At 46.0% G+C, this 72,089-nt stretch overlaps 3 long non-coding RNA genes across 3 annotated transcripts; 2 read left to right on the forward strand and 1 right to left on the reverse strand.

Moving 5' to 3' along the window:
• The first annotated feature begins 3,572 nt into the window (after window positions 1-3,572).
• On the forward strand, window positions 3,573-12,362 carry LOC125756911 (uncharacterized). The gene is made up of 3 exons (XR_007414871.1): window positions 3,573-3,922; window positions 6,392-6,547; window positions 10,602-12,362. It is a non-coding gene; the product is annotated as an uncharacterized LOC125756911 (long non-coding RNA).
• A 749-nt stretch (window positions 12,363-13,111) lies between these two features.
• On the forward strand, window positions 13,112-22,032 carry LOC119379416 (uncharacterized). The gene is made up of 3 exons (XR_007414870.1): window positions 13,112-13,574; window positions 17,004-17,211; window positions 21,930-22,032. It is a non-coding gene; the product is annotated as an uncharacterized LOC119379416 (long non-coding RNA).
• LOC119379414 (uncharacterized) lies at window positions 15,299-22,060 on the reverse strand. Its single transcript, XR_005181168.2, has 2 exons — window positions 21,922-22,060; window positions 15,299-15,453 (listed from the first exon to the last, which is right to left on the reverse strand). It is a non-coding gene; the product is annotated as an uncharacterized LOC119379414 (long non-coding RNA).
• Window positions 22,061-72,089: the final 50,029 nt, after the last annotated feature.

The raw sequence follows: 72,089 nt of genomic DNA on the forward strand, positions 1-72,089 counted from the left end.
GGTCTAATCCGAGTGAGCATCAGAGTGACACTCGAAGGAAAAAGCTCGCAGTAGTGCCCTACATCCACACCGTATCTCACAACCTGAAAAGGATTGCGAGAAGGTCCGGTGTGGACGTTGTTTTTTCCGCGCCCGTGCGACTGCAGGGACTTTGCACGCGAGTGAACGCCGAAAGGGAAAAAGAAAATGCTTCGTGTTCCACTAAACATAGCGAGAAGTTTGTTGCCTGCGCTAAAGACGTTATCTATTCCGTCCCGCTGTCATGTTCCCGTGTGTACATTGGCCAGACCGGCCGGTGTGTGAATCAAAGGTTGCGCGAACATAAGTACAATGTCACGAAAGTTATTTCCGGACACCTTGCCATTCACTGCCAAAGATGTGGCTGTTTTCCCATTTTTGATAAAACTAGTATTCTCAACAGGGCAAGAGATCGATTGACTAGAGAAATTATTGAAGCGTATGAAATAGATAAAATGAATGATACATGTGTCAGCATGCCATCCTTGTCTCTAACAGATAAGGAAAAGAGATATCTGGATGCGTCACTCTAGGTTGGTGGCAACTGGTTGTGATTGCGGCAGAACATGCGCGTTTGGGTCCTGCTTTTGTTTCTTGTTTTGTGTGCACCTGCTCGCGTGTGTCTATATAAGCGTCACGTGCATATGAAAAATAAACATTCCAGTTGAAAGTCAGCGCTGTGTGTGTGTGTTTGCGTGTTCCTTCTCCGTCCGCGTCCAGTCGCGCTGTAGAAACTAAGCATGAACAACCAACTAGCCCGCCAACGCACTTTAGTCTACCTCTATCAAAACATCTCAACCTTCCCGACCATGCATTCGACAAACTATCAGTGACACTCTTAGAAACGGGATTTAAATCAAACCGAGAACGTGAACAACGAGAGTCATACCTCATCCACCGATTTAACACCCTCGAAAGAGGAATAAATGAGAATCCGGGTACACTTGCAGCAATTAAAGCATTAGAAAACAATAACGGCAATAATGACAATAATAACTGAAGAGTTCACGGCACTGCAGCTGCGACGGTCACTGGACAGCTGAAAATACTTCCAAGTGTAACTAATTTCTAAGTACAGCTGTCATCTGTTGCTGTTTCTATCTTACTAACCAATCGATTGTGTCAAGCATGACATGTCTGACAGCACCCTTGTGCACAATCAGGAGCCCCCGACTGCGGAATCCAGGAGCGGGCCAAAATTGACATTGCGCCCGCTTGCTAGCCTTTCCGGCAATACGCGGTGGCCCCCCTTACGGGGACGAGACGTCAACGTGGCGCTGAGTAGTTAAAGGCTTAACTTCTTAAAAAAGCTCCTTTTTTCCCCACACCGCACCGGGGACGAGACGTCCACGGGGCACTGAGTAGTTAAAGGCTTAACTTCATAAAAAAGGTCCTTTTTACCCCACACCGCACCACCGGAGCCACGAGGCGCTGCCTGGTTGGGAACAATACGTTAATGGAGGGAAGGATATGCAGGCCGCGGACATCTTAAAAGTGATCGTCGGATGGGTGGAAGGGGGCGGCCGGAGAAAGGGGGGGGGGGTCTACCTCATGTTCTCACTTTTTTTTTCTCTCTTTTTTTTATTATTATTATTCCGCGTACCCTCACTCCTCTAAGATTGTATAAAGCTGAGCACCAACAAACTGTACCCTCATTCCTGATGAAGGCCAGGCTCTGGCTGAAACGTCGATATAAACAACGTTGTGACTTCTCACGGAGGATCTACTTGACTACTTGCAACGCTACGGCCACTCCACCACGATGCCTGCCTATATATATATATATATATATATATATATATATATATATATATATATATATATATATATATATATATATATATATATAATATATATATATATATATATATATATATATATATATTATAAAGGCGTTTATTGACGGCACTAGTCGACGAAGCACAACGGCGACAGTCAAGACAGAGCGTGGACTCTGAGCGCGAGGAGCGTGCTGTCAGAGAAGAGCGTGCTGTCAGAGAAGGGGACGACCCACTAGAGAGCGCCCGAGAGGGCGACCCATTACATAGACTTCCAACGCTTCATTACAATTACCCCGGGTACGAAAAAGGGAGCCGCCTGGCGACCTAACTGCTTGTCACTATGAGCGGGTCATGATAGGGCTTCAGGCGCTCCACGTTGACAATGTCGCGCCCTCGACGGCGCATGTCCGAAGATGGTTCAATGGGCTCGATCAGGTAGTTGACCGGGGATGTGCGTTCGACGACACGGTAGGGGCCGTCGTACTTGGGCAGCAGTTTGGAAGAGAGGCCAGGTGCAGTGGTAGGGACTGAGAGCCATACGAGTGCTCCAGGGCGGAACGTGGGCGCAGAAGTGGTGTTGTCACCGCGAATGCTCTTTTGCCGCTCTTGGTCATGTGTAGTAAACGTCTTGGCAAGCTCCCGACACTCCTCAGCAAGTCTGGCTGTGGCAGAAATAGGCGCACACTCAGACGGATCCGGCTTGTATGGAAGGATTGTGTCGATTGTGTGCGACGGGTGTCTGCCGTACAATAAGAAAAAGGGGGAGAAACCAGTAGTGCTCTGAGGGGCGGTATTATAGGCGTAGGTGACGAAAGGCAGAATGGCATCCCAATTGGTGTGATCGGCGGCGACGTACATCGAGAGCATGTCGCCGAGCGTGCGGTTAAAGCGTTCGGTGAGGCCATTCGTCTGCGGGTGGTAAGCAGTAGTTTTCCGGTGAACAACGTTGCACTCTTTCAGGATGGCTTCGACGACTTCCGACAAGAAGACACGACCTCGATCGCTGAGCAGCTCCTGGGGTGGACCGTGGCGCAGCATGAATCGGTGCAGCAGGAAGGAAGCAACATCGCGCGCTGTAGCCGCTGGGAGGGCGGCAGTTTCGGCGTATCGCGTAAGGTGGTCAACAGCGACGATGGCCCAGCGATTACCAGCCGACGTTAGAGGAAGTGGTCCATACAAGTCTATGCCAACGCGCCCGAACGGACGGTCAGGGTAAGGCAGAGGTTGCAGAACTGCCGGCGACAGGTGCGTTGATGTTTTGCGGCGCTGACAATCGATGCAGGAGCGAACGAACTTCTGCACGTAGCGGTACATCCCTCGCCAAAAGTACCGTTGGCGAATGCGGTGGTAGGTTTTCGATACCCCAGAGTGTGCGCACTGCGGATCAGAGTGGAACGATTCGCATATGTCAGAACGCAGACTGCGGGGTATTACGAGTAGCCACTGGCGGCCGTCGCCGTAATTGCGTCGGTGGAGGAGGTCGTCGCGAACGGCGAAATGGTGGGCTTGACGACGCAACGCGCGAGTGGATGGTGTTGCCGATGGATCAGTCAGCAGGTCTATCAATGAGGCGATCCAGTGATCCTTGCGCTGTTCAGTAGCGATGGTGTGAATGTCGATAGAAGAAACGGCATTGTGAGACACTGAGCTATGGGTATTGTCGTCAGGCAAGGGGGAGCGCGAGAGTGCGTCGGCGTCAGCATGCTGGCGTCCATTGCGGTACAGCACGCGGATATCGTGCGAGCGTCTAGAAAGCGTACAAAATCCTTTTGTGTTCGACAGCTAGGTACCTAGGGAGAGAATCTCTAGGGATTTTCGATGGTGGCGCCGTCACATCTTGGCGGAGCTTTCTGGAACGCCTCGCCCGACCGGTGTCGGTGTCGGCTGTGCGCGTTCGTCACTTGTCTGACTTGTCTTTGCGCCGACGACGATGACCGCGAGTCATGCAGCACATGCAGCTTTCGTCTTGACAACCATTTGACAACGTAGTCCGTGAACGGGTGTCCTGTAGCGACTTCGTCGTGACTGCCTCAGAGAACGTCTAGTACTGCCTTTGCTTGATTGACGGACGTCGAGGGCGAAACAGAGCGAAGGTGCTGCAATGCGCTGCCTTGCCACAACAAGTAAGTAGCGATCTCTGTTATTTCGAGTTCTGCTTCGCTAGTCTGAAATGTCAGCGTACCTGTTACATTTACATATCAGAGAGCGTGATCATATAGCTATGCTGCCGTTCTTACGTTGTGGATACGGAGCGTGATAAACATTTCGAACTGCGGCACAAGAGGCTCATCCACGATCGCTGCGCGAGCAGAAAAAAGTTTTCTGCGAAGGGAGTGTCTAGCGTTACGTCTAGACGTAATGGTACGAGCCGTTGCAGTTACGTCTGGACGTAAGAATAACGAGCCTTAAAAGTTACGTCCAGCGTGGCAATACAAATATAGCCCGTTAGACCTACCGAACCGATTGGCCTCAGTGGCGCAGCGGCTAGCGTGTCGTGCTCGGAACTGCGAGGACGTTGGTTCGAACCTCGCTGCTGCGGCAATTTTTTTTTTTTTGTCTCAGGTGTTGCTGAAGTCTGTTGCCAGAGAAGCGCGACGCGGCTCTTGCGTCACGTACGCCTCCGCCTGCCCCGAAGGGGCAGGCTGCGCGGGCTAAACAGCGCGTGGCCGCGACAGCGGCCAGTAGCGCGTGACCGTGACCCTGCCAACCGGCCATTGAGCGTTAGCGAAATGGCCGCACTCGCGAAGCGAGGGCGAAGCCACGATTAGGTTGCCGCGCCCGAAGGGCGCAGAGGGCCTTCACTGAGCAACAGGAAAATAATGTACTCACGTTTGTGGAAGCCACATGACTAGAGTCCCTAGATTTTCCCTGCTCTTCAACAGGGAAAAATCTAGGGACTTTAGTCTGGACGTAACGATAGCGGTGACTACAGTTACGTCTGGACGTAACCCTAGCAACAGCCTTCTGCGAAAGAACCGATCGTGTGTTTTCATGCACTACAGCCGCTACAGTTCGACATGGTTAACTTGCACGAACTCTTCCAATGTTCGGCTTTGCGTAATTGATAACTGCTACTGTTATTATCTCATCAACTAATAGGAACAGTTTCTTCGCGCATAAAAGAAGTCTGATTGTCATGTGAAAGAACACATGGCTCTCACTTTGTGGCAATTTCGCAAGTGTTCAGGTTTGAATGTCGAATTTGCTTACATTATGAAGCGTCATCACGCTCCATGTTTCCAAGGGATTGCAGCTGCTTGCAAGAGGAACAGGCGCTCTTCGTTCGCTAGTTTGATACAAGTGCCACAGTTCACCAGACAGCACTTCAACGTGTTTAGTGCGCTCGCATCTGGTGTGTTTGTAAAAAGCCTTCTACTAATTGTAAGCTGAATTGTAAGCGTACTGACGGAAAATATAAACTGAAAGACGAGAAGCGTTCACTCTTCTTTTGTACAGCGTATCGCATGTGCCTGCTTAGCTGCCCTTCAGTAAGATTATGCACCATGTAATGGTTATAAGGATTGTGAGAGTGATACATTTAAAGTAGTTGCAATAAAAAACAAATGTAAATGAAAAAGGTATGACTATATACAGCATGATATATGCATCTTTATTTAAGGCATGAACAGCAAGAATGAGGTTAGCTCAAGCAACCAACTTTGCAAAAGGCCAATGGGTGCACAGTCCAGCAGCCTTACGCTTCCTGGAAGACCCTTGTGTAACATTGCTTGTCACTCTCACCAGTCAAACTTGCTTATTGAGTGAAAATGTCGTAGGCTAGACTGCTCTTCTGTCTGCTATATGCTACAATATCTGCTATATGCTACAATAACATGGCAAACATGCTTTCTGTGTCCCCCGAGTATAGGATTACAGCAACATGCAAGGGTGCAGCTGCCACTCTGGTGCAGTAGCGGTACTGTCCATAATGCACCATCCTTTCATAATAGTCCGAAGGTACTAGCCTACACATGGTGTTATCGACACTTGGCTCAAAGCACAACCAAGGTCTATTGAGAATGTAATTAAGTTGTACCTTCACCATCCACACTTGATGTTGAAAAATTTCTTCTGCCTACCTACAGTAAAAGCCCGAGCAAGCGCCCCCTCCTTTTTTCTGGATATTTGAAATATCTGCAAATGGGACCGAGCAAGTGCCCCCGTCTGCCTCCCGCCCTTTTACACTGCTTCATTCAGTGTTTTTATTCGCTTAAACACATTTCATTGGAAGCACGTGCGGCTCTTCCACCTCCATATTGAATTTTGATCCGTGACCGAGCAAGGGCCTCCCTCCAAATCTTGTCCGATTATCTTTCACCGTGGGAGTGGTGCTTGCTCCGGATTTTACGGTATTCAGTTAAAACTCGATCTAATGAAGTGATGAGGACACTTGAATGATTTCATTAAATCAGGAAGTTCGTAAAATCGAGAATGGGATTTTTTGGCTCTTTGAAATCTAAAATTGTAACATATAACAACAAGTTACCAGGCCATTGCTCTCGCGATTAATCTGATTGCTGCCCAGGTGAAAAGTCCGTGAGGCCGGCCTGAGGGTGGCTCTGACATGAGGCTCCCTTGTCGCCTTTGTCCAGGTGATGCAAGCCAGAAAGACCATTACGTGAAGCAGTGATGGGCGAACATATACGTGGAGAACGAACGAAGTGTTTGTGCGAGCAGGCCAAGGCAGAAAGTTGCAAGGAGACTATTAGTGCCACGAAACCAGCCACCGCCGCCTGTAGCATCATCCGGTACGTAAGAACGCTACTGACGGCTGAGTCCATTGCTCCATGCATGGGCACAGTGGAGCGTCCAGCCTCATCAAACTAAAGCGTTAGAGTGCACGCTCGAAGAAAAACCCATCTCTGCAAAATAAATGGAAATCACCACTTTTTACGCAGTTATTTCCAAGAAAACATTGTTAAATCGGGTTTTGTGGCCGAGCTAATTCATTAATTTCAGCCCTATGGGTATTTGCTGGGAAATCACAAAATACTTTGTGAGATCAGGAACTCCATAAAATTGTGTTTTGTTCGGTCGAGTTTTAACTGAATTTCATTTCCTTAGGAAGCTACACATTACTTATATGTATGTCTCTAGTCACAGAACTATATTTAAGTTGTCCCATGGGTGTGTGATGAATTTAACTGTCACGAACCATTTCTTGGCAATCAGGAAAGTTACCTGAAATATTGTAGGGTGAGCGAATCATTGTAAACATGCAGGAACTTTCTTTTCTGTCCAATACTTCGTCATTGAGGGACCATTGCAGCTATGTGCTGTCATGCTGCAGCTGCAGTGCGTTAGCAGTGTTCAGACAGGCACGTTGAATCCTGTTCCATGGGTCAGTGACCCTGGGATAAACTGTTATGAGTCACTGTATGGTACTGATGATTGCCTTTAATTTTCCATTTCATAAAAGTCAGCTGGAATGATATAGGGTGAGTGAATCATTGCGGAAATGCAGGAATTTCCTCTTCTGTCCAATACTTCATGATTGAGAGATCATTGCAGTCGCAATGCGATGGCAGTGTTTGGAAGCTGCTTTGAATCCTTGTCCAGTCTTCCCGTTAAGGTCTTTGTAAAAATGTTCAACTCTCTGGCATTTGCAAAAGCCCTCAGCTAATTGTGCCTTCAGTAAAAAAAAAAATTAAGGAAAAATTGAACCAAAGCAGACAGGTATAATTGGTCTAGAAAGTGTTCATTTGTACCACTGGCATAGCCAGAGGCATAGCCCCTTTGGTGTTGCACAGCTTTTCGTGCTTTCCTTCCGTCTCACTTTCTCAGGAGACACAGACAAATATGATCGTCACGACCCATAAATGTCTCTTCGATCACGGCCAGTACCCATAAGAGCCTTGGAGATTTCTCGTTCATGATAAGTACGACGTCTCCTACTTTTACTACAAGCAGTGCCATTGATGTGGTGAGCTGATTGTAGCTGTAAAATATATTCCTTGTGCCATCTCTTCCAGAAGGCATCAAGGCATGCTTTTCTTTGCCTCCAACGCCTTTGTAGTTCATCTTTGGTCAAACTAGGCTTCGTCTCCGTGATCTCGTCGTCAGGAATGGAGACTGACCTTCGACCAATCAGACAATGAGCCGGTGTAAGCCGTGGCTCCTCCAGCTGACTTGGTATTACTGTCAACAGACAAGAGTGTACTATTGATTAAACTTCTGTCAACACGGTCTCTAATTCAACATAGTTCAGCAAGGCTGTCTTCCAGGCCTGTTGTAGTGCTGTCTTTACTGTACGTATCAGCCGTTCCCAGAAACCGCCCCACCATGGGGCGCAATCCGCTATAAACTTCCATTTAATTCCATTCTGCCTGAAGTACTGAAGTATGCGTTCATCTCGGACTGACTCACACATACTTTTTAGTTCCTTTGAAGCTCTGTGAATGGAGACAGAAAGCCATATGGGTCGTACATCTCAGCTTCTGCCTTTAAAACATTCCTCTTCGTTGTCTTCATGGATGCTACGAGCTGCATAATATTGGAGGTGTCAAGCCTTTACACGTCATCTTCAGGGTACTAAAGAACTCCCAGTAATTTCTTGTTCTTAGGAACTGTTAAACGAATATCTTTATTAATGCCTTCTCTTTCTTCACTGAGATGTTGAAGACTTGTGGAATTTGTCGTCCATTTACGCAGATGCATTTCTGCTTCATTGATAACATTAGGTGCATTATTGCAGACCAGCAAAGCTGCTTCCGCTGTGTCTGCTTCGGCCACAATGTCGTCGACATAAAACTGGTGTTTTAAACCGCTGGTCATCTCTTCGTGTTCTCCCGTGGTATTCTCAAAGTGATGATGAAGAGTGGCACTAAGAAGAAACGGGCTTGATGCGGCTCCAAATGGCACACGATTCATCCTCCATACGTGCGCGGGTACTTTTTCTGCAAAACCATTTTCTTAATATTCTCGTATCGCTTTGTCATACATGTCAACAACTCTTGGTCTTTGAGAAGCCCCCATCGGCAATGGAGTCATGATACGGGCGGTCCTGGCAGTTACACCACATGAGAATTCGTGCCAAATTCCTGCATTACTTGCCCTGCACTGAAAAAGGATGCATATCTGCCATGTGAAAGGGCATGAGTTATTTGGCAATTCGAAAGGGTGGTAATTCTGGTTAGTTGGTTGTCCTGTATCATAAAAAACAGTGCACAAACGGACAAACGAGTTGTCTCTTTGTGTTCATCCATTGTTTTTGCACTGTTTTTTACGAGTTATTTGGTACAATGTGGATGCACTGACAATGCATTTCTTCTTCGGGCATTATTATTTTGACATGCCTCTCACAGTTGCAATAGAGGCCCACCCAAGTGCAAAGTAGGGGTGAGTGAAAAGTCTTTATTGTGTATTGGCCTCTGGTTGAACTTTGGCTTGTACAGTGCCCTAGCTCTCTTTATTGACATACAGTCAGCGTAACAGCACCAATAAACTTTACCACTTTGTCTTTTTGCAGACTGCGGGGACACCATTATCTAGATTGGTACGAAAAGTATATTTATGTAGTCCTCTAAGAATATCATCTGAAACCTGCTTGTGGTTACATCAGAGTGTGTACAGGTGCTTGAAGCCCTTGAAAACAGTTGAAATTGAAAAGCACATTTTCACGGCCCTTCAAATTCCTGGAATTGTTTTCTTTCTCGGAACATGCTTCAATTTCTTTGCATATGGTGTCTAATATTGACTATCAGCTGCTATGTATAGGTAAACGTTCATCAGGTCAACTCCGAGGGCACATGCCGTACTCCTGTTATGGCTCCCGCCCTGTTTTTAGCCTGCCTTCACCACCGTTCGTCTTCTACCATTCATTTAATTTCCTCACCTGGTCTACTTCCTCTCAACTTTCTTCCTGGTGACTTGACTTCACCTCCAGCACTTGTGCTATTTTTTTTTCTCCTCTATATCTAACTCTGTATCTAACTCTATATCTAAATCTTCTAGCTCAAACAATGTCCACTGTCCTTATGCAGCCAAAGCTTTAATAAAGTGCTGTGTGTGAGCCAGACACCAATTTTGTATTCTTAATCTGTAAAGCTAACGATATTCATTTGGAAACATTGTTATTGCAAAAAGCTTCTACTTGGGATGCTGCTTTATATCCTTGAGAAACTTTCAGTAGTGATTTTAAAGTCCCTTGGAATTGGGCTATCGAAACCTGTACAAACCCTGCTACCTTCTCAGCCTAGAGTTAAAGGGACACTAAAGAGCAACACGATTTTTCTCATATTAGTAAACTACTCTTTCGCAATACCAAAAACACCACGCTTGCTGTGAGAAAACACGCAAAAACAAAATGTGGGTGGTGACGCCACCTTGAAGTTTCATTTTACCGATTAGGATCTACGTAGTCCCTAGTAGGCGCCGTCATTTGCCATGACGGCGCCTAGTAGGGACTACGTAGATCCTAATCGGTAAAAGTGAAGTACATTGTCCTCTGAGGGTGCCATAGACTTAACATACCAAGTTTGGGGTAATTTTGTTGAGCCAATGGTGCCAAAATACGATAAATACACTTTAAAAACCGTGACATCACGTGGGGAGATTTCGGCATGAAATTTAAAAAATGAAACTTTGAACTTGATTTTCTCCTCTATTAATAAACCTATGATGGCGAAATTAATGACATTAGAGTTCTCAGAGCGCAATTCATCGATCTAAACCGATTCATTGTTTTTCTTTAGTGTCCCTTTAAACTAATGAACAGTTTTTGTGATTCACATTTATGAGAATGAATGCAATAGGGTTTTCAGCTGTACTATAGTGTGCAAAATACAACCTTTATTTGTGCAGGTGCCCGTGCTGCAAGTTCAGTCGTAACGCCTGTGGAGGGGGATCCGACCCCATGGAGAAAGTAGGGGCTGACGAGCTGCGTTTAAGTATGCTTTGCTGGTGCTTTTAGCTATTTCAAAAGACGCAAGAAGTGGCCCGACATCACTTGGCCATAGGCTGCTCTTCCTCATCTCAATGAGCATAACTCTTGGAACACTGGCTCCGCCAAAAAACTAGCCATAAAGTTCAAGGTAAAGTTTTTAAACCATGTACTTTTTGCCATCTCATGTGAGCTGCCATACACACATAGATGAATCTTTGTTGTTGCTTGGAGGTAGACTTCATGCTTCTCTCCCAGCAGCCCAGCTCTCTTCTCTTTCTATTATGTATTACTTTTCTTTGATTTATGCTTTAATGACCAAAGTATGCATGCTCACTCCCTGCGTGTGAAGGAGAAATGCACCGGTGTTTAAATAAACACCATAAAAGGATGCGAAAAGTTAAAGGACCCCTTGTGACTTTTTTTACTGTAATTTGTAGCCTTGTGTCTGGAAATGCCGAAATTGAGTGAGTCATAAATGCTCTGACATATCGTATAATTAATGCTAGTGTGTCTAATTCTGGCCACTTTTAGCTTCATTTTGAAACACCCGCCTGAGATTGTAAGAAACTACTTCCCCACAGCGGGGAAGCACCTAGGACATTGTGCGCTAAAGGTTTGGTGACATTGACAGCGCAGTTTTCAAATCGGGGGCCCCGCGTGCGATAAAGAATGAAACGATGTGGGTGCTTCGGTATGAGCTAAGCCGGTTAAGTGCATGTCCCCTCAGGAAAATGAAAAGCATTCCTGGCTTAAGCAGCCAAAACCACCCTGAGAGCAGCCCGACAACTGAGCGAGAGGGACGAGAAACAATAGCCCTCGTCAGGTGCCAGTGGTGGTATTGTGTGCATCCTGTCCATCTTTTGTGACGTCAACAATACTGGCTTTTCTTGTGGAACGTCACACGGGGCCTTCATCTATGTCATATTAGTGGAGGTGTCACAAGGTGCTGCCAACTCAGATGAGCGCTCACGCTTACTTTAAAACCAAATTAAGATATCTTAAAGGTAACGTTTGCCACTATTAATTGGCCAGAAGTGCCCACGTGTGCAGGACAATCAAACAACACAAACATCTCGAGGTCTTGATTTTGCTGTCAGGGGCCCATTAAACGGAACTAAAAGTATGCAGAGGGGACAAGAGCCGTACGGGTCCACCCTATGTGTTTTTAAAAGCTGTAAATGATTTAAAGTAGTACTGTGTATTCTACTTTAGGAGACCGGTAAGCAGTCATCATACTTGCAGAAAAACTTTTTTTCATAAAAACGTTACCAAGCTTATGTTGAATGCACTAGTCTTTCTTTGATGGAAATGATTTCAGTAACATTATTTTGTCACTGTATAACCATAGCGGTAGCGATCTTGCCATGCTTTCTTTTGTTCTTCAGCTTTCGAATAATATTCTTCTATGTAGGAGTGTGTTTTCCCATCATTATGTTTTTTGGTAAACAGAACGATTACTTTATTGAAGAGACTGATGCTGGGACTGCTGGTACATAGTTCAAAATGTATGTAGGGAAGGAGGAATTGTACAAGCACAGACACCCAGTGTGTGTGTGCATTCCATTACTTCCTCTTGTGTAAGACTCCTTGAGGCTGAGTGTTGTTCTTTCAAACTCTTTTAGTGAAATTGTATGAGCTATGTTTATTGCACAAAAATAAAGCAGTCTTTATAACTGAAATCTTGACTGACTCAAATGAAATAATTTCACTTTTCACACAGCTTAAAATTTTATTTAACTACGAAACAAAAAGGGGGCGCCGACCATTCTAAACAGAACATTGATGACGTTTCGACTTCCAGCATGGAAGCCTTGTTCACGATGAATACATCATCAGAAGTGGCTCGTTTTATTTGGAAGACGAAACGTCATAAACATTTTGTTTGGACTGGTCTGTCTCTCTTTTTTATTTCAAATGTACCCTCCTAGCCAGACTGGATTCCGCCATGATCCCGACTTCAAATGTCATTTAACGTACCAAGTAAGTGCTCACTGAACAGCAACATCTTGTGTTGACAAGTGTGTAGAAGACTAGGAGTGGCACAGTCATCATTAGGATCCATTCAGTGTGTTCTAATAAAGGAAGATGTCGATGGAGGGCTTCACCATGGTGACAGCGGCTCATCCTTTTTTCTTCAATTGTGTTTTTCTCCATAATACATTGAGAGCCAATCTTTGAGATAGAGACTTAGGACAGAAAGCTAGGGCTATTTCTGAAGTGTAGTAGCTTGTAATGTTTTAATTGTCATAATCTTTCGCAAGTGGCAAAAATTGATTTTCTTAATGAGTGGGACCTTTAATCTTTGTTTTTGCAATCAAATTTTTTTTTGCTATCACACAAAAAAAAGGTACAAAATCGAATTTTTGAACTTCGCGCCGAACCCTACTACCGGTCAGTCAACATGACGTCACTAATCGATTTTATTTTTTTTTTATCTACGGCTGGTTTCTGCAGATCAAAATGTTGCGAAGCCTCAGCGAGAGTGGAAAAGCGCGAGACTATCTTTGTTCCACACCTTGAGCTCAGCCAAATAACCCAGAAGTATGTTACACAGTAATAAATGTTTCCCATGGAGAAAAAGTTCTCTATTTTATGCATTTATGATTGGCGCCCGCAAATGACGGATCGATTGAAGGCGCTTAAAAATCGCGATTTCGGTTTCGGTTTCTGATTGCGCGAAGCGCCACCTGCTTCCTGCTGCAAGCGTCGTGGCGACTTCCTGTTTACTTTTCTGGCTCCAACGCGTGCGTTCAACTTCCAAACTTCTGCGCTGTTCTACGTGACATTGTGAAATCTATATGGATATATACGTGGTGGTCCTATGTAGCACCACCCGGAGCATCAAGCACCAATATTTGATATGCGACACTTTGCCTACTGGTCGTCAGAAGGTAAGCAAAACGCCACTGCATCCTGCACAAACTTGCGCGGCCCGCCTGGTAAGGCGAATATGTAGTGCTTCTACGGCTACCGCTGCCCTTGCATTTGGGAATGACGCTTTTCTGCTTTAATATCGCGTTAACTATAGCGACCAAGGCCTGCGTGTTTAATGTGGAAGAGCGTGAGCTGCGCATACACGGACTTTAGAGAATAGACGACGCATCGTGTTTTCTGTTCTCGTTCGAAACATGTCCTCAGTTCTCGATCGATTCCAACGAACTAGGAGAACTTTCTGTCCGGATTTTTAAAACGATATCGCATTTGTTCTTCCGCATGGTCACAAATAGACACCACATGGAAAGAAGTGAGATTGTACGAATGAAATTGCTCTCCAAGAAAAGGTGGACAGAAATATGGGCTTCAGAGCAGTGTGCATAGATTGCAATATTTAAAGTATAGCAAGACGATTTAGACAACCTGTAGTCACATGAACCTGGCCACACAGCATTTGTACAGAATCGTCTCTCGTCTCAGGGTATCATTAACGTCTATCGCTCATCCTTTATAAGTTAAATGCGGCCGCCATGGCCGGGATTCGTTCCCGCGCCCTTCGGATCAGCAGTCGAGCACCATATTCACACCACCGTGGCGCGTCTCTTTGATAGGGTCCTTCTGTGCCAAACGTCCGCGTCATTGCACTCGTACTTCTCAAGATTCTGTTCTAAAAATCGTGGCCAAGCTTTTTTGTGCAATATTCGGCTTCCTTCATGAAACTGTCATTGTAAGAAAATTTTTTTCTGTGTCCTTGGGAGGGATTTGAACGTTGCCATAGTGGTTGCTAGAAAAGGAATGGTGATTTCTTATTTCCTCCCATTGCGTCCGCTATTCTGTCTCGCGATATGCTTTGTGGTGAAGCAAAAAGGCCATTCTGCGTCCATTCTGAGAATTTTTAAAAAATTCTACAATGTATATCAACACAATACAATAACACCACATGCCAGGATAGTTGCCAGTAAGTGTGTCAAAAAAGTATGGAGGTCGATGACCGAGAAGTTTCAAAGAATAAGGGGTGTGTCAAAAAAGTATGGCGGTCGATGACCGAGAAGTTTCAAAGAATGAGGGGCGCAAACATAGAAAAATGTGTAAATGGGGTGTCGCACCACCCATATACACAGAAATACGAATAGACGACATCGAAGTCCAAGTGCCAAATTGCCAGACGAACTTTTTTTTTTTTTTGATTCAATTCTGCCAAAGACAGCATCTGAATAGAACCACCTCCTCGCCTTTGTCGCCAACATTGTATAATGTACATGTATTAACAACTCTCCTCTGTAACGCTATTTGGAATTGAGAGTGAGTTAAAGAAATGCATGACTCATGTTCAGGCACATGCAGTTTGGTGATGCAGTGAAATTAAAATTGCACTTGTTTCAAATGGTGTACAAAGGAAATTCGATTCTGAAATTATAGTGATTTTTGTTTTAAGTGAGAAAAATTTATGTTGAGCATGTGCCGCGTCCTTGGACGGCAGCTCGTAAGTCTGCTTCACTGCGCTGCGTGCTTCCTTGGGGCAAGGGAAAGATGCAACGGCCACACAAGTGGCAAGATTTTATGCTGCTTTGTGTATTTCTATGCTTTGACAAGCATCCATCGGCTTTCTGCAGTGCCACCGATCCGCCATGTTTCAGATGGTTTGTTCAGAAATATACTGTTATAGTATAATAAAAGTATATAACAAACACTGGGGATACACTTTAATTCTTTTTTGCAGCTCCCATAAACGTGACTCGCACATCCGCAGGTCGTCCTTTGGCCGCATCCCTTGGAAGCACATAAAATGAGCATTGCGAATGACGCGTCTACTGCTTCCTTGTCATACAGGAGAGCCTGTAAAAAAAAAGTGAGAGCGATAAATATATAAAAGGACAGTGCCGCCTTACAATTACTGTGCTGAAGTGAGTGCCAACAAAAGCTGCACTAAGTGCAAGGCTCGTTCTTAAAAGGTGTTAAAGGGGTACTGACACGAAAAATTTCAGTTGTTTTTTTGCGTCAAATGCGAGGCCAAGCCCTCAAGAGCCTACAAACGGTAGTGCTAAGCGCAAGTGCACCCTGAAAAAGTAATTACAATATGTTTTTAAAAGCTAGTTTCGGTTCCTACTATACCCTGATGTCACAACACGGTATGAGCTTCTCGTCACGTGCTTGCACAATATATAGTGACGTTTCTACGGCTGCTCAGCACCGTGGCTCCGTTGATGACGCACAAGCGGCCATTTTGAACGTTTCGCTGACGCACAAGTGGCCATCTTCGAAGTGTTGGTACCTGACGTCATCACAACTAGCCAGACTGCTGCGTGTGAAGTCACCAGAATTAGTACTGTAGCCTGACGTCAAGCTAGTGTCGGTGTCGGTAGGTGCGCCATGGAAAAAGTTACTTTCATATAAACATAAAATATCTGATTAGCCTTTACTGAGCTTCACACTTGCTCAGAGGCGTCTCTGCATACAGGAGATTTGTATGGCGGAGTAAACTCGCCTTCAAAAAAAGGCGTCAGTACCCCTTTAAGCGCCGGTTACACACACAAGTCAAAAGTTAAGTATAAAGTTCGTCTTTGAATGCGGCAGTAAGTGAAGAGAAAAAAAAAACTGGGGGCAGCTACATACTATTGGCGCGAAGACTGAGGAAACAAAGCTGGTGGCATCCCCCTCCTCCTCACCCTCTCCACTCCTTGCAATAGTGTACTATTAAAGAATATGCTATGCCTCACCGGTCTCCCCTCCTCCTCACACTCACTTCTGTTTCCCTTCCCTTTTCCATACTATCGGGCATGAGGCCCACCACTGGAAAAGCTGGCGCCACTGTCAATGTGACAGATAGACATGATCACCAGTAGCATTGTCTGCTTAGGGAGCACCGACATGTGCTGAAAACAATATTTTTGAATAGTACCTGCGCTGCAATTTTGACTAAATGAGGAGTTCTCCCGCTTCAGCTGAGCACTTGACAACACTTGAAAGCACAGCAATATGAAAACGTGAGCTTAGTAACTTCGTAACGTACTCGTTACTATTTCCGAACTGTAACTGCTGCCGGCCAATTCGTCTGCTGAGCGCCTATTTAACGTATAGGTGCGGACGTATTCACTAAGAGAGGCAATCTTTACGATGACAGCTTTGAAATGCAGCTGTTGCTTAAATTCAACAAGAAGTTGTGGAAACTTCTCCTTACAGTAATCTGTGCGGTAACTTTGTTTTCAAAAAGGAATGTGCTTCTTTCGATCAACTGTGGGTACACGTTTCTGTAGTTATTAAATTTTTCCACGAATTAGGCTGATCTTGAACACTTTCACATAAACGCTCGCAATTCTCGCGGCAATTATACAGGTCGTGATGTTTCTTTACGAAGAGCGTTGATGATAAAATCTTCTTTTGTGCAGTCACACTGCGAAAAAAGTTCGGCATATCCCTCGCCTTGTGGGAATCGGTTCCATGCAAAGCAGTCAGCGAGTAGCTGTGCGTGCTGCATTTTTTGGCTTTGAGCCAAGGAATACAAATGTAAAGCTTATTAGACTGCTTGAAAAGCAGAGCTAACACTGGAACCGCCATTAAAATTATCCCGACATGACGCCTGAATCATAGGAGTATGTAAGTATTGCTTATTGCCTTGTTATAGAATTAGATAGCCAGCATTGCAACCACAACTGACCTTGCACCGACATTACGCCTGTGTTGGGTTTTTTTTCTGAAATCAGTTTCAAGACCTGGCGTAGCTCTGTGGTAGAATACCTGACTGCCACGTTGAATGCCTGGGTTTGATTTTCTGCTGGGGTCCTGATTTTTAATGTTTGAATTCGTTAGGTCAACGCTGCTGATATCGGTTTTTCTTAACGCACTCGCATTTAATTTACCAATGTCTGTTCTCGCCGTTCCTGGGTTGATATATACTGTCAGTCACCCGTGGCACATACCCGCATACTGCAGCCCGTGGTATACGGGTGTGTACCACACGTATGTAGAGGAAAGGGTTTGACGACGTATGCGAAAGGATTTTAACATTATTCATGTCATGACCAGACTATTGTGTTCGTCAAATTCTCTTACCCTCCGATGCCAGTTTTGGCCCACACTAAGTTAGAACACCAGATGTAGGTAGCTAGATAAGTAGATAAGTATACATAGAAACGTTCAAAGTGCCTTTGGTTCGCTAAGAAATGCTTCACGTTTAAAATGGCTTTACCATGTGTCACGCGAGTTAGAAGCCATCACATCTAACTGTCCAGGCGACTTTAGGTAACTATACTCTTGCCAAGGTACGATACATTTGTCCAACTTATTCTCCTTAAATCTGTACTTCACGTAAAATTGTCATTTGGGCTAGAAGTTTTATGTAAATATATAAACATCAGCTTTATAAAATTGTTACTTGGGATTCCTGCAGCAATAATGCAGTGATTAATATTTCTGACCATGAAGTAACGGCAAAAGTAACATCCGTTACTTTTTTTCGGTAAATGTAATGGTAACACGTTAACTTTTTAAAAGGTAACGTAGGGCGGTAACGCGTTCCTTTTTTGTTAGTGTAACGGGTAACGTATTTAGTTACTTTTTCTCAGTAATGCCTACAACACTGACAATAGACCTCTCCCTGTTTGCAAACAGTGTGACGTCACTGGCAGTGTCCCGCCCCCAAGTCCCGCCTTCGGAGCAGGTGCTGGTTGGCAAGAAAGTTCCGCCGGCGGGATCTCTCTGCATAGCAGCGCGGCGTGTGTCTGCTTTACTTCGATAGAAGTTTTTGCAAATTGCTGTTTTCTGAACTCACAGCTGTTAGAAGGAAGAGTTACTGCCTGTAATGAACGATTCTGTTAGTTCAACATATGATTTGCTCGTCGGGGATGACAGCCATAAAAAAATCTTATGCTCCTCGGAAGCGAACGTTGTACATTTTCACGGCCACTGGTGTTTGGAGAAATATTAGCATGCCATGAATTTCCGTCGCGAAATCTGCACTGCAATTTTAAACGATGTACAGCATTGGCGGCTACTGTGCGCGAGGTCACGGATTCGATTCTCACTCACGGCGCAAAGTTCTGATCAGAGATGAATCAAAGAAAAAAAAAACGAAGGAAACACGCATTAGCCTGCGTTCGGTTAACAAATCCCCGTGAAAATGAAAGCGAAGTTATCCCCTACCGCGTTCCTCATAATCCACTGAGCAGTTTAGAGATGTTGAACACCAATAATTTAATTATAAATATTCTCTTGCGCGGTTACGTCGCTGTATCTGATGCCTACAACGTGTTTCCATACTTGCTCCTCTCCTTTAGACTTGGTACACAAACTCGGAATGTCACTTCATAAATATCGAGCCGTAAAGATAAGCTAACTAGAATATGACAAACAAGAATCTCCACTGCTTCCATTATGACGTATATCTTCAATAAAAGGCGATACGCGTATGGTTCTGGATATTCGCCGTGGTAAACCATACGTGCATGTTCCGCAATGCTAAAACACGCTGGTAGCTCATGCGTAGTCTCACCTTTAAGCTCGGACACCATGCCCTTTCTTTTTTTCTTTTTTGTGCACGCAGCACAAACACTGAGATGTACGCACTCGCAGATCATCGCGTCAAATAAAAATGTCCAATCCTGATGTTCCGTCGACAACCGGTCACTGCAAATTGCCCTGTTAGAAACAACGCGTGCCGATGTTTTCGCAAACAAGATGCATCGTTATTCACACAACACACACCACACAATATTGTCAGTTTCAACGTCCGCAAATGTGAGCCGATATCGTCGCTGCCTTTCAACGCACACTACACGCCACAGTAAACGCGGCACATTTTCGAAGACGATGCCGCTGTTCCTTGCACAAACCACCACGTGGGTTCACTTCTCCAAGTTAAACAGCCAGCAGCGTGGCAAATTTTTCGTCACACAGTCCACGACACATTTATATGTTCTTTGACACATACCACAAATAATCTTGGAACCGAAAGATTCAGAAAAAGGTTCCAAAGAAAAAAAAAACGTGCGCCCAACACCGTGCGACTGTACCACGCTGAGCCGGCAGCGGGAATGTTTTGCCAACCACCCGCGGTTGCACGTGCGCCGAGAGGTCACGTGACCTGACGCACGGGGAGTGAGTGACGTAGGCTGGTAGAGGTCTATTATAGATGCTTATTTATGCTACGGCTGCGTCATCGCTTAATTGAGGCTTCATTCTCGTATGATCCATTTATTTATACAGACGGACCACTGTAAGAGTATATTTCTTTTGGTGAATTCCATTGGCAGATTCGGAGCACTTTCGGTAGCAGTTTTTCTGCTCCATTCAGAGCAAGTCCATTCCATTGGCGGATTGAGAGTGCTCCCTGTATGTTTCATTGGCAGATCTGGAGCAGCTCCCTCTACTCCGCGAAAAGCGGCGGATTCGACCGGAAGTCGCAAGCTCCCAGCGCGTGCACGCAGAGCGTGGCGTACCGCATGCGCGATGCAATGTGCTGTCTGACCGCACCCGTTCTCTCCGCTCGCGCCCGTGAAGGTGAAAACGGCGCAAAACGCAAGGAATGCTAGGCGCTTGCGAAGCAAATGTGCACTAGCGGCCCCTACCATTTGGTCTGGCGGGGCCCTCGTGTTCCATTGACAGATTTCCTTCGGTTGCTCTCCGCCGGAGTGGAGTGCTCCGGCGCAGAGTTCGTCGGCCACTCCGAATCCACCAGTGGAATTCACCATTCAGAAGCGTGAAAATCTGGGCCGGTTAGTTCATGTTTAGGTGCGAGGAAACCAGCAAAACTCAAAAACAAGGACGATAGAAGAAGGCACATTTAAGCGCACACCATCGCCGGAAACGGTGTGTGCTTGAATGTGCCTTCTTCTATCGTCCTTGTTTTTGAGTTTCGCTGGTTTCCTCGCACCTAAATTCACCATTAGGGATTGCCCACATTTCATGCAAGAAGATTGTTTGGGGATGCCCCATCACGGCGACCGCTCACAATGTGCACCCACTGTACAATTTATGTAAACAGATAGCGCCTGTAAGCAACCCTGTGCTTTCTTTTCATCCAAGATTATTATTTTGATTGTAAAAACTTCTTTCGTTTGAAAGTATCCACAGAAATGTCCGTTAGGGCTTCCACGTGATGTTTTCACAGAGCGCCGATAGCGAAACCTATGAGGAGTGCGCCGGCATTATCCTACCTAGAACGCAAGTGCGGTGCATCCGATAAGAGGATGACTCCATAACTCCTCGCCTCCAATACTATACAAGACTGTTGTGCTATGCTTTACGGTCTCCGCTCCTCCTAACATTACTCCTTACCCTCACTTCCTTTCCCACCCCGTATTATACTATACTATGCAAAGCTATGCTATGCTAGAAGCTGCTTGGCACATATCCACTTTTTGTGGCACATACCTGTAGAGTTTTTGCTAACACCTCACGGTGGAACTTCTTTCACAAGTAACCGTCGAATGGCTTCTTTGAAGGAGTTTATTGCCTCACGAATCAACCGCCCCAAAAATTTTTTAAATCCGTGCGTACGAGCGGAGTTAGAGATTTGTCGCACGCTGTAATTGCTTTCTCTCTCATCCCAACGAGCGCACTGGAAGCTAAGCAGGGGAGGGATGGCACAGGGGAAAGAAGTTACATCATCTACACGTCATGACTTGGTGCACTTTTTATTTGTTTTCTTTTTCCTTTCGAACGCATCGTGAGTGCATGCGCAGGCACGTGGCACGTTAACTATGCAGCTGACGATGCTCAAGTCAGCTGACAGCCCGTGAATCTGGGTATATGGCATAATTTGTAGAAAGAAGAGGGAACGATTTCTAGCTGACTTTCAGAATTAATGGTAAATTCCAGGCCTTGTGCTGCGCTATAATGTTTGGCTCGCGTGCTCTCAGGAGCCTCGACTACCGATCGGCAGTGTTTTCTAACCATGCCGAAAAAGTGTGTCAGGGCCCCTTTTAAAGAACTTCGCTGTTGAAAAAAAAGGAAATAGCAGGGGGACAAGCCAGGAGAGTGCTGCCCTCACTTGTTCCTCTCCTAATTCTTTCTTTTTTGATAGTGCCAAGTCACCAAAGTATTATGGTTTGTTTAGACGATGATTGCCTAGCAGATAAATGCACACACACATACAGCAGAGGAATGAGCAATTATGATAGAGTTAAACAGAGTGACCGTTAATATGAGGCTGCTAGAAACCTGCTTTCACTTGTGGAGCTGACGTTCAGCCTTCATTTCTGTGGTTGGTGCATGAAGACTAGGACCGTGTTTTGTTCTATCTAGCACAACTGAGCAACCTTGTACCAGTGCATGCACGTGGCCCTGTTTACATGAAAGTGTGTTCACCTTTGCAGCTCGCAGATGTTGAACAGCTGATGGCGGAAGGAGAATGCCAATATCTTCCTTGTACATTTCAAAACAATTCTTGAACATGTAATTCCCGTCCAGAAGTGTTGCATCCTTTAGTCATCCTACCGTGTTGCTCCTGAAATGCCAATAAAAAGTACAATGTGAAAATTTGCTCTGGTGTCTCTAATTAAAGACATTATTCAGACTGCATGTTCAGACTCCAAAACTTTCATATTGACCAAGCATATTCACTGAACCAAGTGTGCAAGGTGCATTTCAGTCCATAATCAGAACAGGCATTCCAACTATTTCTCAAGGTCGTGAATTAAAACCGTGATTTGTGTTAAATTTGACAACAGCAGCATGCTTGGGCACATAGTGCATGTTGATGTTGGGCAGCAGCTCGTTATGCGCAGTTTTTAGCAAATCTTTAACATTAATTTTTATGCACATGGCTGTTCAGCGACAGCGACCATACGTAGTAGTGTAATAGGGTTTCACTGGAGAACAACGGATGCCTCACAGCGGTGGGGCTGCAGATGTTTACAGCCAGCCACTTTTGTGATGTGCAGAATGCTGAAACGAGCAAATACATTTGTTTTCTCAACAATGCCTGTGCATTGATTGATTGTGCCACTTAAAGGGACTGACAACCAATTTTTAGGGCACCTATCTTCTTTAGCGCAATGGAAAGCTAACTGGTCAGATTGTCTAGCCATGGAATGGTAACGTGGAAAACGCCGTGAAACATTTTTAATCAGAATTTTTCTATCTGCGGCGAATATGAACTCTTAAACAAACTTGACAACACATGCTGCAAACAATGAATCCGAGAGCGGTTTGTGTTTTAGCGCGAAGCTTTACTGCGCATGCGTGCACTCTGCGCGCATGCGCCGCGGCTGGACATGGGCCACTGGCGGCTGCGAAGGCAGCGCCGCTTCTCACCATGCAACTTCTTTTACCTCGTAGGCAGCACAGAACTGAGCGGGGATAGATAATAATATGCATACTCTTAACTTTGAGGACCAATTATGGCGTGCATGACAGCATCACACTACGTATACGTACAGAAAAGTGACTGACTTCATAATCCAGCTTCAAGGCTCTTCCGCTAGGCTGCGCAACATAGCGGTTTTTGTTACTTTTAAGCAGGATTTAAAAATATAAATCCTATTCGCAACGCGAAAAGGATGCTGGAATCTGTCACTATATTTCACGGTCTTTTCATTTTTACCAGGATCTAATAGCACGTTCTGCCCAGTTGTTGGTCCCTTTGAAGGCCCCCTGACAACACAACTTCAAAGCCAAAATCTTCTGTGTTCCATTCTCCCGCATACATAGGTAACTCAAACCATGTATTACTGATGAACATAGTCTTAAACGCATTTTAATATGGTCTCAAAGGAAGCGCAAGTGCCCGAATTGGTGACAACTTGTGACCTCATTATCAGTATGATGCATTTAGTGGCTACTCAGGCTCACTGGTAATTCACCTGTTCTACGAGCATAGTCGACATCAATGACGGACAAGCTTGCAGGGCGCACAACGAGGGCTATCGTCATTCACCTCTCTTGCTTTATTCTAGGGCTGCTTTCTAGGTGCTTCTGGATGCTTACGCCAGTGGTATTTTAAACATTGCAAGATATAAACAAACATTCAAATAGTGGTGAGGTTTTTTTTGTTCCCAAGGGGGGCTGTGAAATGGGTGCCCTGCCGGCAGCTGTACTTTAGTAAACAAAATTCGGCAGAAGCTCCCTCGTCAAGTCACCTGCTCAAGAAACTCAACCACCTGAACGGAATGGAGTCACTATTTTAGCACTTTACTTCTTCTCATGCTGGTAATAAATTGCTTGTATCTAAAAAAAAGGATTTGGAAAAGTTTCCAAGTCACTGTGGTATGTGCGTAAGGTGATTATGACAGTGTACAGCTTCATATTCGTTGTGTGACTGTCAGCTGATTATCTTGGAATATCTCTGCTAGGTACACAACAGTGAAGTTGCTAAACGAAGTTTGCCACCTAAACATGCGGAATGAAAATAATGCTTATGGAGATTAGACGCAGCAGTCTCTAATACAACATATGTGTCACTGCTGCTGGCCCTGGAACAACTGTAAAATAAGCATTACAACAGCTGTAACTTGCAACAGTATAGTATAATAACAGTAATAGTCATGGAACTTTTATTTGGCAGCGAGCATCGCCTGCCTGTGTTACAACATGCTCCGTGTTGACATGAGCTGCGTGACAGTGTGTATTGCAAATTTTTTTTTTTCTCTGACACCATTGATGCCCTAGCAGAGCTGTGCGCCACAAATCTAGCAGGTGGTGACTTGTAAAGCTGACACATCGTGCAAGGCTTGTAAGCCATCTGGCAAGCGGAGTTGCTTCAGCTCATTGCTGCAGTGGGCATCTTGCTCTCGCTATCCACTCAACCTTCAAAATTGGATAGCACAAGACTGAACAGGTCCTGTGCATCTGTGTTCCTTCTAAGTCTTGTTCGATTTCCCATTATGCAATTTTGAAGATTATGAGCCAACTAGCCTATCAACGTATTTTGTTTGTTATCCACCCAACGCTCGCAGGATCCAAGTGTCTGCGGCTGTAGCTTCACCCCTGGAGACACAAACACTTTGCCCGAGTTTAGGCTGATCGGTGATCGTTCCCATATACCTTTTGTTTGTCCGCATGCTTTTGGAGATGGTCACCGTACAAGAGAATATAATAAGAACAGCTGGTAGTGTGGCGGCACATTGCAGAGCAGATCTTCCACACACTTGGTCTCTGTTGCCTGACGGCGCGTGCTCGATGGAGCTTGACCTGTCGAGTGCGCGTGATGGTTGGCTGTTTGACAAGTTGAGGAGGCAAAGCAGGGTCGAGGAGGGTGTCACTATAATTGCTTGCAGCTGCCTTGGTATGCTGTGCGTGGCTCAATTCATGGCGCAAATGATTTGATGATGATGTAGAATAAATTCTTACAAAAAATTTAAAAGACAGTTTCAGGGTCCCTTCAAAGTCAAGTTTACTTGGCTCTTATCCTATTCGAAATTACCTTCGTGAATACATTGGCGTTTTTCCAACTCTCTGTTACATTCGAATTTTTGCATCTTGCCGTATGACCGTGTGCGGTACGGCGTCACTCTCTGCGTACCTTTGCAAAACAAGGCGGCTGAATGAACGGCTTGGGCACTCCAGACAAGCGTGATTCATACTGTAAGACATGTTTCGGTACATAAAACTAGTACAAGTAATGGCGAAGTTAACGAAACATCGCCCTGCGCACTGTTAGAATAAAATGATAAGTCGTTCTTTAGCTGTTTCTTGTTTACAAGTACCAGGTTTTCAAACGCCCCAGTCGGCCAACAGGATTATTCATTACCGCAGTACAACGAATCTAAGAACTTCCCTAGGATTAACGATAAGGGAGTGCCCTTACTACTAGATGGCGATATAATATCAGTAGTGGTTATCACTTACGCAATGCCGAACATTGGACGAGTTGGTGCAAGTTAATCATGTCGAACTGTAGCGGCTGTAGTGCATGAAAACACAAGATCGGTTCTTTCGCAGAAAACTTTTTTCTGCTCGCGCAGCGATCGTGGATGAGCATCTTGTGCCGCAGTTCGAAATGTTTATCACGCTCCGTATCCACAACGTAAGAACGGCAGCATAGCTATGTGATCACGCTCTCTGATATGTAAATGTAACAGGTACGCCGACATTTCAGACTAGCGGAGCAGAACTCGAAATAACAGAGATCGCTACTTACTTGTGGCAAGGCAGCGCATTGCAGCACCTTCGCTCTGTTTCGCCCTCGACGTCCGTCAATCAAGCAAAGGCAGTACTAGACGTTCTCTGAGGCAGTCACGACGAAGTCGCTACGGGACACCTGTTCACGGACTACGCTGTCGAAACGAAAACTGCACGACTCGCGGTCATCGTCGTCGGTACAGAGACAAGAGACGAACGCGCGAACATACACGCACACGTGGAACAGATGGAAAGCCGACACCGGTCGGCGAAGCGAAGCGGAGTTCCAGAAAGCTCCGCCAAGATGTGACGGCGCCACCATCGAAAATCCCTAGAGATTCTCTCCCTAGGTACCTAGCTTTCGAACACAAAAGGATTTTGTACGACATATAGACGCTCGCGGATAGCGAAGTCCTGTAGGCGAAGTGCCCAGCGGGCGAGGCGACCTGAGGGATCCTTCAGTGACGACAACCAGCATAGTGCATGATGGTCGGTGATCACATCAAATGGGCGACCATACAAATAAGGTCGGAATTTCGTAAGGGCCCAGATGATCGCCAGGCATTCCTTTTCGGTGACGGTGTAATTCGCCTCGGCTTTAGTAAGCGTACGACTTGCATACGCCACGACATATTCAGGGAACCCTGGTTTGCGCTGCGCAAGGACAGCGCCAAGGCCAACACCACTAGCGTCTGTGTGTACCTCTGTAGGAGCCGTAGGGTCGTAGTGGCGTGGTATGGGAGGCGACGTCAACAAACGGCGGAGCTTTTCGAAAGCGTCGTCGCACTCGGACGACCATGAATGGAGGGGCCCGTTACTTCCGAGGAGCTTCGTCAGAGGCGATATGATAGTCGCGAAATTTCGAATGAAGCGCCGAAAGTAGGAACACAGTCCTAAGAAACTGCGCAGTTCTTTGACGGACGTAGGTTTCGGGAACTCGGTCACGGCGCGAAGTTTGTCTGGATCGGGGAGAATTCCGTCCTTGGACACGACGTAGCCGAGGATTGTCAGCTGCCGGGCTGCAAATCGGCACTTCTTTAGGTTCAGTTGCAGACCGGCGTCGCTCAAACGCGTCAAAACATGCCGTAGGCGTTGAAGATGGGTGGAAAAGTCCGGAGCAAAAACGACGATGTCGTCGAGGTAGCACAAGCACGTGTGCCATTTCAGGTTGCGCAGAACGGTATCCATCATGCGCTCAAAGGTGGCGGGCGCATTACACAGCCCAAACGGCATGACGTTGAATTCGTACAGGCCGTCGGGCGTGACAAAGGCGGTCTTCGGTCGAGCGTCGTCAGCCATAGGTACTTGCCAGTACCCTGAGCGCAAATCGAGAGATGAAAAGAATTCAGCGCCTTGCAGGCTGTCAATCGCATCGTCTATTCGCGGCAGTGGATACACGTCCTTACGAGTGATCTTGTTGAGTCGTCTGTAGTCGACACAGAACCGCACAGAACCGTCCTTCTTCGCAACAAGAACGACAGGAGACGCCCAGGGGCTGTTGGAGGGTCGAATAACATCGCGTCGAAGCATGTCGTCGACTTGCTCGGTGATTACACGGCGTTCTGTGGGAGATACGCGATATGGACGTTGCCGCAGTGGCAGGTGGGCGCCAGTATCGATGCCGTGCGTAACGGCCGAGGTGCGGCCGAGAGGCGTTTGAGCGACATCGAAAGAAGAGCGAAATTCTTCCAACAGGTCCAGAAGCTGGGAACGCTGGACCTGCGTAAGGTTGTCAGCTATGGTGGAACCAAACACGTCAGCGGGTGATGAACCAGACATCGAAACAGCACTGAGCGTACTGGAACTGCGGCCGTGCGTGTCATCGGGTTCGTCCATAACTTGTGCGTCTTCGAGGGGTTCCACGCTGCCGAGACATTCCCCTCGCACCAACGTTACACTGTACGGGGAGGGGTTGATTACAAAAATAGAGGTGCTTCCCTGAGTGATTTGAACGGTCGCGAAAGGCACCCCTATCGGAAAAACTACCATGGTGGATACTGGAAAAGGTGGTGGATATAGTGGAAATAATGCTGGGTATGCTGGAAATCATGGTGTTTTAGTGGACAGTGGTGGGTGGCATGGTGTACGTTAGCTGGGTAAGGTGGAAAGGATGGTGGACGATGGTGGAGAGTAGCAGCAAAATACTGGGTAGGGGTAGGAGACAGCGCCCACTATGGCGCGAATGGTGGAAAGCAGCGAGGGAATGGTGGGTGAGGAAAATGATGGTGTACCATGCTGCACCATGCTGGAGAAGCTGCGCCAAACACCGTCATAATACTCGAAAGCAGTGGCAACTACGATGAGTATAATGTGAAATATCATTGCCGTGCAAATGAACAGCATTTTGAGCTTGTTGGTAATGCCTAATGGAGTAATGTAAAACACAATAGACAGGATCGAACTTGTTTTGTATTTGTAATACACCCCTTGTGAGCATGCCTTTTCTTTATTTCTTATTTACTGACATGAAATGAATCTATATTTTTGTGGTGAGTGGTCGAGCCCCTTGAGCTTTCGTATTCAATGCTACATTTGTTTGCAGTACCTATTGTATTGATCGCGAAAAAATGCTCAAGAGTGTATTGCCTGATTATTATAAAATTTTAATACGATTTTCTTGGCTGAGAATATTGATTCGAGCACGAAGAAAAAGCAAAATTAGTGATCACTGGATAGCAGTTAATTTTTTGACTTCCGTGGGATGTAACTACCCGAGACCACGCCTGTTGCGCTTTAACATTCGCGCTGAATTTGCTGCTCGCTCACATTTATGATAAGGCTGGAAGTAAACATCAACATCATGTGCGCTACGGATGTAAACGTTGAGAAAAAGGTCCGTGAAATGCATGCTGCAACCGAATCACCTCGTGTAAACAGATCGACAATGTACTGTATCGCAAAAACAATTTGCGGCTTGAGCAGAGAACCTCATTTAGACGGGGGCAAGGTGCAAAGCACAGCCGTATACTTAGATTTTGGCGCGCGTAAAGAGCCCCAAGTGGTCGAAATTTCCGGAGCCCCCACACTACAGCGTCTCTCAAAATCATATCGTGCTTTTGGGACGTCGTCAAACCCCAGCAGTTATTATTATCTGAGCCGAGCAGCTGCTTCCCAGCTCCCTCCTCCTCGCTGCGCTGGTAGCGCCTTACAACCTAGCCTCCGAGATTAATGTCTACTGCTCGTCTCTGAGGCCGTGTTCGCCATAAGCGCTGTGTCAATGGCGGCGGTGACGTCACGTCCGACAGCGTCGGCAGTGAAATTCGTTTTGGCCGTGGCCACTGGCGTCGCCGCTGTCGTCCTCCCAGATTTTTCTTTCCTGACATGGCGGCGCGCTGCTTACAGCGTGGTAATGGCGTGGTGATTGTGTTTGTGCTGATGCGGTTGATTTTCGTGCGTGCCCGTGCTTTGTGTTTTATGTTGCGATCATTGACTTAGGCGGAACATCATGAATCAGTGTGATGCGCGGTACACGGCACACTAAGCGAGCTGCAGGCGCCAGCTTCCCAAGTACGATTCCTTTGTTGGTGATCACCATCGATGAAGAGTGCCGGAATAGTTTCTCGCAACGCGCGCTGTGGCATGGAGAATTGACGTGACAGTTCGTGCACATATGAACTCACCATATTGCCTCTAGACCGACGGATGCCTGCAAACGGGGTGGTCAGACGCCGACTCGTTACATCACCTGAAGACCGGCGGACGTCGCAACGTGTACGCTGCCAGCATGTTCTCTTGCGAAAGGTAGGGCTGTGAGTGCTACTCTGTGCACGTTATGCATTATTATTGCTCTATGCGTATTGCCAAGGGATATTGAATACGGTGGTGCTGAATGTCTTTGCAGTTGTGTTGAAGCTGCTCCCGCCCGACGTTTGTGAACAGCTTAATCGATACTGTTACAAAGTGCTTAGATATGTGAGACGGGCGCACTACCCGCCGTAAAACTGAAAGCATAGATCAAATTTTCAACAGAAAGGCTCTCGTCTTACACATGTATTTAACAATTGTCACTGCACTTGTAATAACCAAACTAAAAAATTATTGCTACTGCCATCGGGTTGTGCTGTGACTGGGAATCGGTGAGGCGCGATAAGTTTCATTTGGTGATGCAATAAACAACACTGATTATGCTAGCACCCTTGTGTACTCAAAAGTTTTTACGTCGGAAATAACGGGAATTTGTTCAGAATCCGCCCCTGAATGACGATATAATGTGGTAGGTGGGCTTCTGGGGAAGGCGGAATGGGGTGGGGGTTCGGCACTGCAGCGCTAGCGTCAACTGGCCGGCTGTGTATCCCCGTTGGCTGGGCGCCGGCATCGTCCAATGTGGATTTCTTTTGCCGCTGCAACGTTTGAAAGTTTAGGCTGTGGTTTTGGTGTGTTTTTTTTTTTTCTCTTGCTCAACGTGGGCTAGCGAATCGCGCGTTCGTTTTGCGAGGGGTAGGGTAATTGCCGCGAGAACTGACCCACTTGTGGTTTTAATAAGATTTATTTCAAGGGCTACCATCAAGTGAACGCTGCCGACCTGTTGCGAGGGCAAGTAATTGTCCCCGCACGGAATGCTGGCACTATTTCCCTTACGGCAACTCGCGAAAAAATAACATAACAGCCGGTAGTACCTCACCAGCTGTAGTGATTTGTAGTGCAATTTTACTGTAATAATTCAAAAGTCACTTAGTCGTAAGTTCAGCAGACACGTATAAACTGCGCGAAGACGAGCGAAGCGCAGAGAACACACCGTGCGCTTCGTGTGTGTCTGTTTATTTCTCTCTTCTAACGTGTTGTCTTCGCCCATTTTAAAGGTGTCTGCTGTACCTATGAACCAACTAGCCCAACAATATGTCATACTTGCAACAAGGACTCACTATAGTATTTATTTATTTGATTGAAAGGAGCAGTGTAAGACGCATCAATATATTGATTTCTAAACAAATCATTTATATTTTTTAATGATGCTTTTTAAATATTTTTCAGGTTGCTTGGAGAAATGCATCTCTTTGTAGCCGCTTCAATTATAGCCACCGAGGAACTACCGTGATGTCGTGGTGAGGGTTTTCTACGAGGGTTTTCTGCAGAAGCTGCTCGTCGAGGCAAAGGAGTAAGCATAACGCCAAGCAATGTAGAAAAGGGAATAAACTTACCGTATTCACTGAGCCAGTCTGCCTTTTGCTTAGTGCGAACATGGTATTATTGTGCCTGTTTTGCCTGACAACACATTTGAAACCAAAGCTGAGAGTTACCAGTTGGTTTTCTGTGGTTAACCTGTATGCCTTGTGTAACAGGCAAATATGTTTTGAAATATAGCTGAAATAGCATTGAAAGGGAAATAGTTCATTGACAAATATGCCCGCCAATCTCCGTACCTGCCACGTACCTTGTACACAGCATAATTTCTACCCACCAAGGCTACCGTCCATCATCTGCCCACCTAAATTACTGTCCACTATCCACCCACCTTGTCCACCATCCACCACTGTCCACTATCCACCCACCACCGTCCACCATCCACCACCGTCCACTATCCACCCACCATCCACCACCGTCCACCCACTACATTAATCCACTATAATGGTGGATGGTGGTTTCCACCATGTCCACCATTTGACTTTTTCCAATAGGGACCAGCAAGCCTTTCCTCGTGCAAATACGGTCATATGGTGAGAGGAGTGCAACGGTGTCGGATAGACTGGCGCAGTAGACGGACACCGCCGTTGACGAGTTTGCAGGCAATTTGATGTCGTCTTTGACGAGTACCTTGCTCGCAGCCGATAGACTGTCTTCCGGCGTCAAATTAGAGAATGGTGACAGCTCTATTTCGGCTGGTGCGCAATGAATGACGGCGTCGTGGCGGGAGAGAAAATCCCATCCGAGGATGACGTCGTGAGAGCAGGCAGGAATTATGATCAGTTCGACGGCGTACATAGCGTCCTTAATCATGACGCGGGCTGTGCACACCGCTGTAGGGTGAATACGTTGGGCGCTGGCTGTACGGAGGGAGAGCCCGGGAAGTGGCGTCGTCACTTTGCGCAGTATTCGGCTAAGCTTTGCGTCCATAACTGATACAGCGGCTCCAGTGTCGATAAGGGCAGATGCACGAACACCGTCTACAAACACGTCTATCACGTTCGATGGGCTTCGCTGAGGGCTTTCACAGTTCGATCGCGTCGCAGCCCTTGCCTCGTGGACTGCGACGACTAGTTTTCCTGGTCGCGTGGGACCAGACGTGGCCGCATCGGGGACAGTGAGCGGCGTCGTGGTGACGGTGAACGGCGGGTAGAGGGCGCTGGGCGAGACGGCGGTGACATAGGCTGCGGTGACATAGGCTGCGGTGAATCGTAATACGGGCGGCTCGACTGGCTTGGCATGGCTGAGGCGACTGGAGGCGACTGCACGCGATCGCAATAGCGGGCGACGTGACCGGCGCAACCGGTCCCCAGCACCTCCACCAAATTATAAAGGCGTTTATTGACGGCACTAGTCGACGAAGCACAACGGCGACAGTCAAGACAGAGCGTGGACTCTGAGCGCGAGGAGCGTGCTGTCAGAGAAGAGCGTGCTGTCAGAGAAGGGGACGACCCACTAGAGAGCGCCCGAGAGGGCGACCCATTACATAGACTTCCAACGCTTCGTTACAATATATATATATATATTGCCGCTTTATGAGGGGCCCCCCTCCAATGAAGGGAGACTTTAAGCCCTGGCAGCACCCGGGCAGTCTGGATGCCTCGACAGGCTTGCGATGAAGTGTCAAAACGATACGGGATGTCGTAACATTCCTGCACTCTTTTCTGGGGCTATAAAAACAATCGCCCTCCAAAGCGCCGTGCGTCAGCGGCCGGGAGACACTAGCGAGGCGAGCGAGCTGGACCATTACTGTGGCGAAGCCGCCGAAAGGGCGCGGCGGCGAAGAGAAAACGAACGCGGTACTTTTCATTCTAAAAAGAGACAGGGCGTGCAAACACGGACACAAGAAAGAGATCAGGACACCACAAACGCCGACTAAGTTAGTCGGCGTTTGTGGTGTCCTGATCTCTTTCTTGTGTCCGTGTTTGCACGCCCTGTCTCTTTTCAGAATGAATACGTACCAACTAGCTCAGCTCTCTGTTATTCTAAGCGGTACTTTTCCCGTTCCAGTGACTTTATGAGCCCCCTTCTGTTAGCGCCACCTGTCGAAGCCAAATGAACCAGCCAAGGCGGCGAACACAGTCTGGACGCGGCGCCGGCGGCAGAGTCATCACCTAACTTATTCTTACACCGTGGCCAGGGGTGACATTTCATTACGTCCAGGAAGAAAGAATAGAATTTCGGTATTCGATTGTAACGCGAGGGTCGACTTAGGTTGTAAAAATCTAGAAAAAAAAACTCGCGTTACATTCGAGTAAAACGATATTATACGTCACTGTCACGTGCAAATCCATGACCGCTAGAAAAACCGTGTTGTCACGCATGTTCCATTGCTGATCACAGACACACTGCATGTAAAACGCGGAACCGCCACGAAGTCAATTACCACTAGGTTCCTCAAAGGCCTTTTTTTTAAGTATCAGGCTTCTACGACGGCCGATCGCAAGTTTGCAAACGGTCTGCAGACGATGGCGAGTCGACGTCGTTAAAACACAAGACCTGCGGCATGTTTGTATTTCCGCTAACACCACCTATCTGCACTTTACACCAGCCTTTTTACATTTATTTCACGCTTCACCGTCAGCTTCAAAAACGTCTTTTAAAGACTGAGATACGAGCATTTAGTGGGAACATGCAAGCCGTTAAAAACACCGTAAAGGAAAGCGTGTAGCGAAACAGCTTCTGTAATATAGTACCAGAGCTGTAACTACAGATTACGTAAATGTGATATGCTCGCTCAAAACAGCTGTCACTCAATGGGTCGGATGCTCTCAGTGCTGCCTGAGGCACTAATTTCAAGGGAGCTTACGATAGTGTGATTCAAGAAGACTTGTGGGGAATACTGGATACACTAGATGTGGAAGATGGAATAACTAATCTTTTAAAGGACATCTATAAAAGTAAGAGGGTAGTTATAAAATGGGAAAAACAGGTATCCGAACCTATAGAGATACAACGCGGGGCTTCGACAGGGGTGTCCCTTGTCACCTCTGTTATTTATGATGTATCTACAAGGATTAGAAGCTAAATTAGAGGGGAGTAGACTCGGCTTCAGCCTCTCTTTTGCCAAGCAAGGAAAACACGTTGAACAGTCATTACGGGCATTGATGTATGCAGATGATATAGTATTAATGGCCGACAACAAGGAAGATCTGCAGGGATTGATAGGCATCTGCGGTAATGAAGGAGATAGGTTAAATTTGAAGTTCAGTAGGGAAAAATCGGCAATCATGATTCTTAATGATAATGAAGGCAGTGAGCATAAGATACAGGAAGTCACGCTGGAGATAGTGGATAAATACAAATATCTGGGCGTATGGATAACCAACGGGGCTGAGTACCTAAGGGAGCACGAAAAATACGTAATGACTAAGGGCAACAGGAATGCAGCTGTAATGAAATATAGGGCACTGTGGAACTACAATACGTATGACGTTGTGAGAGGGATTTGGAAAGGGGTAATGGTCCCATGTTTGACGTTCGGCAATGCGGTCTTGTGCATGAGATCAGAGGTTCAAGCAAGATTGGAAATTAAACAACGTGGCATAGGTAGGCTTGCTTTGGGAGCACACGGGAATACCCCAAATCAGGGGGTACAGGGTGACATGGGATGGACATCGTTCGAGGGCAGGGAAGCTAGCAGCAAGATAGAATTTGAGGAGCGATTGAGAAAAATGGGAGAGGAGCGTTGGGCTAGGAAAGTTTTCAGCTACTTGTACATGAAGAATGTTGATACTAAATGGAGGAAGCGAACTCGAAAATTGTCAAGCAAGTATTTAGACAACAGCAGAATACCAAGCCAAAAGGAAACATCGGTTAAGAAGACGGAGAAGGAAACAGAGAGGGACATGTGGAAAATGGGGATGCTTACGAAATCATCACTGGAGACCTACCGAACTTTCAAGCAGGAAATTGCAAAAGAAAAGATCTACGATAATTATCGGGGTAGTTCTCTGCTGTTTAAGGCCAGGACGGGAGTATTGCGGACCAAGACGTACCGAGCCAAATACGAAGGCACAGACACGTTATGTAGTGCGTGTGGAGAGGAGGAGGAAACGGCTGAACATTTCATAATGTTCTGTAAAAGGCTTCACCCTATAGTCCAAGATAATGGCGCGGAATTTTTCAAAGCATTGGGGTTTAGGGACAGTGAAGACAAAATAGACTTTAAACGAGTAGAAACAACCAGGAGGAGGCTAACCGATTGGTGAATACAATCAAGGCACGAATGAAATGCAATCCTTCAATACATCATGATAGTACTTAACTTTATGGCTAGGTGGCGGGAGCCGCCGCCCGATCTAAAGGGCACAGCCGTATACATCCATCCATCCATCCAGGCTCTGCTAGAGGATGGACGTGTTTTTCGTGGGCTCCGGAATGACAGCGTCAGATAAGTTTTTTTTTTGCATGATTCGAGCTTGTTTTTTTAGTTATATGAGTACATAAGCCTAATTGAAGCTTAATAGGGCTTACAATTTTGTACTGTTTCCTGTGTGACAGTCGCCTGGGTTTTTTTTATTTGTTTGTTCGGCCACCACGTGGCTGAAAGGCACACATGTGCTTTGAAGTGTAGCATACTTGCGGAGTTTTGTGATACCATTTGACTTTAAGTGTATCTAATCCGCCGTGTGAACGATCTAGTCATGGTCAAAAAGACCGTAAAGTGTTCAGGGTGTGGAATAGGATGGAAAATAGAGGTTTGTACGGATGAGAAGACAGAGGGAGCTGACGCCAAGTGTAAGCAATGCGAGTTAGAGGCGAAAATGGAAATAATGATGGCTGCCCAGAATGAGCTCATGGTAAGAATCGCCGAGCTGGAGAATGCGTTGGCGACAGAGCGGGAAAAAACGATGGCTATGTGGGGAAGGCTTAAGTCAGCAGAGGAGGGGTTAGCAAAGGTAGTCATAGTGAACAAGGAAGCAAGCGACAGCGGGAACAGCGGGGCATCGACCCCCACAGTGGTAGACGCGAACGGGGAAACAGGTTTGGAAAAGACAGGTGCCAGGGTTACAGGACCCAGCTTCCGCGAAGTAGTTTTGGGAAGGGGAGGGGACAAAACAGCAGTGGCACGCGCTAGTTACCGAGGCAGTGGCCAGGTGCGGGACAGTCCAGCAGAAAAGTCGGAGCACGTGATAATTGCCGGGGACTCGAATTTAGTTAGATGCGCAGAAGCAGTCAAGGAAAGGGTGAGAGGCGACAAACGAGTTTTAATAGGGAAGTTCCCGGGACATGGGCTGGGATCAGTGATGAGACAAGCTAGCGCAAAACTCGCAGGTAAGGCTGATGGACGTAACCTCGTGATAATCGCGGGAGGTCTAAACGACGTTGTGAATGAAGAATCAGCCGAACTAGCGACCACATTGGCGAAAGGGGTCGATGACATGCGCGCCATTTCCCCTCAGGTGCAGATAGTGGTATGCACAATACCGGAAGTACCAGTGAGAAATAACAACTTGCAAAGAGCGGTTGTCGACGCAAACAGAGATATGGCGAATTAGTCGAGAGAAGGGCTTCGAAGTAGCGGATATAAACAGAGAGGCGCACAGGTGGGGCGGTTTCCAAAGAGGCAGAATTCACTTCGATAAGAGGCTTGGTCATGAGGTGGGCTGGCGACTGGCAGGACGCGCAGTAGCTTTTTTGGGGGGCACGCGGGCCCTTCGGTGCCCAGGGTAGCTTCTAATGAGGAAAACAACCAGTGGCACTCTTTGGCAGGCAATATAGCGAAAAACCAGAGAAAAGGTAAAAGAAGGGAGAAGGCGCGTGTTGCAATTAGTTACATAACCATGCAGGGTGGCAGAAAAGTCACAGTTTCGCCGCAAGGCCGAACCAATGAATGCGATAGCAAGAAACTAATGCTATATGAAGTGAGGCTCGCCAATGGATACTCTCAGTTTGAACAGCGCTCCTGTTGCAAAGGCGGCGGAAGCAGCGAAGGAAACTAGCGTGCTTCAAGTGTCGAGCTGTGACACTTGATAGTTCGCGCTCACCTTTTGTTTGTTCGTTTAGCGCCGTCCCTTGAGCTCGAGGGGCTTTCGTACGCTCCGTAACATGAGCGCGGACATCACGGTGAAAGCGTGAAACATCCCTCTTCCCCTCAGCACAAGAAAACCGCGCGAGCAGACAGCGGAAGGGCAAGGTTCTACCTGCGCAAGTATAAGAAGAAGCGAGCGAGCTCGCCGACTACGTTTAAATGCGCCTGTCGCGCTCCTAACGCCATCTCGCTGGTAATGAAGAAACGCGTATAAGCGCAGCCGTCTCTGAGTCCGTCCAGCGGTAAAGGGTGTGTATATAACGCTCGCCGTTACCTACGTGGAGGACCTGCGTTTCGTGGCGTAGTGGCTAGCGCCACTCGCTGCGGAGGAAGAGGTCCCTGGTTCGATTCCACGCTTCGGAAGCATTTTTCTGAATTATTTTTCTTTGGGGCTTTATATATATATATATATATATATATATATATATATATATATATATAGATATACATATACGGTGCATGACGGCGGCGACGGCGACGGCAAAATCCAGCCGAAACTGTCCATATAATTGCTATCGCAATAAAAAAAATCACAGCATATCCATGGAGTGAATGATGATGAGTGGGCGAAGCTGCGGAGGTTCATCGGTAAACCGTGCATCTTCCGTGAATTCTGCCCAGTACATCATCACCGACGTGAGATCGGGCGCGTTTATACTAAAGGTTCGATGAGTTATGACGACTTGCAGCGCACTTTAATTTTACATGTACGCTGTGAATTTTCATTGTTTAGAAAACCATTGCTTAGAAAACATCTGGCGTCTTTCGTTAAGCAGCTGGCGTATTTTCGTTTTGCTTTAGAAACATCTGGCGTTCTTTCGTTTTGCTTTTACAAAACATCTGGCGTCTTTTGTTGGTTTATTTCATCAATCAACGGCGTTTGGAACAAAATTTTTATTATTTAATCACGCACAGGAGAAATCTCACCAGGCACTACCTTGGAGGTAAAGAATGGCTGCTAATGGGAATGAGAGACAGAAGAAGTCGGCTTTTAGCTAACGCTGCGAATTTTTTATTGTTCAACAACGCACAGGAAAAATCTCCCACCGGCACCACCTTGCAGGTCAAAGCGTAAGACTGGTTACATACTGCGCTACGAGGGGCGAACGGGTGCCGCTATAAGGAGCTTCGCCCCTAAAAGGCAAAATGGTTAGAGATTGAGGAGCAGTTAAACAAGGAACAGATAGGTGTTTATGCGGTTACAGAAACACACCTTAGAGACTTGGAAGAGCCACCACATATTGACAATTATATTTGGGAAGGATGTAACAGGATCACATCAGAAAGGAGGGGTGGGGGTGTTGGAATGCTAATTCATAGCAGAACAAAATTGGATAGAGTGAAACAAACGCGTTCAGAGCACAGTTTTCTTTCCACCTACTGTGGGTTTCGGGCACAGTAGGTGGAAAGAAAACGTGGCTAGGTGTAGCTTACTTGTGGACGGGGAATAACCGCAGAGAAAAGAATCTGGAGATAGTGAAATGCATAAGCACCGATATTAAAGAATTTGGTCATGATGCCGAAATAATCCTTCTAGGGGACATGAACGCTCACATTCATGACCTTGACGGATATTCAGACACCAATGGCAAGTTATTGCTACCCATGCAGCACGCCGGCATTGGACCAATCTCGGAACAACGTTGGTAAACATTGGCAGAAATATTGGTCCTGCGTTGGCTTTTGGGGGTTTGCTACACCTAAATGTGCATTGGTCCAATATTGGATGCCAATGATTTTCCAATAATGGCAAGGATGGCTGTAGCCAACATTGTCCGTCCAACATATCGCCAATAATGGCAAGGATGGCTGTAGCCAACATTGTCCGTCGTATGTATCGCCAACATTGTATAAATATTGGCAGCTCCATTATTTTTTGCCAGCCTTTATCGTTGGCTGCACCATCGTTCTTTCATTTCCAGCGTTTCACGCTGGTTCTTGCCAGCCTTTTCGTTAGCTATGTCAATATCTTTACGATATTTTCCACTGAATGTGTAGTTTAACGTGAGGTAGATTTTTGTGCACGTAAATAAATGCATGTTTCCCACGCTTTTGCTTTTAGGCAAGCAGCAGGGATAATCAGCGTACAAAAGCTGAGAGTACACACAAGTTTATTCTGCATGTATACATATGGCAAAGATACTGCAAGTTTTGAAAATAACTTCGCATTTCGCGCTTTGTTCTGCTGACCGCTTGCTGGCAGATAACAGCTGCACAGAACCTACACTAACTACCTTGAATAACGCCCTTATATTAGAAATCGGGGTAACGGGACCACTCACAAACACACACAGCCTCAGTAGGTGTTAGCGCTTATTTGATTTGTCAGTTCACCGAAGGTTCAAAAGGAAGTCAGTGAAAAGCGAAGCGTGATACAAAACGAAATAAATGAACATCTACACGTGAACAGACATTCGATACAGCCGAGATCCATAACCACCTTGAACTACCAGAAAGTTCATCGCCTATTTATTAATTAAAAGGTGACTGCGGCAACAGCTTAAAAGTCTGCGACAACTTCACAACTAATAAAAATTTGTGTGTTACAAATCGATCATTTCTTTGCGCAAATCGAGCGGCGAAGGGCAAATGAAAAACGGGTGTTAAGCTGACGCACTACAACGCGAGAACTTAGCGAACCTACTTCGAAGCGCACAATAAAGCCCACCGCATCGGTATTCACAAACTAACAAATTTAAAAATATTACGCGGCAATGTAGACAATAATAAACGCAGCACACATTTCACTTACGAAAAACACGGAAAGTAACATGCGACGAAGGAAAAAAACGACTTACTGAGCGCGATACGAACACAAAAATCCGGCGGAAAGTTTGCGAGTTGTCAGAACACATCGGCGCTCATCTGCGGATCGCTCTTCAAAAGTCGAAACAGTCAGGTCCGATGAAGAACAAGGCAGCTGCCTTCTCACTGTGGCATCGCCGTCGAATCTCGGTATCCGTAGAATCGTGGCATCCTGTCTCGGTATCCGACTTTGTTTTTTCCGGATGACTCTCGACTGAATAGGCGGGCGCCCGCCGATACCGGGAGCCCGAACGAGGGAAAGTAACCGCCACTGACTGAAAAAGAATAGCCGCCGGCCAGAAGGGGCATCTTCCGAGGTGCCGTCGTCTCCCGCCCTCTCCCTCAACCCCCCCCCCCCCTCGTTTTCAAAGGCATTGAAAGCGTCGCCCGTTTGAACCGTCGTGGGCGGAGCAGCCGTCAAGTGACAAGTGTCTTATGACCAGTGTTGTAGGCGTTACCGAAAAAAGTAACTAAATACGTTACTCGTTACGCTAAAGAAAAAGGAACGCGTTACCACCCTGCGTTACCCATAAAAAAAGTTAACGCGTTACCGTTACCGTTACTGAAAAAAAGTAACGGACGTTACTTGTGCCGTTACACCATAGTCAGAAATATTAATCAGTGCTTCTTCATCTTAACGACCTACAATAGCAACTTTATGAAACTCCTATTCACAGGTAACATTAAAGTTGTCGCCCAAGCAAAAATTTTACCCGAAATACTGATTAAACGAGAACAGTTTGCACAAATCTGCCGTAACTTCGCAGTACTATAGTGGCCTAAAGTTACCTGTATAATTAGATGTGATGGCTTCTAACTGTGTGGCATATGGGGAAGCTATTTTTCGGAATGGGTCATTAAGCACAAAGTGATCGATTTCATCATCAACGCTCTCCGCAATGAAAACACCACTGAACAAGCCTGAACTAATTATGACGGCGTGCTTCTACTGCTAAATAAGTGCGCAGATTTTGTAGCAATAAAGGAATGCTTAAATGGCATAAATCTGGGGAAAGGTATTTGCGCACATAAACAACTTCTTTTTTTCCCAATATGACCTGCATAATTGCCTGAAATATTGCGACTGCGTATGTGAAAGTGTTCAAGGTCAGCCTCGCTTGCTCAGGATTTCAACAACCAGAAACATAGGCGCAGTTGCAAATAACAAGAAGCAAAACTAGTTTTGAATACGAAGTTGATAAACAGTGCTAGAGTATTGCAGGAACAGTTTCCTAATGTAACTACAAACCGCTGAATATAAGCAACAGCTGCGTTTCAAAGCTTTATACGGACAGCTTGACTCGTTGATTTGCGAATACGTCCGCACCTACGCTAAATAGGAGCTCGACGGACCCACTATATGGTACTCCTGTATTCACTTTAAGGAAGAGCTGGTGAGCGCGCGGAAAGTATTCCTTGACGATGCAATGCGGCATCAAAGGTACCGAGACAGCCGCTCATCTTCAGTTGGCGATTACGTTCAGAAGGCATTTCCGTACAAGTCATCCTCCTTTGTGCTGGAGCCCACACCGAGTTGTGATGTCCGCAAGCCGAGCAGATCTCGACAGTTCGCTTTTGACGGTTATGAGGCCAGAATTACGCTTCGCTTCATCGACATTCAACGACAACTTGAACCTCGATAGCAAGGTAGTCGAAAGTATAGCAGATTTAATTAATAAATTTCGGGAATTTGCTCCCCATTACAATTTCCTCTGCGCAAAAAAGGACCCCGTGCGGGGTCGCTTTGTGAATGCTTGGCGAGCCGACAGCAGTCCGCAGCAGCAACAAAATAACGTCGGGGCGAGCTCCGAGAAAGGCGCTCCTACAAGACGAATGAATTTTGTGTAAGCCTGCGAGAATAATTGGAATAAAAAGTAACGAGTAACGTGACACCTCACGTTACCGAAAAATTGTAACGAAAGTACGTTACCCGTTACAGTTCCGAAATAGTAACGAGTACGTTACTAAGTTACCGAAAAAAGTAACGCGTTACCGGTAACACCGTTACTTGTAACGCGTTACCGCCAACACTGCTTATGACCAGCGACCACCGCGCTGCCCCACTGCCGCGAGGAGAGGACGTGAAATTCCTGAGCAAAACATGGCGCCGCGCTGCTTATCCGGCCTCCCGATCACCGAGAACATTTATTCTAAGTGAGCACGTCTGGTTGTGTGAAGTGTTGAAAGTGCAAACATAACTCATCGATCATTTAAAGATTCCGCGGGCGATACCGTAGTCTTGGACAGCACGTCGCTGTAGCGCGCACACAAAGAAGTTATAATCCTGTAATCCAACCAGTCGTGTAGCAAACACGAAAATACGTGGCGCGGTTGAAGTCACATGAAATGTTTTGATTGTTTGCCGCTAATAAAGCCGTGAGAATAATTTCGGTGCGTGTGCGGTGCGCAGAAGGCGCACCAGCGCAGAGGCCCATTGCGAAGCAGACGACTTCTATTCTACTCCATAAACTCATCAACGTTATATACAGCTTCAATCAATGTAAAAGCAGGGTTTTCTGGGTTGTTTTTATATAGTTGCGATGTATACGCTGGCTGTATCACACAATTAACGTTAACTTTCAACAAGCATTGCAAAGTGAGATTTTGTTTTGTGTTTCCTTTCTCATAGATGTATTTCCAACAGCGCGCAAAACTCAGTTGAGAACTTGGTACTTATTTTACATTGCTCAACATCTGTAAAACGAATTTTGTCCAACTATTTAGCATATATTTTGTGCCACACAAATGCCAACTTAAAAATCAAGACCATGTGTGCGCCATTGTTCCCTTTCTTATAGATTAGAATTTGCAGTTTTGTTTGTTGGCTGACAACGATGGACTCTTTTTGCCATCTTTATACAGTAAAAGCTCGTTAATTCCACACTTATTAATTCGGAAAGTCGGATAATTAGGACGCGTTCTCTGGTCCCTGCAAGCATGTTTATTGTTTAACGGCATCACACTCTCGTTAATTCGGCCATATCTGTCCGCAACCCGGTTAATTCGGACGAACCTCTCAGTAGGGTGGGGGGCGCTACGACGAACCTTTGCCCCCCCTAATTGGGAACCCTACGCACCCCTATGGTGATAAGTAACCAGAAATCTTCTTTGAGGTGCGCTGGATGCCGGACAAAGTGATTTTCATAATAGCGTGCATGCAGGTGGTGGCTCGATTCGGGCTAACCTTCACTCAGTGATGGTAAAAGGAAAAAAAACATTCTTGCCGATATATCATGCATATGCTTGCCAGTGTTTAAGACATTGGAGCGACAACGTGTAAGTCTGGACAATATTGTCCGGCGCGTAGCATTGGCCGTCCAATATTGTTTAACCAGTCAGATTGACTGGACAATATATCCAATCTACTGCCATTACTTAACCAATATTGTTTTACCAACGGATAAGCTGGCCCAATATTGCCACCCATACGGCCTGGTTCTGCCAATATCTTATGTACATCGGCAACCATGGGCCGTTGTTGCCAACCTCAAAGAATGGCACGACCAATATTGTATGTTGGCTGGCAAAAATGGACCATTATTGGCATCCTTGTAGGCTGGCTTGCCAACATTGGTTTTATAGTGGTTTGTACACTCTTAAAAAAGTTAGGAAAAAGCTTGTAACCACGAGCAAATAGTTAGTAACAGCAGCTGTTACTAGCTTTCTTGGATCATTACTAACTTTTTGCTACCTTTTTACTACCTACGTTAGCAGACACTTAAAATTTGCAACGGTTACTACCTCTTGCGTACCGTTACTAACTTTTTGCCATGCACGTGTTAAACGAACTTGTTAAACGAATCTTAGAAGTTATTATTACGAGCTTTTTACAACATATTCAATAACACGGGGATCCATTCAAGTTCATTGAGGCGATATTAGTAAGCTTAGTACCCCTTCTTGGGTCTTGTATATTAGGCCATGTTGAGACGATATTACGCAAAATAGACATAACGTATTGATTGTCTTAATATGCTTGATTAAAAGTCATACGCTACGTTACCTCGTGCACCTAATGTAATTGTGCGCTATATAAGTATAGGCGCATAGCTTAAACAATTTATCCTAAAGCGTAGCTGCTCACCGGCGCCAGCTGCGTACCCCAGAGGTAGGGCTATATATACTCCTGGAACCGCTTATGAATTGTACGTGGCGCGTAGCCTTGTTGTTGTGTATGTGTGCTGTTCTGATTCATGACATACTGTGTATAATTACCTAATGATATATCGCAATGTTGATGCTCGCGAATCTGACCGTTATAAAAACAAGAGACTCGTGAGGCGAAAGTATCATGGTTACTACTTTTTTTTCGGTAGTAACCGTTACTACCTATTTTACTAGTTAGTAACGACAAGGGTAGTAACCGCTACTAAGTGCGTTTGTAACGGCGAGGGTAGTAACGGTTACTAACCTCCCCGTTACTAACCGCACTTACTAACAGGGTAGTAACATATGTGACAAGTAGTTAGTAAACCGAAGTTAGTAAGTACTACAACCTTTTTTTTTAAGAGTGTATGGGCCATCATTGGGCCATCGTTTGCCAACGTATAAACGATATTGGCCCAATCTGCTGTGCTACCTGGGTAGATCTCTGCGAGCAACATAGTCTTGAGATAGTTAACGTGGGGCCTAAGGCCCGTATTCTGAAACGCTCCTTACCTCAGACCATTTCCTTACCTTACGTGAGGAGCCCTTCTTGCCTCCTTATCTTAAGGAGCTTCTTGAGGGAGCCAGCGTATTCTCAAAAGCTTCCTTCAACCTTCCTTTCCTAAGGGCCGCCTCAGTAAGGTAAGGCGCGTGTTTCACAAGTCTGGGATCGAGAGTACGTGTGAAATACGGACTAAACGTCCGTTTTCAAGCAAGAATATGGAATATTTTTTAGGCATAACGATGAATAATAACGTACACACTGCTTTTGTGGGAAATACTGACTAAACGTCCGTTTTCAAGCAAGAATTAAGGAAGATTTTTTGTGCATAATGATGAATGTGTACACTGCCATAGCCTCCTCACTGCTTTTTCGCGATATGGGTGCACAGCCTTTTCCATTTACTTAACTTTCGCCTGTTGCAGAAGACAAAAACAGGATGGTCGAGCAACCTTGGAGCTCATTGCGTTCATTCATGCATTTCAACGGCCTGTTATATGGGAGCGAGTAGTAAAGATCGCTTAAAGAATTTAAGACATGGGTGAGATTGATTTTCATAACCGAGCAGTGTTAAGCTTATGAAATCTCCTGACTTTGGTGCAAATTTGACTCGAATGTACTTATGTCCAAGTAAGTTATTATGTTTACATTCGAAACAAGGGCGCGTCTATCGGGTCGTGCATCGCGTCTTCGTGGATTAACCTGTCCTTTTTTTTTGCTAAACGAGAAAATCTTACAGCAGCGGTTCCCAGGAACCCAACTCCTGATAGTATTCAGATATATGTGCAGTATTTTTTAGTAGTCTTACAGTGTGGTGCCTCGGAGTTGCATTCTGAGTTGTCACAACTGGCCGGAATGTTTGAAGAATGTCGCCCGTCGTCATAACACGTGGTATTCCCTTCTAGGATTCTGTCGGGTTCCTTGACCTTAAGCTCGATTTCACCCGTGATCATGTTTGCTGGACATATGAGCTAGGCTCGTACAAGCTCAACTCCGCACAGTAAGCTTGTCAAAAGGTTTATTGTTCGGGCTTGCTTCTACAACGCACTAAAATAGTCATGCTGCCACAGAGTAGGCGCCAGCTTTCAGGCACAGGTCACTCGCCTGTATCACGACGGATTACTAATCTCAGTGGCTGAGATAATTCGCAGAAAAGGAAAGGAGGGTTCAAGTAGAACTTTTTGCTGGGCTAGTTGGTGCATGTTTAACGAAAGGAATCAGGCGCAAAACAGACGAACACAAGTGACATGGACGAACGCCTACTGACAACTGATTTTATTCAAAGAAAACGGGGATACATATAGGCTCACATTTCGACAGCGCTAATCACATGGTGTTCTTAAAAGCGATAAAACTATACGTGGTGACGTGTCTTTATCAAAAAGGACATGCGATCAATGACACGTGGTGTATAAGGCCAACACAACATGAATATGAAAGAGCAACAATTGAATAAATGATAACAGCAACAAAAAATGCAAGCAGATCACATGTAACCACCCATAAAAAACATTTTTCCTCTTCCAGACATGCGCGGTCGGTATACCACCTAATGCGAGAAGTTACTTTAACCCAGTGCTTCTAAAAACGAGATTTCGCATTCGTATAACACTTTTGATGGTTCGCTGACGCAGTTAACGCCCTTTCCTTTGATACAGAAGGCTTCTTTGAGCTCGCGTGCAACTTTGTCTCGACTCCTACCCAAAACCAAAGTTTCCTTTAGACGTGGAACGCACCCGCAGGCTTTACAATGTATTGCTAAATTGGACCCAGCACCTTTGTCAAGTGAACGCTCATGTTCTCTCAACCGCTCATTTAGACAACGCCCCGTTTGTCCTATGTAAATCTTATTGCATGACAGCGGGATCTGATACACCACATTTTCCTTGCACGTGACAAAAGGCCTTGCGTGCTGGGTTCCGCAGGTCTTCTTGTTTTCATTGCTGTTGTTAATTCGAGGGCACAGGGAAGCAAGCTTAAAAGGGGCTGAAAGCACCACCGGAACCTTGTACTTATTTGCGACTTTCTTCAGGTTATGAGCAACGCGGTGAGAGTAGGGTATTACTACCGGTCTCACACTCCTGTATTCTTCCGGTGTGGGTATTCTTGTTTGTTTGCCTTTAATTTTTTGGAGCAAGGACTCCACTATTGCTGTGAGCACTGTGCGAGGATAGCCTGCCTTTTTTAGTCGTTCAATCTGGTGTTGGAAACTGCTTTGCATGCAATGTTGACATGATTTTTTGATAGCGGACTCCAATGCCGCTGAGGCGATGCCTCTTTTAACGGTCTTTGAGTGCGCCGACTGATAAGACAAGAGCTCTTTTTGTGCTCGGGGGTTGTACATCCAGTGCACCTCTTCTTTTCCCAAGGTTAGTTCCAGGTCTAAAAATTGTAACTTATTGCTTTCTGGTAGTTCGTAAGTGTATTCCAACCCGTGACTATTTTTTCTGAACACTTCCAGAATTTCCTCTACAGTGCCTGGATGTTGTGATGGATCCTGTTTGTTTAACACTATTAAAAAATCATCAACGTACCTAAATACCTTAAGTACCTTCCTTTTGTCAAACATCTTATCCAAAATTTCATCAACTGCAGAGAGGAAGATGCTGCTCAGCACTGGGGCTACACAGGACCCTATACAGATGCCCTTTCTTTGACTGTACACTCGATCCTCGAACCGCACTAATGTAGCACTCAGGTAGAACTGTAGTAAACTAAGAAACTTATCCACAGACATTCCAACCGAATTCTGAAAGGACACAGCACCTTTGTTTTCAATGCAAGACTGAACGGCTACGTACAGCTCCTTGTGCGGAACAGAGTAAAAAAGGTCTTTAACATCGACTGAGAAAAAAGTCCCTATATTGCCACAAGATTCCAAAAAACCTATTACATAACTTGAGTTCTTTGTCTCGAATGGATCGACTACGTTCAGCGTTTTCAGGTGTTTTAAGAGAAACTGGCTTACATGACGTTGCCAAGATTCACACTCGCTAACAATGCTACGAAACGGAACATCTTCCTTGTGGGTCTTCGCGGTAAAAAATATGCTTAAAGTTTTTTGTTTGCACTTACTAATGGCGTTAGCTGTCTTCTCCAGTCCCAGTCTCCTGCAGAGGGACACTGCCTGTGACTTTACCCTTGTGGGCCTGAGGCTTGACTGAGCGAAATTCTTTTCCACGGCGTGCCGGGCCTTTTCATTGTAGATTCCATGCGGGACCACAATGAAGCCCCCTTCCTTATCCGCTTGAAGAAGCCGCAGATTTTTCTCCTTGAAAAAGGTGACGACGGTGTTGATCCCGGACCGGTTCCTTCGGTTTATCTTCAAAGTAGATCTTGAAAGGGCGTTCACTCCGTCCAGCAGGCATCGCTCATGATCTTCTGAAGACGCCTTCCACGCAACACGCCTGTTCAACGACAGGAGCTCATGCGCAGCAGTCCCCGGTTCCAGGCTGAACTTCGGTCCCTTAGCCAGTACTCTATTAACTTCTTCTGTGACTTCTGCTTGACCCAGGACTTTTACAACCCCACTGGAATTTTTGTTCTTGTCAGGGGGCTTGGGCGTGTTGTTTAACATGTGACGCCACCAGAATTCCACAGTTTGCCCTGCAAGCTTCCTGTAGGCCTGGAACTGCTTCTCTGCTATCCCTCCCGGATAATAGGTGTGGCAAGTAGCTCGCAAGCAGTCAAAAAATAAACGTACTTGCCTCCACATTTCCGAACGTAGAATCTTGCTCAGGCGCTTCACGTGCCCGTAGGAAGGTCGAACCGCGCCGAAGAGAGCGATGATTTCACCTGGGACAAGGCCCTTTTTAAGGCCATAGTCACGGGTTGGAATACACTTACGAACTACCAGAAAGCAATAAGTTACAATTTTTAGACCTGTAACTAACCTTGGGAAAAGAAGAGGTGCACTGGATGTACAACCCCCGAGCACAAAAAGAGCTCTTGTCTTATCAGTCGGCGCACTCAAAGACCGTTAAAAGAGGCATCGCCTCAGCGGCATTGGAGTCCGCTATCAAAAAATCATGTCAACATTGCATGCAAAGCAGTTTCCAACACCAGATTGAACGACTAAAAAAGGGAGGCTATCCTCGCACAGTGCTCACAGCAATAGTGGAGTCCTTGATCCAAAAAATTAAAGGCAAACAAACAAGAATACACACACCGGAAGAATACAGGAGTGTGAGACCGGTAGTAATACCCTACTCTCACCGCGTTGCTCACAACCTGAAGAAAGTCGCAAATAAGTACAAGGTTCCGGTGGTGTTTTCAGCCCCTTTTAAACTTGCTTCCCTGTGCCCTCGAATTAACAACAGCAATGAAAACAAGAAGACCTGCGGAACCCAGCACGCAAGGCCTTTTGTCACGTGCAAGGAAAATGTGGTGTATCAGATCCCGCTGTCATGCAATAAGATTTACATAGGACAAACGGGGCGTTGTCTAAATGAGCGGTTGAGAGAACATGAGCGTTCACTTGACAAAGGTGCTGGGTCCAATTTAGCAATAAATTGTGAAGCCTGCGGGTGCGTTCCACGTCTAAAGGAAACTGGTTTTGGGTAGGAGTCGAGACAAAGTTGCACGCGAGCTCAAAGAAGCCTTCTGTATCAAAGGAAAAGGCGTTAACTGCGTCAGCGAACCATCAAAAGTGTTATACGAATGCGAAATCTCCTTTTTAGAAGCACTGGGTTAAAGTAACTTCTCGCATTAGGTGGTATACCGACCGCGCATGTCTGGAAGAGGAAAAATGTTTTTTATGGGTGGTTACGTGTGATCTGCTTGCATTTTTTGTTGCTGTTATCATTTATTCAATTGTTGCTCTTTCATATTCATGTTGTGTTGGCCTTATACACCACGTGTCATTGATCGCATGTCCTTTTTTGTTAAAGACACGTCACCACGTATAGTTTTATCGCTTTTAAGAACACCATGTGATTAGCGCTGTCGAAATGTGAGCCTATATATATCCCCGTTTTCTTTGAATAAAATCAGTTGTCAGTAGGCGTTCGTCCATGTCACTTCTTGTGTTCGTCTGTTTTGCGCCTGATTCCTTTCGTGAAAGGAGGGTTTTCTGGGCATACATTGTAGCGCATGCGGCTGCACCCCTGTGTTCGCTGAGACCAATGTGATTTCTCTCACCCGGACGACCGCACCTGTCTCACTGTGGAAGCAGCCCGCATGGCATGTGAAGAATGCCATTGTTAGCCTAATCCAAACAAGAACTACCATTCCTGGAAGACGGCAGCACGAACGGTGTGCGATGAGGGGGCCTACCGTTTCGCATTCCTTTAGTCTGTTCTTTTTTTCTCTATTCCTGTAAAATGCCTTGTCCTCTTCGCGCTGCGCAATATTAACGAAAAATGTTGACAGCCGTTCGGCCGCACGCTCAAAAACACGCCTGGCAAGTAATTTTCCAACAACGACGAGCATACAATTAGAGCGAGCTTGTGCAAAAGTGCGAGGCATCGATCGAAAATAATAAATCGTACACACTGTCGCTGACAAAGTACTGCAGAGAAGCGCCCTTTCAGTGCAAGTAGCAAGGTAAGGAGGCCTGAAGGTAGCCCTAGAGCTACCTTAACTTGAGGGAGCACCAAGGAGGGCCTCAGTGAGGGAACCTTAGTAAGGAGCGTTCCAGAATACGTGATAAGGCGTCCTCAAGCAGTTAAGGCCCCCTCACTGAGGTAAGGAGCGTTTCAGAATACGGGCCTAAGTGTGAGGGGCAGATCACGTGGGAAGTCGGAAACAGGCAATTGGATTGGAAAAACTTTATTTACGTCCTGCAGAACGCGCTCAGCGCGTAGCGGGCGTCTCCCACGTAGGGACCGACAGAGAATACCTGGCGGCCGCCTCGTGGGCCTGCTGGACAGCCCATTGCTGGTCGGCGAGAAGCGAGCTTCTGAGGGACGTCTCCCACTTGTGTGAGGTAGAGCCGGGATGAGCGTTTCTACACTCCCAGAGCATGTGTGTGAGTGTCGCCGTCGAGCATTGATTATTGTCTCATGACAGAAGGAATATATGACGAACTTAGAGAGATGAGAATAGACGAGGAAGGCATTAGTAGCTTGGGTAGTGATCATAAACGCAGAATATTACAAATGGGATATAAAACTGAAAATAAGAACATAGAATCAAAGTTTGGCAGCTTGTATTTAAATGACAAACAAATAACAAATATAGCCGCAAGAGTCGAGGAAAAAATAGACGAACTACCAGGCAAAGACTACTAGTGAGCTGCTACATGTAATCACGATAGAAATGGAAAAAGAGAAGAAAACTATTTGTTGGAAAGGAAAGAGAAAGCCAAAAAGTTGGTGGAACAAAGAAATCCGGGAGGCAATCGAGAAGCGACGTGAGGCATCACGGGAACACAGACAAGCAAAAAAGGAGAGGCGGCCACAGGACGAAGTCAACCAAATATAGGAAATATATTTAGAGCAAAAATCCATTGTGCAGGAATTAGTCGAGGCAAAAATTAAAGGTGAAAGTGAACGCTGGATGACAGAGATTTGCGAAAAGAAGAAGGCCGCGCCTAGGATATTTTGGAGCCACCTAAAAGCGCTGGGTAGGAAGTCTGTCACAATGCAACAACATATGGTAGATGAAGGAGGAAATCAATTGGAAGGGTATGAAGCGCTAGGTTACATCCGAAAGATAACAGCCGATTCGTTTAAAAAGGTCGCCCAGGGGATTCCCCCGGTGAGTAAAAGTACGCAAAGGAGTGCAACCGACGAAGATGTAGTACTAGAGAACTTCACTTGGAAGAAGGCCGAAGGAAAAATTCCTAAGCGCACTACTCCGGGCTTAGATGGGGTTCCCGTCAGCCTCATTAACGAACTCGGACATAACACTAAAGAAGCACTGCTGAAAGCCGTAGAAAAGTGCTTACAGGAGAGGGAAATACCAGACAGTTGGCGAAAAAGTAGAATGAACTTAATCTATAAAGGCAGGGGAGAAAAGGATAACATTCGCTCGTATAGACCGCTAACCATTACGTCGGTGCTATACAGGTTGGCGATGCAGGCAGTAAGATTAAAAATAGAAGCGTGGGTAGAACAAAATGATATTTTGGGAGAACTTCAGAATGGATTTCGAATCGACAGGCGGTTAGACGATAATCTGTTTGTTCTTACCCAGTGTATAGAAATATCTAAAATAGAAAACAGGCCCTTATACGTAGCTTATTTAGATATTACCGGGGCGTATGACAACGTTAATCAGGAAATTTTGTGGGATATATTGAAAGAAGTGGGTATAGGTGACGACTGTATACAGCTTTTGAGGAAAATATACCGAGAAAATACAGTTTGTATAGAATGGGAAGGAATAAGTAGCAAGGACAGCGTTGAAATTAGCAAGGGGCTGAGGCAGGGATGTCCTTTGTCCCCAATGTTATTCATGCTGTACATGGTGAGGATGGAAAAAGCGCTAGAAGGTAGCAACATTGCATTTAATTTGTCACACAAACAGGTCGGCACGATGGTTGAGCAGAAGCTTCCAGGTCTATTTTATGCTGATCATATTGTCTTATTTGCGGACAGTCAAGATGATATACAGCGACTGGCAGATATATGCGGAAGGGAATGTGAGGCTCTAGGACTAGGATTTAGTGCAACAAAATGTGGATTGATGGTATTCAATGATCACGAAGACCATGCGGTCTTTATACAGGGCCAAAAAATACCGAGGGTAAGCGAGTACAAGTACCTCGGAGTATGGGTAAATGAGGGGGATAGAGATATGGAGGTACAAGAGAAAGCATCGGTAGCAAAGGGAAAGAGGAATGCTGCAATTATGAAGCACAGAGCTTTATGGGGATACAATAGGTACGAGGTGCTTCGAGGGCTGTGGAAGGGTGTGATGGTCCCGGGGATTACATTTGGGAACTCAGTGGTGTGTATGAAGTCAGAGGTACAATCAGGAATGGATGTAAATCAAAGGACGGTGGGCCGCCTCGCGTTGGGCGCTCACGGGAAAACGACAAATGAGGCTGTAAAGGGTGATGGATGGACAGGCATTGAAGTGAGGGAAGCTCAGAGCAAAATGAGATTCGAAGAGAGGCTGAGGAAGATGGGCAGAGAAGGTTTTCAGGTATTTGTATAGAAAAAGCGTTGACACGCAGTGGAGAAAAAGAACTAGGAGGCTCACCAGTAAATATACGGCTAGCAGTGCGGGCGATATGGCAACAAGGAGCATTAAGCGGAAGGTCAGAGAGGCGGAGAGGACTTATTGGATGGCAGCGATGGAAAAGAAGCCGGCTCTGAGTAACTACCGAAAGGGAAAAAAACGAAATAAGGAGGGAAAGGTTTTATGATAATTCAAGGGGAAGCGCTTTACTGTTTGAAGCAAGGTCGGGCTGCCTTAGAACGCGTAGTTATAAAGCGAGATTCAGTAACGAAGAAGAACAATGTACATGCTGCGGGGGAACTAAGGAAACGATGGAACATGTACTGATTGAATGTGGCGATATTCACCCAGGTATACGTGTGGGCACGAGTCTACGTGAAGCCTTGGGTTTTAGGGACAACAATGGAGAGCTGAACACGTCCGCGATAGAAATAAGTAAGAGACGGTTAGAGTATTGGTGGCAGAAAAGTAGAGATAAAGAACAAAAATAAATAATGGTGGAAAACAAGGTCATTCTGCCTTAAGAGGCAGAGAGATGGACCGTGAATTTATATTTTTTGGTATAACAACATAATTTAAATAATGTAGATAAGGTATTAGGCCAACATGAAACAAGGAAGCTTTTTTTTTTCTTCCAGCCCGGTGGAAGACATGTCACCGCCCCGTTTTAAAGGGGACGCTCATAGCATCCATCCATCCAGGCGCGCCACCTGGGCAGCGCCGGCTTTTTGTCGAGAGAAGATCGAGCGATTTCTAGCTGAATTCGACCATTAATTGCGAATTCCAGGCCGCATGCATGTTTGGCTCACATGTTCTCAGGAGCCTCGACTACCGATCGACAGCGTTTTCCGACCATGCTCAAAAAGTGTTGCAGGGTCCCTTTAACAGGGATGCAACAGTCGAAATAGGATTTGGAGCAATTTCCGGAACAGCCAAACGTGACTTTTGGAGCACGTAAATTCTAATTTTGAGCAGGTTACGAAAAAAAGAAATTGGCGAAGCTTGCACTAAGCCGCGCAAGGCTTGAAGCAGCGAAACTGGACGTTTGTGAAGGCTAATCGGGTTGCTTCTAGGTTGTTTCTAGGCCCTAGCTAGGTGATGCAGGTTGCTTCTAGGTAGTTGCTAGGATTCGCTAGGTTGTTTCTACGTTGACTCTCAGCGCAGAGAGGTTCGAGTTAAACCACAATCACAGGCACGACACGGATGTCCAAACTCCAGGCACAGAAACTCGCGCTGAAACCAAGCGTTCGCACCTATCGTAGATCTACGGATACGTCGTCGTTTGCGTAGGCCTTCCATCGCTTCGGGGTCTTCTCGCAGCCGCCGTTGCCTTTCCCGTTACCTAGTATTCTCTCGTTGTACATACTCGAGGTCTTCGGCTCGCCGCCGTCGCTTCGCAGTCATTTGTTGTTCAGCTAACTGTTGTCTTCATTTTTAATGGACCAGTGGCGAGCAGTGGGACTTACCCAATTTCTGTGGCACATTTGTTGGGCTAAGTGTTGCCGTAATTTTTATTGGACCACTGGTGTGTAGCGAGATTTATTCAATTTCTGTGGCACATACCCGTTTATGATTATAGTTTTTTGGTTCATCAGACAAGGAATGATTTGCTAAACAGCTTCGCTATTAAAAAAGGATCTCAGTTTGTCAACATGATTATGAGTGGAACTCAGCTCAGCTGAGTTCCACTCATCGCTCAGCGACAGGAGGGGACAGAAGAGGACACAGAGCGCTGATGTCCTCTTCTGTCCCCTCCTGTCGGCTGTGCCTGATTTGCACTCATGTTCATGTACCAACACGCCCAATCCTGCAATCTTCTAAGTTTCAATTTGACAAATAGTTTGACAGGCACTGCAAATGGTAATGAAGACCTGCCAACCTGGTGACCTCGAAATTCGGGAGATTCGTAAAACAGGAGCGAGTTGCAGTGACGAAAATGAAAACTGACGTACGTTTTTGTTTCTCGGAGCCGGAGATACGTCATACACAGCTCTAAATGATTGCGAGTAATTTTTAGACGTCAGCGTCCATACTTGTAATTATACGGTGTGTGCCAGCATGGGTAATTAAGGAACAAAATGTGCTATGCACCGTGACAGCTAGTACTAATAACAGATTCCAAATCTTGGTACGCTTTTTCGCAAGGCACCGGTGTACTGCATCGAAAGTGGCTTGAAAAGCGTTCCACACGCGACAGAACAAGACCAGGAAATTTTGGAACCACCGTCTTTCCTTTCGCGGTGGCGTAAAGGCCTGAAAACACGTACGCGTTGCAGCGTGTCAGCGCGCGACTTTTCGACACGGCGCCGCGCCCTCTCCCTATGGAGAGAGAGGGCGCGTCGCCGCGCGCCCTCTATCCCTCATAGTAAAAAACAGCGCGAAAACACGAGGACGAGACAGATGAAACAGGACCAGCGCTGGTCCTGTTTCATCTGTCTCGTCCTCGTGTTTTCGCGCTGTTTTTTTACTATGAATGTGTACCAACAAGCTCAAGGTCGCACGCTGAGCGTAGCCTCGAACCCGTGTATTTTCCCCGCTTTCTCTCTCTCCACCTCGGCCGACCGCTGCCGCTGGTGTGTGCGGATTCCAGAGTTTTGCACTGCGTGGTGCGTGAGAGGTCAGCGTGTTTCTATTTTTCAACGCGCTGAAACAATTGTGCTGCCGCAAATCGAAATGTCGGACGAGAACAGGTCGACAAGCTACCACTGCGCTGTGTTTGGCTGCGGCAACAGCTACGGAAGCCTGAAAGACTGGCAGCCAAGGCATGCGAAGTGCACAATGTTTTTAAATGACTTCGCTTCTCTCAGGTCGCACGCCTTCTTCTCCGACAAATAGTATATTATTATATGTGGTGTCTGCACTTATGGCCATTTCTCCAAGTCACCACACCAGCTTGTGATTGTGCTTGGGTGCTGGTACGCTTTATCATCTGCACCAAAGAGAACCAATGTCAAGGCTGACGATTAATACACAAAATGTTTGGCCAAGAGTTTTTCTCATGAACCTCTCTGATTTCTATGCTACAGCACATTATTTACAATGCCTGCGGCTAGAAAATGTTCCATCTTAGTGCGTGCAATTTCGAGATTATTGAATGAGCACTTTTCAATCTACATGACAGAAAGACCCGCATGACATGTGTTCTTTGGCGTAGGTACGCGTTTCTAACGTTTCGTCGAGAGCACGTTCTTTCTCGACTTGTCAATTTTGTGACGATAACTGGGGTAGCGTCATGACAAGCGCACTTTTTTTTTTCGCGCGGCAGCCTGGGTGTCGTGAATAATCGGCCCACGTTCGTTAAAGCCAGGTCGTTACCTGGACACGTGCGCTCGTCGTAATGCTTCTAGGCATCGTCGCCACTTAAGCAGGAACACCGGTCACGACCTTCGTAAAACCTACATAGTTGTGGAAAGAACACGCACAAACTATGGAATGCAAGCAATAGACTTCAAAATTATGAAATTATGTAATGAGCACCCTGCAATAATTGAACTGGCACGATCGTGCACCAACTCTAAAAATTTCAAAATGAAAATTCGATCCCTCTTCAACACTTAGGATGAATGCACTTTCTGTACGGTAGGGTGAGCTACAGTCTCTCATACTATTTGTATGTATATATTTTTGTGTATGTATATATGTTTTTTGTGTGCAAATTGCCATGATTTCTATTGTTACTACAATGATTTCTCTTGTTCCTTTTTTTATTTGTATGTATATATTTTTGTGTATGTATATATGTTTATGTGTGCGCATTGCAGTGATTTCTATCGTTTCTATTGCTACTGTTACGCCCAGCGCGAGCAGGACCACGTCAGGGGGCTAACTACCTCCTTTTGTCCTGACCGCGGGCAATGCTTTTGTATTGTCCGAAAAATCAATAAATAAAAAAAATACTCGCCAGAAAACAAACTGACAATAATGTTACCAAAAACGAGCGCGCTTTCGGCGTATCGCTAGTGGCGGCGGCTCGCGCCGAAGCGAACTTACGCCATGCCATGCTTCCAGATGTGCAACAGGCTTATGTTTATTTTATCATCGGTGTAGTTTCTACGCCGAATTTTGAGCTCACACGTCGTACTTCTGTTCCTTATCCTGTGCAAGGATCAGAGGCCACAAGCTACGACGGCGACACGAATCAACACAGGTGTTTGTGCTCATGTCGTTCCGTGAACGACAGGAGCACAAACTGTATTGTATTGCAAAAATTGTATTGCAACGTGCTAAGCGGAACCAAAATGGTCTGTTAGGGATTAGAGTTACGTTGAACTTGAATAATCACGGCACGGAAACCCGCGGAGCCATCTTAAACACTAATGCGCGCACCTAGCTCGCAGCCGGACAATGGCCTACGTGTTCGCTTGTCTCCATTTACGTTTCTCCGATTATACTTCGACAGTTGTCCTAAATGTTAACGCTCTTTTATAGTGATTATTCCAAGAACCTCATACTGAAATATTGGCAGCGCAAACTAACGGGACACAGAAGGGGAACACAAACAGGCGCAGACTGAAACTTGGATTTATTCACAGAAGATAATATATACCAGGAAAAACATGAAGGGAAAGGGAAATACATGAGGGAAGGATCCACCATAATCAGGTGTCGTCCATAAACGAGATTTCACAATCTAAAAGCGATATAGAAGGTGAGCTGACACAACTATCGATATTCTTTTTAATGAAAAAGGCTTCCGCAATCACCCTAGTTTTAGTGTCACGATGGGCATATAAAACAGACGTGCGCGAAAATTCAGGTACGCAACCACACTTTGTGCAATGGGCGGACAAATCTAAACCCAGGGCAGACTTAAGCGCATTGTAGTGTTCTCGCAAGCGCACATTCAGGCAGCGCCCTGTCTGCCCGATATACACCCTGTCACAAGACAACGGGATGCAATAAACCACTTTCGACCGACACTTAGTGAAACAATTGACATGTTTAACACCACAACCTTCCTTCACAGGGCCTGCTTTCAATTTGCATTTTCTGTCAATTTTGGAACACACCTGCTGCAATTTTTCACTGGCGGAAAAAACAACGTCAAGGTTAAATTTTTTTGCACATTTTTTTTATCCTATGCGAAAATACGTGCACATACGGGACAACCGCAAACTTCTGTCACTTTTTTACATCATTTGTAGGGCATCCTTTTCCTTTCTTCAATCGCAAAACCTTCTGAGCGGCGAACACCAAAACACTGGACGGAAAGCCTGCTTGTTGTAGCCTAGTTATTGGTTTTGAAAAAACACCTGCCATTTTGTGGAAACATGATTTCATAACAGCTGAAGGTTAACCGCAATACCTGATTTTACACAGGGCTTAAAGTCTCCCTTCATTGGAGGGGGGCCCCTCATAAAGCGGCAATATATATATATATATATATATATATATATATATATATATATATATATAGGCAGGCATCGTGGTGGAGTGGCCGTAGCGTTGCAAGTAGTCAAGCAGATCCTCCGTGAGAAGTCACAACGTTGTTTATATCGACGTTTCAGCCAGAGTCTGGCCTTCATCAGGAATGAGGGTACAGTTTGTTGGTGCTCAGCTTTATACAATCTTAGAGGAGTGAGGGTACGCGGAATAATAATAATAAAAAAAAGAGAGAAAAAAAAAGTGAGAACATGAGGTAGACCCCCCCCCCTTTCTCCGGCCGCCCCCTTCCACCCATCCGACGATCACTTTTAAGATGTCCGCGGCCTGCATATCCTTCCCTCCATTAACGTATTGTTCCCAACCAGGCAGCGCCTCGTGGCTCCGGCGGTGCGGTGTGGGGTAAAAAGGACCTTTTTTATGAAGTTAAGCCTTTAACTACTCAGTGCCCCGTGGACGTCTCGTCCCCGGTGCGGTGTGGGGAAAAAAGGAGCTTTTTTAAGAAGTTAAGCCTTTAACTACTCAGCGCCACGTTGACGTCTCGTCCCTGTAAGGGGGGCCACCGCGTATTGCCGGAAAGGCTAGCAAGCGGGCGCAATGTCAATTTTGGCCCGCTCCTGGATTCCGCAGTCGGGGGCTCCTGATTGTGCACAAGGGTGCTGTCAGACATGTCATGCTTGACACAATTGATTGGTTAGTAAGATAGAAACAGCAACAGATGACAGCTGTACTTAGAAATTAGTTACACTTGGAAGTATTTTCAGCTGTCCAGTGACCGTCGCAGCTGCAGTGCCGTGAACTCTTCAGTTATTATTGTCATTATTGCCGTTATTGTTTTCTAATGCTTTAATTGCTGCAAGTGTACCCGGATTCTCATTTATTCCTCTTTCGAGGGTGTTAAATCGGTGGATGAGGTATGACTCTCGTTGTTCACGTTCTCAGTTTGATTTAAATCCCGTTTCTAAGAGTGTCACTGATAGTTTGTCGAATGCATGGTCGGGAAGGTTGAGATGTTTTGATAGAGGTAGACATGGGGCTGATTTCGCATGGGCTCTGGGATTATTGAAACGAATCCTAAATGGTGTTTCTGTTTGTCCGATGTACTGCATACTGCACACGTTGCATTCGAGTAGGTATACCACATTAGAGGAATCGCATGTTAGGTTTCCTCGTATGTTAATCGAAAACTTGGAGTGTGTGCTGGTTGCCTTGTCTGTTTCTCGCATCGCTTTACATACGAGACATCGTGACTTTAAACAAGGTCGGCATGAATTATTAGGGGGTGAAGTATTGATCTGAGAGTGCACAAGTGTGTCTTTGAGGTTGCGTGGTCGTCGGTAAACGACGCCAGGGGCGGATGGAAATGCGCGTTTCAGACGTTCACTTTGTTCCAGAATGTTGTAATGTCGTTTAAGGATTTTGTTTACATTGGGAAAGTTCGTGCTGTAAGTTAAGCAGAGGTTTGTCCGTTGCGGGTCTTGTTGCGGTGGCCGCTTCATAAGTAAGTCATCACGCTTCAGTTTTCTGGCTTTTTGAATGGCGTCCTCAATTACATGTGAGGGGTATTTTTGTTTATCGAGCATAAGTTTTAGCCTCTGTGAGTTCGTGTCAAAATCAGCGTCTTTTGAGCAGATTCGCTTAAACCGGTGAGCCTGGCTGTATGGAATACTGTTTTTACAGTGGCGCGGGTGATCGCTCTGGTAATAGAGGTATTGTTGTCGATCCGTTGGTTTGCGGTATAGGGTTGTAGAAAGTTTGTCTTGTTCTATCGTTACGGTAACGTCAAGAAAATTTACGGTTTCTTGCGAGTAGGTGTGTGAAGTGTATGTTTGGATGTACAGCGTTGTGTGTGTCGATAAAATTGAGAAGTTCATCCTCGCTGTGGGTCCAAATAAGAAAGATGTCTATGTATCTTCTGTATAACAGTGGTTTCAAGGAACTTTGTGCAAGAAATTCGGATTCTAGCTTTCCCATAAATATGTTGGCATAATTGGGTGCCATTTTGGTGCCCATAGCGGTCCCGCTAACTTGTCGAAAATACTCTTGGTTAAATTCAAATGAATTTAATTCTAGGACCATCCTCGTCAAAGTTGCGATTGCAGAGAAATCTGGGGTGTCAGGTTGTCTATGGTCTGTGTACATGTGTTGTAATGCAGCTATGCCGTCATCGTGAGGAATATTTGTATACAATGAAGACACATCAAGAGTAACCAAGTACGAGTTTTTCCGCACACACAGACCTGCAATGTCTCGAAGAAAATGTGTGGTGTCCTTTACGTACGACGCGAGAGTGCATGGAATGTGGCTTATTAATTTGTCCACGTACCCTGATATAGGTTCAGTTATTGTACCTATGCCTGATATGATTGGTCGACCTGGGTTACCGGGCTTATGAATTTTTGGGAGGATGTAGAAGCGACCTGGACGAGGGTGTGACGCTCGCATTAGTTTGTGGTCAGTGTTGGTTATCCTTTCTGCGTCCAACAGTTTCTTTAGTTCTGTTGATACGATATGTTTGTATTCGTCTGTCGGATCCCCTGGGAGGCTTTCGTAAAATTTTGAGTCGTCTAGTTGGCGGTATGCTTCTTGTAAGTAGTCGGTTGTATTAAGGACTACAATTGCTCCTCCTTTGTCAGAGGGTTTTATTGTTATGTCTGTCCTAGATGCCAGATTTCTCATACTCATTTTTTCAGATTTTGTCAAGTTTTCTCGCTTTCCTTTCTGTCTGTGGTATTCATGTACTATATCTTTCTGTACTGCGGTGATATAAAGGTCCAGACACTTGTCTCGGTTACTGTTCGGTGTCCAATCATTTGTTCTACGACGGTGAATGTTTTCGTGGTTAGAAGGCCTGTCCAAGAAATATTCGCGCAACCTCAAACTTCTAGCGAAGTTGTCGAGGTCTCGGAGCAAGTGAAATTCGTCAAAACGTTTCGTGGTTGGGCAGAAGCTTAGTCCTTTGGATAGCAGTTTTTCTTCGTCAGGTGACAAATTCGTATCCGATAGGTTTACAATCACAGTGTCACAGGGTGTGTTCATGGATGGGTGCTCGTTTGTACCGTTAGTGGTTTCCTGGGTGGTGGTGTTGTAGTGGTATGGGATTATCTCACGAAACGCGGGGTTGGGGACATGGTCTCTTTTGAGTTTATGAATTTTAGTGGTCATGATGGCTTGGTATTTCTTCTGTTCGAATTCTGTTAACAGAGTGATTTCATCGTTCGATAAAGTGTTATTAAGGCGGAGAATGGTGTTGGTCATAGCGACCAGTTTCTTTATCTGCTTATCACTGTGATTGAGAGCGATTTCTGTTAATTTAAGAGATGCCTCAAGGAGGACGTTTTTCCATGTTATTTGGTCGTGTTCATCGAGGTTTGTAGCGGCTGGTGTGAGGGAGAGTGTCATACCCTTGGGGGCTATTCTAGCACCAAGGTACACTTGCAGTGTTGATTTATGCAGTTCATGTCTAATTCGTTTGTCCGCGAGTTTTCGTACTTTAAAAAAGGTGGCACTGCAACTGAGAAGCGATGAACTGGACTTACAACTTGGAGGTCAGTCTTCTTTTGGGTGCGGGGATGGCACTCATGAAGTCCGCAGATTGTAGTTATGTCCGGCAGGCCTTCGTCGTTGTAGGGAGGATTCCGGCGTTGGGTTCCCGGCGATCGTTGAGTGCAGGATGTCTGTGTTAGTTGGGAGTTCCGGTCCCGGGGTCCGCAATAGAGGGACGCGGCTTCGTAGTTCGGCAGGTTTCCCTTTGAGGAGTGGCGTAGTGGTGCTGTCGTGTAGTTCTTCTGGTCTCGCTGTCCGCAATAGAGGAGCGCGTCTTGGCTGTCCAGCAGACTTCCCCCCTAGTAGTGGTGCGCTGTTGATAATGGTGAGGGGGTGCTTGGGGCGTGCGGGTGTCACAGTTTCGCCGATCGTCGGGAACTCGGCTGTGATGTTGGGTGGGTGCGGGGCTCCGGGAACATGTTGATATGTAGGGTTCGTGTCATGGGTGTTTTGTTGTGATGAACGAATATTGACGGGAGCGGTAGGTTGAGTCGACCACCCCGTGGTAGCTTCGAGGTCTCCGCGACCGAGTGCGCTCTTCAGGGTTTCGGCAATCAACGCGACACCCATAAAACTCGGATGAAGCCCATATACTTTATGAAGACTTTATATATATATATATATATATATATATATATATATATATATATATATATATATATATATATATATATATATATATATATATATATATATATATAAAGTGAACTCTCACTTGTACGAACGTCGGTTTAAGGAATATTTCAGAATAACGAACATTTAGAACATCCCCGGCGGTCTTCCTATGCATTCTATGCAAAAATCTTTCATTTAAACGAATTTCTGAATAGTGAATATTTCACTTGAACGAACGTGATCTGCGGACGCGGGCTCACTTTTTAAATCAATTCAACAAAGTTTTCTGCTCTGCAACACTGGCGTAGCCGATGCGCACCGCGACGAACAAGTTGTAATGGCTGAGGCGGCTTTGAATCCTGTTTCTCTAGCCGTGGCTGTAGGATATATTAGAAGGTTGCAAGACTTCGTTTCACAGCAACAAGCTGTGCCAGATATATGCTATAGATTAAGCGTCAAGAGAGGTGTTTGCGATGATCACAGTGCAGTGAAGCCAACTGTCTCTAGAACTGAACAAATGCTTATGAATGTTATACAAATACATATATTATTCCAAATGTATTTCGGACATTTTTTCAACGTGCCAATCCAATCAAGCATTAAACAAAATTATTTTGGTAACGTTCTTTCAAAAAAAAAAAAACGCCAGGCCTGCGCGGAAAGCGCAGCACAGTCACAGCGAAAGCTGGAAGAGCGGCATTTCTAGAGCCAGTTATAAACTCTCCTGTGGCTACTAATACAGGTACATTAGCAACGTACCCACTACGCAACAAAGCGTAATTTTTGGGAAGTTGGGAAGCACTCACCACGACATTATTCGTTATTCTGCGGAGAAGCGAGGTACCATATGTAAGCGATTATGTGCAGTTTGTTGATGCGGCGGTTGATGGCGATGAATAATTATGGTTGCGCCCTTTGTAATGGGTTGGAAGCTTTAAACGACCCACTAGTTACGTAATGCATATTGTGTGACGCCCGGTCGTTATTTAACTGTCCCACCACGCTTTATAACACACTTTAACCAGAGAAACGTAGAGCGAGAGAGAGAGAGAATTGACTTTATTGAGACCCTGAGGAAATGGATCATGGGAGCCTTATGGGCTTCCTTGGCAACCAACAGAAGTGCACTTGCGAGGAACCCGCAACGCTATAAATCATTGTAATTTTTGAGAAGTAGGGCAGTAGGCACTGTGCCATTTTTCGTCATTCTACAGACAGCCGTGGTACCTGCTAAACGCATGTAAGGCATTATGCGCACTTTGTTGATGCTGTGCGTGATGACGATGAAGAATTATGGAATAGCTCTTTGTAATGGGTTGGAAGCATTCAACAACCTACTCGTTGCGCAATTCGCATTGTGTGACGCCTGGTTACAGAATTCGCGTTGTGCGACGCTTGGTGCTTATTCTACTCTTTTACCACGCTATATTGCATATGCTAATGCGGTTCCTTCCCGACATGAAGCCTGTATAGGACCTTTTTGCAAAGCAGTTTCAAGCACCGGCATGGCTCACAGGTTGAATACTGGGCTCCCACGCAGAGGGCCCAGGTTCGAACCTCGTTCCATCCTGGAATTTTTTTCTTATTTAGTTTTTTTTTTCTTATTTCGAGCGATACTGGTTACGGACACCGGCGGCGGCGGCGGCGGACAACTACGGCACCAAGAACGGCCGGTGAAATGATCTCATAACAGCTTTCGCTGTAAAATGACTCGGGATGTAAAGGCTTAAAGATGTGAGCTTAAAGTAAGTAACACTGGTTAGCTCACAGGATTCAGAACCTCAGGCACGACAATGCTATATTTTATTTTCACTACCACTTGCCTAATAAAGTAGGCAAAATACATGCGTCGTTGCAATTATAGCAGACTTGTGATGCACAACTAAAAGAATGAAAATTTAGTGGCAATCTAAACAGACCAAGGTGAACCGTTACTGATTCACGAGCAAGTAGCTTCACACTCAGGTGCCTCGTGAAACAGTATGCTGTGCCAAGACGCTCTGTCAAACAAACAGGGTGGTGACCCGTAGTTTCAGGAGGCGTTGCCCGAGGTGTGCAGTGTGTCTCAGTGAATTGCATTCAGCAGTACGACGATACCTGTTTTCTTCTGTATTGTGGACACCCCGTCAACCGAACATTCGCGATTACATCATTATTGCAGAGTATAATTTGCAGAGTAAAATTGCACAGTCTATTTTCCCCGCACAAAGCACTACTGCCAAAAAATTCAACTCCAGCACTTGTCAAATATGGGTGCCGCAGTGCAACCGTCAGACTGCCGAGGGGGGGCCCGGCCCCTCCTTAAAAATTAGAGGGGGGGGGGGGCCCGGGCACCCTCTGACTTTAAGCCCTGATTTTACAACTTTAGAATGCGAAGAAGAATAGTCTAAAATTGGCTTGCGAGAACACCACAATGCGCTTAAGTCTGCCCCGGGTTTACATTTGTCCGCCCATTGCACAAAGTGCGGTTGCGTACCTGAATTTTCGGGCACGTTGTTTTATATGCCCATCGTGACACTAAAACTAGGGAGATTGCGGAAGCCTTTTTCATTAAAAAGAATATCGATAGTTGTGTCAGCTCACCTTCTATATCGCTTTTAGATTGTGAAATCTCGTTTATGGACGACACCTGATTATGGTGGATCCTTCTCTCATGTATTTCCCTTTCCCTTCATGTTTTTCCTGGTATATATTATCTTCTGTGAATAAATCCAAGTTTCAGTCTGCGCCTGTTTGTGTTCCCCTTCTGTGTCCCGTTAGCATGCGCTGCCAATATTTCAGTATGAACCTATACCAACTTGCCCGCCTTTCAACACTTCTCCAAGAACCTCACCCAGCCAGCTATAACAAAACATACAAAGCAATTACCAATTTACACATGCTGCTTAAGAACTGCATTGGCATTATTCTCATCGTCGGCGCTGCTGCGGGAACGTCTCGTGGGCCGCCGCTGCTTGCTGTTTCAGCCATTTTGAAGCTGAAAGCTTAGCGATTATTTATGAGCGCCTTTACACTCGAAGCGTTGCCCTGTTTTGCCCGTGTACCGCGAAGAACAGCAATACCTTGTGAACCGAGCGCATACGCTGCATACACCGCCGTGGAACCCCACACACCGGAAGAGCGGCGAAACGTCGCAGACGATAGACGGCGCTGCGGCGGTGGAGTGCTTTAAAAATGGCAGCCTCTGGCGCTGCGTTACAGTGGCTAAAGCCCCTCCATGCGTTTTCCGCCGGCTAGGTTAAGTAGCGCCAACTCGTCCTCCCCCTCTCCCTTTACACCGGCTCCCCGCCTAGCGGAAGCCGAAGTGCCGCCATGATGTTTCTGCTGCTTTTCCGGTTGATGCACCCGACCCATGGCCGCCCATGCCCTCGTGACGCAGAAACACCGAGCGAAAACTCGCTCGGCGGCAGGCAGTTTACGACGAACCTCAAAACAACAACACTTGCGAAATGGAGAATGAAATATTTGCCTACATGCGTGCGAAGAAACAAGATGGAAGGAAAAAGCGGAAGGAAGTGGCTCAAGAACTTCCTTCCGGAAGCTCCGAAACCGGAAGTGGGCGTCGTCGTCGAAACAATAGATGGCGGTACTTAAAAAAGCGGCAGCAGACGCGATGGAGGGGCTTTAACAGTGGCTAGAATACTAGAAGTGTGATCACCGCCAAGCGGCTGCAATGGGAGGTAGTGACGCCGCCTTGCGATGTTTCCGCTAGGTGGCGCGCGCTGTCGTATACACGTCAGCGCGCGTCCGTCCTCTAGCAGCACTATAGTGTACTAGAAATAGCAGCACCAAACACTTCGTGTTTGGTGCTGCTAGAGGACGGACGTGTTTTTCGTGGGCTCCGGAATGACAGCGTCAGATAAGTGTTCTTTTTTTTTTGCATGATTCGAGCTTGTTTTTTTAGTTAATCCACTAGATTGCAGCTTAATAGAGCTTACAACTTTGTACTGTTGGTACAAAGTGGTGTGACAGTCGCCTCGGGTGTTTTTTTTTTTAATATTTGTTTGTTCGGCCACCACGTGGCTGAAAGGTGCACAGGTGCTTAGACGTGTAACGTACTTGCGGAGTTTTGTGATATCATTTGGCTTGTATCTAATCCACCGTGTGAACGATCTATAGCCATGGTCAAAAAGACCGTAAAGTGTTCAGGATGCGGAATGGGGCGGAAAATAGAGGTTTGTGAGGATGAGACGACAGAGACAGCTGACGCCAAGTGTAAGCAATGCGAGTTAGAGGCGAAAATGGAAATAATGATGGCCGCCCAGAATGAGCTCAAGGTGAGAATCTCCGAGCTGGAGAAAGCGGTAGCGACAGAGCGGGAAAAAACGATGGCTATGGCGGAAAGGCTTAAGTCAGCCGAGGAGGGATTAGCAAAGGTAGCCATGCCAGCAAAGGTAGCAAGCGACAGCGGCAACAATGGGGCATCGACCCCGACAGTGGTAGGCGCGAAGGGGGAAACAGGTTTGGAAAAGACAGGTGCAAGGGTCACAGGACCCACTTTCCGCGAAGTAGTCTTGGGAACGGGAGGGGACAAAACAACAGCAGTAGCACGCGCTAGTAACCGGGGCAGTGGCCAGGTGCGGGAGAGTCCAGCAGAAAAGTCGGATCACGTGATAATCGCCGGGGACTCGAATTTAGCTACATGCGCAGAAGCAATCGAGGAAAGGGTGAGAGGCGACAAACGAGTTTTAATAGGGAAGTTCCCGGGACATAGGCTGGGATCAGTGATGAGACAAGCTAGCGCAGAACTCGCAACTAAGTCTAATGGACGTAACCTCGTGATAATCGCGGGAGGTCTAAACGACGTCTTGAGTAAAGAATCAGCCGAACTAGCGACCACATTGGCGAAAGGGGTCGATGACATGCGCGCCATTTCCCCTCAGGTGCAGATAGTGGTATGCACAATACCGGAAGTACCAGTGCGAAATATCAGCTTGCAAAGAGCGGTTGTCGTCGCAAACAAAGAGATATGGCGAATTAGTCGAGAGAAAGGCATCGAGGTAGTGGAAATAAACAGAGAGGTGCACAGGTGGGATGGTTTTCGAAGAGACGGAATACACTTCGATAGGAGGTTTGGCCATGAGGTGGGGTGGCGTCTTGCAGGACGCGCAGTAGCTTTTTTGGGGGGCACGCGGGCCCTTCGGTGCCCAAGGTAGCTTGTAATGAGGAAAACAACCAGGGGGACTCTTTGACAGGTAGTATAGCGAAAAAACAGAGAAAAGGTAAAAGAAGGGAGAAGGCGCGTGTTGCAATTAGTTACATTAACATGCAGGGTGGCAGAAAAAAGGCAAAATGGTTAGAGATTGAGGGACAGTTAAACAAGGAACAGATAGGTGTTTATGCGGTTACAGAAACACACCTTAGAGACTTGGAAGAGCCACCACATATTGAAAATTATGTTTGGGAAGGATGTAACAGGATCACATCAGAAAGGAGAGGTGGGGGGGTTGGAATGCTAATTCATAGCAGAACAAAATGGGAGAGAGTGAAACAAACGTGTTCAGAGCACATATGGGTTTCGGGCACAGTAGGTGGAAAGAAAACGTGGCTAGGTGTAGCTTACTTGTGGACGGGGAATAACTGCAGAGAAAAGAATCTGGAGATAGTGAAATGCATAAGCACCGATATTAAAGAATTTGGTCATGATGCCGAAATAATCCTTCTAGGGGACATGAACGCTCACATTCATGACCTTGACGGATATTCAGACACCAATGGCAAGTTATTGCTAGATCTCTGCGAGCAACATAGTCTTGAGATAGTTAACGTGGGGCCTAAGTGTGAGGGGCAGATCACGTGGGAAGTCGGAAACAGGCAATCGAGCATTGATTACTGTCTCACGACAGAAGGAATATATGACAAACTTAGAGACATGAGAATAGACGAAGAAGGCATTAACAGCTTGGGTAGTGATCATAAACGCATAATATTACAAATGGGATATAAAACTGAAAATAAGAACATAGAATCAAAGTTTGGCAGCTCGTATCTAAATGACAAACAAATAACAAATATAGCCGCAAGAGTCGAGGAAAAAGTAGACGAACTACCAGGCAAAGACTGGAAGTATAGTGAGCTGCTACATGTAATCACGAAAGAAATGGAAATAGAGAAGAAAACTATTTGTTGGAAAGGAAAGAAAAAGCCAAAAAGTTGGTGGAACAAAGAAATCCGGGAAGCGATCGAGATGCGACGTCAGGCATCACGGGAGCACAGACAGGCAAAAAAGGAGAAGCGGCCACAGGACGAAGTTAACCAAATATGGGAAATATATTTAGAGCAAAAATCCATTGTGCAGAAATTAGTCGAGGCAAAAATTAAAGGTGAAAGTGAACGCTGGATGACAGAGATTCGCGAAAAGAAGAAGGCCGCGCCTAGGATATTTTGGAGCCACCTAAAAGCGCTGGGTAGGAAGTCTGTCACAATGCAACAACATATGGTAGATGAAGGAGGAAATAAATTCGAAGGATATGAAGCGCTAGGTTACATTCGAAAGATAACAGCCGATTCGTTTAAAAAGGTCCCCCAGGGGATTCCCCCGGTGAGTAAAAGTACGCAAGGGAGAGCAACCGACGAAGATGTAGTACTAGAGAATTTCAATTGGAAGAAGGCCGAAGGAAAAATTCCTAAGCGCACTTCTCCGGGCTTAGATGGGGTTCCCGTCAGCCTCATTAACGAACTCGGACATAACACTAAAGAAGCACTGCTGAAAGCCGTAGAAAAGTGCTTACAGGAGAGGGAAATACCAGACAGTTGGCGAAAAAGTAGAATGAACTTAATCTATAAAGGCAAGGGAGAAAAAGATAACATTCGCTCGTATAGACCCCTAACAATTACATCGGTGCTATACAGGTTGGCGATGCAGGCAGTAAAATTAAAAATAGAAGCGTGGGTAGAACAAAATGATATTTTGGGAGAACTTCAGAATGGATTTCGAATCGACAGGCGGTTAGACGATAATCTGTTTGTTCTTACCCAGTGTATAGAAATATCTAAAATAGAAAACAGGCCCTTATACGTAGCTTATCTAGATATCACCGGGGCGTATGACAACGTTAATCAGGAAATTTTGTGGGATATATTGAAGGAAGTGGGCATAGGTGACGACTGTGTACAGCTTTTGAGAGAAATATACCGAGAAAATACAGTTTGTATAGAATGGGAAGGAATAAGTAGCAAGGACAGCGTTGAAATTAGCAAGGGGCTGAGACAGGGATGCCCTTTGTCCCCGCTGTTATTCATGCTGTACATGGCGAGGATGGAAAAAGCGCTAGAAGGTAGCAACATTGGATATAATTTGTCACACAAACAGGTCGGAGCGATGGTTGAGCAGAAGCTTCCAGGTCTATTTTATGCTGATGATATTGTCTTATTTGCGGACAGTCAAGATGATATACAGCGACTGGCAGATATATGCGGAAGGGAGTGTGAGGCTCTAGGACTAGGATTTAGTGCAATAAAATGTGGATTGATGATATTCAATGATCACGGAGACCATACGGTCTTAATACAGGGCCAAAAAATACCGAGGGTAAGCGAGTACAAGTACCTCGGAGTATGGGTAAATGAGGGAGATAGATATATGGAGGTACAAGAGAAAGCATCGGTAGCAAAGGGAAAGAGGAATGCTGCAATTATGAAGCATAGAGCTTTATGGGGATACAATAGGTACGAGGTGCTTCGAGGGCTGTGGAAGGGTGTGATGGTTCCGGGGCTTACATTTGGGAACTCAGTGGTGTGCATGAAGTCAGAGGTGCAAGCAGGAATGGATGTAAATCAAAGGACGGTGGGCCGCCTCGCCTTGGGCGCTCACGGGAAGACGACAAATGAGGCGGTGAAGGGTGATATGGGATGGACAGGCTTTGAAGTGAGGGAAGCGCAGAGCAAAATGAGATTCGAAGAGAGGCTGAGGAAAATGAAGAAGAGTAGATGGGCAGAGAAGGTTTTCAGGTATTTGTATAGAAAAAGCGTTGACACGCAGTGGAGAAAAAGAACTAGGAGGCTCACCAGTAAATATACGGCTGGCAGTGCGGGCGATATGGCAACAAGGAGCATTAAGCGGAAGGTCAGAGAGGCGGAGAAGACTTATTGGATGACAGCGATGGAAAAGAAGCCGGCTCTGAGTAACTACCGAAAAGGAAAAAACGAAATAAGGAGGGAAAGGTTTTATGATAATTCAAGGGGAAGCGCTTTACTGTTTGAAGCAAGGTCGGGCTGCCTGAGAACGCGTAGTTATAAAGCGAGATTCAGTAACGAAGAAGAACTATGTACATGCTGCGGGGGAACTAAGGAAACGATGGAACATGCACTGATTGAATGTGGCGATATTCACCCAGGTATACGTGTGGGCACGAGTCTACATGAAGCCTTGGGTTTTAGGGACAACAATGGAAAGCTGAACACGCCCGCGATAGAAATAAGTAAGAGACGGTTAGAGTATTGGTGGCAGAAAAGTAGAGATGGAGTACAAAAATAAATAATTGGGGGAAAAAAGGTTATTCTGCCTTAAGAGGCAGAGAGATGGACTGTGAATTTATATTTTTTGTTATAATAACATAGATTTAATCAATGTAGATAAGGCATTAGGACAACATGAAACAAGGAAGTTTTTTTCTTTTTTTTTCTTTTTTTATCCTTCGAGCCTGGTGGCAGACATGTCACCGCCCCGTTATAAAGGGGACGCTCATAGCATCCATCCATCCATCCACGTCAGGCTCTCAGGTTGCGCACGTTCTTCAATGCTAGAACTCGCCGGTTAGACGTGATTCTTTTGCCTGTTTACGCTGATCTTTCGTGCTACATTTGCTGGTCGGACAGCCTTGTCGTGTTTACGTTATGTCTTTTGCGGAGTGTGTGCCATGAGCAGACGTCAGAGCCACTGTTTTTTGTCCAGATGCTCAACTGGGTACAAATAGTGCAAGCAGAAGCTTTCATTGTTTGGAGTCCCGAAGACGACCATTTGTTCCAGCAAGAGCAGACGAGCCTTTGGAAAAGAATGCTGCCGTTCCAATCCCCGAGATCCAATCGAAAAGCTATTCGGGATGATTCGTCAGTTATCCGGGTGCAATGATCATCCCACATCGACCCAGTTCCTTACTGCCGTGAATTCCCTTAGCTTTTGCAGTTTGGTAAAAGCACCAGACACGGGCAACTGTGCAGGTGACACACTTACGTCATTAGTTGGAACTGATGGAGTGGCCATCCATGTTGACAATTTACTGGACACTGGAAACCTGGACGAAGATTCAAGTGTACTACAGGCATCGACTCTCCTTTCTGACCCTGTGTATCCTAGCTGTGCAAGTCAGTGACGGAAGACTGGTGTACTATTTGGCCGGCTATGTGGCACGGAGGAAACTTATGGCAACGAAATGCCAGGACTGTTTTGAGCAGGTGCTCAAATCCCTCGAAAACGCAGATAAGGATCTTGCGTCATTCACAGCATTCTGCGATGTTGGAGGGCTTTTGTACCTGTCACCTGAACTATTTTCATTTGTGGAGGCACTGGAGGACACATTCACATCGTGGTTCAGTTATAATAAGCTCTAAAGGGACCAGGGGCGTAGCCAAAAAATTTTTTCGGGGGGGGGGGGGGGGGTTCAACCACACTTTATGTATGTTCGTGCGTGCGTTTGTATGTGTGCGTGCCTATATACGCAAGCAAAACTGAAAAATTTCGGGGAGGGGGTTTGAACCCCCCCAACCCGCCCCCCCCTTGGCTCCGCCCCTGAAAGGGACACTACAGTTGAACTTCTTAACTTAATGCAGATCGTACCATCCGTATAGTGTGCGACGCACACAAGCAAGACCTGACGAGCAACATAATCAAGTTTTTAGATGCAAAGTATCTTAAAGGGACACTAAAGGCAAATATTAAGTCGACGTTGATTGTTGAAATAGCAGTCCAGAAACCTCGTAGCGCTGCTTTTGTGCCAAGGAAGTGCTTATTTTGAAATAAAATCACGTTTTTAGTGGTCCGCTTCGCGTTAGCGCGCTTCAAATCTCCCGCCTGAAAATACGACTCTCATACGTCACTGCTGCCGTGCCCAACGTTGCCCGCTTTTACTGCGCGGCCGCCGACACTAGTAGCAGTCAAGCGGAAGTAGCGGGACCCACAGTAGCAACAATGGCGCTGCG

The sequence above is a fragment of the Rhipicephalus sanguineus genome, chromosome 1 (genome assembly GCF_013339695.2).
Source record: "Rhipicephalus sanguineus isolate Rsan-2018 chromosome 1, BIME_Rsan_1.4, whole genome shotgun sequence".
NCBI classification, from domain to species: Eukaryota; Metazoa; Arthropoda; class Arachnida; order Ixodida; family Ixodidae; genus Rhipicephalus; species Rhipicephalus sanguineus.